Here is a 62,413-nt window from a genome sequence, read left to right as displayed (position 1 = left end):
GAAGTGATTGTTTGACAATCAGACGAAAAGATCACCATAATTTGCAAATAAATTCATAAAAAATCCTACAATGTGATTTTCTGGATTTTTTTCCCTCATTTTGTCTGTCATAGTTGACGTGTACCTATGATGAAAATTACAGGCCTCTTTCATCTTTTTAAGTGGGAGAACTTGCACAATTGGTGGCTGACTAAATACTTTTTTGCCCCACTGTAGATGGAACATTAGTGACCCTACAGCTGACCACTGATGCCACCAGAAGAAAAGTCTTAAAATTGACTATGAGTGATCAGAAGATGAAGATCAATGTTTTTCACAGTAGAGTTTAGGGCACAAAAACACCCTCCTTAAACGTTCTCACACCAAGTATAGGCCAACACACTTCCTCAGACTCTGCTATAGAGACATTTACCATCATAGAGACAGAGACATTTACCACTTCCTCATACCTCTGTGGTTGTAGAAGTAGCAGCATTCTATTCTTGGATGGTCACTTTTCACACATAAAAGGTGTGAAGAGCTGAACAAATATTTTCCATTTTGTCACAGCAGCACAAAAAACATAATAAAAAAAATATATAATGAAAAAATGTATTTATCTGTGATATTTTATGGACTGTATTTTGCAATAAACATAGTCGTTCATCATCAGTTCCATAGATCTAACAGTCCTACTGATTCCTCTGGGCAGGTTGGTGGTGGTGATATCTGGTGTCCTAGTCACATGGAAGATGCCTACACTACCACCTTCAATGATCCACACTCAATGATCACACTCACCTTGTGCAGTCAAAATCATCACTGCCGCTGCAAACTATTAAATGCCTCTTGAAAAAGGAAGTCTTCCCTTAACAATTCCCATGAAGAAAATGTCTCTGGTGAGACAAACGAACATATTACTTCTGCCCAAATGCATTGTTTCTGAGTTGTGTGTGTTTGCAAGCACTATATATGATTGAATTGTTAATGATTGCGCATACATTAAATACATCTATTAAAAATGTAACACCCAAAATGTGGAAATCAACATATGTTCACCCCTACAAAAGGACGGAGACCCTTCAGATGTGAATAACTATTGCCCTATTTCCAAGCTACCTATCCTGGTCAGTCTTTGAATCCCTAGTGAACTCAGCTAAATAAATTCCTACTTGAAAACAACCTCCTGTGTGGGGTTCAGTCCGGCATAGTTGGCGACAAACAGCTGCTCAAAAAAATAAAGGGAACACTAAAATAACACATCCTAGATCTGAATGAATGAAATAATCTTAATAAATACTTTTTTCTTTACATAGTTGAATGTGCTGACAACAGAATCACACAAAAATAATCAATGGAAATCCAATTTATCAACCCATGGAGGTCTGGATTTGGAGTCACACTCAAAATATAAATGGAAAAACACACTACAGGCTGATCCAACTTTGATGTAATGTCCTTAAAACAAGTCAAAATGAGGCTCAGTAGTGTGTGTGGCCTCCACGTGCCTGTATGAACTCCCTACAACGCCTGGGCATGCTCCTGATGAGGTGGCGGATGGTCTCCTGAGGGATCTCCTCCCAGACCTGGACTAAAGCATCCGCCAACTCCTGGACAGTCTGTGGTGCAACGTGGGGTTGGTGGATGGAGCGAGACATGATGTCCCAGATGTGCTCAATTGGATTCAGGTCTGGGGAACGGGCGGGCCAGTCCATAGCATCAATGCCTTCCTCTTGCAGGAACTGCTGACACACTCCAGCCACATGAGGTCTAGCATTGTCTTGCATTAGGAGGAACCCAGGGCCAACCGCACCAGCATATGGTCTCACAAGGGGTCTGAGGATCTCATCTCGGTACCTAATGGCAGTCAGGCTACCTCTGGCGAGCACATGGAGGGTTGTGCGGCCCCCCAAATGCCACCCCACACCATGACTGACCCACCGCCAAACCGGTCATGCTGGAGGATGTTGCAGGCAGCAGAACGTTCTCCACGGCGTCTCCAGACTCTGTCACGTCTGTCACATGTGCTCAGTGTGAACCTGCTTTCATCTGTGAAGAGTACAGGGCGCCAGTGGCGAATTTGCCAATCTTGGTGTTCTCTGGCAAATGCCAAACGTCCTGCACGGTGTTGGGCTGTAAGCACAACCCCCACCTGTGAACGTCGGGCCCTCATACCACCCTCATGGAGTCTGTTTCTGACCGTTTGAGCAGACACATGCACATTTGTGGCCTGCTGGAGGTCATTTTGCAGGGCTCTGGCAGTGCTTCTCCTGCTCCTCCTTGCACAAAGGCGGAGGTAGCGGTCCTGCTGCTGGGTTGTTGCCCTCCTACGGCCTCCTCCACGTCTCCTGATGTACTGGCCTGTCTCCTGGTAGCGCCTCCATGCTCTGGACTCTACGCTGACAGACACAGCAAACCTTCTTGCCACAGCTCGCATTGATGTGCCATCCTGGATGAGCTGCACTACTTGAGCCACTTGTGTGGGTTGTAGACTCCGTCTCATGCTACCACTAGAGTGAAAGCACCGCCAGCATTCAAAAGTGACCAAAACATCAGCCAGGAAGCATAGGAACAGAGAAGTGGTCTGTGGTTACCACCTGCAGAACCACTCCTTTATTGGGGGTGTCTTGCTAATTGCCTATAATTTCCACCTGTTGTCTATTCCATTTGCACAACAGCATGTGACATTTATTGTCAATCAGTGTTGCTTCCTAAGTGGACAGTTTGATTTCACAGAAGTGTGATTGACTTGGAGTTACATTGTGTTGTTTAAGTGTTCCCTTTATTTTTTTGAGCAGTATATATTTAAGCAATAAGGCCCGAGGGGTTGTGGTATATGGCCAATATACCATGGCTAAGGGGTTTTCTTAGGCATGAGCAACGCAGAGGGCCTGGATACAGCCCTTGGCCTTGGTTTATTGGCCATATACCACAAATCCCAGAGGTGCCTTATTGCTATTATAAACTGGTTACAAACGTAATAAGAACAGTAAAAATAAATGTTTTGTCATACCCGTGGTATATGGTGTGATATACCATGGCTGTCAGCCAATCAGCATTCAGGGCTCGAACCACCCAGTTTAAAAATATATTTATTGCACCTGAACTTCTGACTCCATCTCAACTTTTGCTGCTGAACACCAACTAAAAAGGCTGCTGGGTAATTAACAATATACGTGATTTTATTTGATATAAGATAAACAAATGTTCTAATTAAATAATGTAATCAATTGTAGTTCCTTAGAGGCTTATGTTACAACTAGTTATTTTAATGTAATAGTTTCTATCTGCCACTGAGGGGGGCATATACACTCAAACAGAAGCAGGAAGAGAGTTAAACACAGCTATAGCTGTTAGGAAGTTCAGTCATTCTCTTTGGTGCCTTGGTCCTTGACACGCACATTGTGCATTGGTGCCATTTAACATACGGAGACACAGACCCAGACATGGTTTCTCATCTCTCCCTCTCCCTCTCCTTCGTACTCCTCATCTTCTCCAGACTCTCAGGTAAGGGTAACAAGTTATTTAGGGGGAAATTATGTGGCAAATGGCAGTTTGGTAGGCACAGCTTGTCCCATGAATTAATCATGAAATTGAGGATTAGCTGATAACTACAAAACAAACATTCTGGATAATATAGAGAACCTTCAACTATTTATTGATCAACACTTTGATATGCTCCAACAAGAATCATACACATCGAAGTGAATAAGAGCAGAACTCTCCTCGAGTGAAACTGAAGGGAAGCCATCATATAAACTTCCAAATATAACAATGGAACAAGAGGTTTTTATAACAATGTCAGCAGAAGATGGGCATTGCTGACAAGCATGAGCGAGCAGTTAGAAAAGCTGGATATGTTGCTTGGGTTAATGGAGGAGGTTGAGGCCCTCAAATCAGGAATGGATTACAGCGCTAAAATGATGGAAGAAATACGAGCTATTGTTATTAAAAATGACCGTGGACTCCCTAAAAGCCACTACGACAGGGATCATCATCTAGATTCAGCTGTGGGACGATTTTTCTTCTTGAGCGGATGGTAAGGGGGCCGGAACATAATTTCAAATAATTCATAGACTGCAAATTGACTGTAAGAAGCCCAAAATCATGACTAAAGCGTAATCACTTACATTTGCTTACATTTGAATACAATCACATATTTCTCACTATTATGCGTGGTAATACTTTGGAAAAATTTTCCCAAATTTAAATCACTTGGAGCTGATTTGCTAGTCTTTTTACAATAGTTTATGTACAACAATAAATGCTAAACATTTTTTAAGTTAGTGTTTTTGCTCAGAAAAATGTTGGGGACAAATAAAGTCATCGCCAGTTGTGGAACTCTGCTGTAGATTGTCAGAACTGCATGTGCTGTATTGCTATCTTGCCCTGGCTGTGTTAAGTATACGTTAATGTATCACACTACACAGGAAGGGATACATAAGACAAATATTTACTGTCTTGTTTTGTACGCTTTGTACAAAATAATAAAACGCAGAACTACAGGATGTTTCTTAACATAACTCTTTATTAACTAGTTACAACTACCTATTAGCCTATCTCCAACCACGATCAACTGCTCTGACCTAACCGTCTGGGTGGTCTTAACCAATCACCGCACAGTATGATACGGCGGTAAAATGCATCCAATTATAATTCAGTATGTATTCACATATGAATATTACATCCCCCTTCTTTTAAACAAAATACAAATGTTTTAAATATTCTAAGCTTTTCTTTTGGATACGTGCTCTGTAGTTTGAACTCAAGGTAAGTAACCATTTATATTGCATAATACACCAACTGAATCAACATAGACTCTGAAACAATGATCCAACTTTTCAAACAAGGGATTCTCAGCAACTCAGCTTTCACTGTAGAAATGACATCTTAACATTTCAAACAAATACAATACCAAAACATGTCAAGTGAACTTTCAATAACAAGTTTACAGTCTGGAACTCTTTTAGGGCAGCGATCCGCCTACACCCTTTGACATTTCACAGCTCTGGGCTTGACCTCTCTTCCTGACCTTGTGCGATATGATGTTGAGCATGCTTCTGTGTCAGTCAACAGCTCTTGTGGTGTTGCAGGTAAGTGTGGTGTATGTTGTGCTGTGTGTGTGTTTAGTCCATCACGTTCTCTTTCAGGGGAACAGTTCATCTCATCAGTGTGTTGTTCTTTTGTGTTCAGTAAGTGACGACGATTGCGGCGGTACACTGCTCCTTCTGCTGTGCGGACGTGATATGAACGTTCCGTGTCAGCTGGCTGGATGACGACTGCTGGTTTCCAGAGGCCATGCTCCTGGATTCTAACTGACTCTCCGTCGATCAGTGGTGGCAGTGGTCTAGCTGACCTGTCGTAGTATCACTTTTGTTGTTGTTGTCTCTGTGCACGTTTTTCATGCATTTCCTTGTAGCTGACAACCTCAGGTTGCAGCTGCTGGTTGGTGCTGGGAAGGGTTGAGCGAAGTCTGCGGCTCATCAACAGCTGGGCTGGTGATTTGAAGTTGTCAACTGGAGTGTTGCGGTATTCAAGGAGACTGAGGTAGGGGTCTCTCTTGTCTGCTTTTGCTTTGTCCATGAGTGATTTAGCAATCTGCACAGATTTTTCAGCAAGGCCATTACTTTGAGGGTAATGTGGGCTTGTGGTGACATGTGTGAACTCCCACGCTTTTGTGAAGGATTCAAACTCATTTGATTTGTAACAGGGCCCATTGTCAGATATTAAAGTCTCTACAATGCCATGCCTGGCAAAGGCTGCTTTCAGCTTGTGTATCACAGCTGCAGATGTGGTGCTGTGAAGCTTGTCGAGTTCAAAGTATCTGCTGTAGTAGTCCACTGTTACGATGTAGTCCTCGTTGTTCCAGGTGAACAGATCGGTTGCCACAACCTGCCAGGGTCGGTCCGGGATACAGTGAGGTAACATTGGCTCTTTGGTGTTTGAGGGGCGTCTTTCAAGACAGATGGTGCATCTACCAACAATGTCCTCTATTTGTTTGCACATTCCAGGCCAAAACAAAATGTCCCGTGCTCTCTGTTTGCACTTTTCCATGCCCATGTGTCCAGCATGGATCTTTGTCAAAATCTCTTCTCTGAGACTGGTAGGAATAATGATTTTCTCTCCTTTGAAAATGATTCCGTTGATCTGTGATAGTTCATCACGATGGTTCCAGAATTCTGAGACGCTCTGAGGGCATTTTCTCCTCTCCTCAGGCCATCCATCCTGTATGACTTTCCTCAGCTGTGTGAGTTGTGAGTCCTTGTCTGTTTCTGCTTGGATCTCCTTCAGTTTCGTGTCACTAACTGGTAAGTTGCTGTACACAGTGTGCACTTGCATGTCCATGCCCTCACTGAGGCTGCTGTCCTTGTAGGTAAGAAACTTCCTGGAGAGTGTGTCTGCGACAGGGATGTCTTTGCCTGGACGGTGAGTGATTGTGAAGTCGTATTTTTGTAGTTGAAGGATCATTCTCTGTAGCCTTGGCGGGGCTGCAGCTAGTGGTTTCCTCATGATTGACTCAAGGGGCTTGTGGTTGGATTCCACAATGACTTGTCGTCCATATACGTACTGATGGAAACGTTTACATCCGAACAGAATGGCATAGAGCTCCTTTTCGATTTGAGCGTAGTTGATTTCACAGTCTGTGAGAGATTTGGAAGCGTAGCCGATGGGCTTTCCTTCTTGCAGTAGCACTGCACCTAGTCCATACTTCGACGCGTCCACTTGGAGTCTGAGCTCTTTGTTGGGGTCGTAGTAGGCAAGGATTGGTCCTGGTTCTCTCGTGATCAAGTCTTTCACATTCTGGAAAGCAATGTCGTGTTGCTTGTCCCAAAGAAACTCACTGGACTGCTTTAGCAGGTGACGCAGGGGTGCATTAGCATTGGAGAGGCTGGGTGCGAACTTGGCTAAGTAGTTGACCATGCCAAGCACTGTTTCCAGCTCTGCACGGTTCTTTGGTGGCTCCATTTCTTTTATGGCTGAGATCTTCTGTGGATCTGGCTTGATTCCATTCGCTGTGAGAAGATGTCCGAAGTAGCTGACCTCTGTAGCGCTGACTGTGCTCTTCTCGGGGTTGAGCCGGACTCCTCTCTCGCGGGACCTTTGCAGCATCGCGTGGAGGTTTCGGTCGTGCTCCTCTTTGGTTCGACCATAAACAAGGATGTCGTCCACAATTGCCACAACTCCGTCGAGGCCTTCATATACTTCGTCAATCTTTCGCTGAAACTCGTCTTGGGCTGAGATAATCCCAAAAGGCAGGCGACGGAACCTGTAGCGTCCAAACGGTGTGTTGAATGTTGTGAGCTTAGATGACTCTTCTGTGAGCTTGATAGCCCAGTAGCCTGATCTAGCGTCCATGACACTGAAGTAGTGTGCTCCCGCTAGTTTGTGCGTGATACCATCTAGCGTCGGTAAAGGGTAATGGGGCCGTTTGATAGCCTTGTTCAAGTCTCTTGGGTCGAGGCATACTCGGAGCTTGCCTGTGCGTGGTTTCTCCACCACCACTAACGCGTTTACCCAGTCAGTCGGTTCTGTAACCTTGGTGACTATGTCAGATTGCTCCATGCTCTCCAACTCTTTCTTCAGACGGGCACGGAGAGCAAGGGGAATCTTTCTCGGTGGGTAGACCACAGGGGTTGCGTCTGGGTCAAGGTGAATGGTACATTCTCCTGGGAATAATCCTATTCCTGTAAAGACATCAGCAAACTCCTCCAGTACATTTTCTGTCTCTACTGGTGCTGTTACTGATAAAACTAGCTTGATGAGGTCCATGTCTAAACATGCTTTAAGACCTAGCACTGCAGGTGCTCTAGTGTCAACAACGTAAAAGTCCAACATCATGTCACTTTCTTTGTATTTGCATTTGAAAGTGCATGTGCCTTTACTGGGAGCTGTTCACCACCATAACCAGTCAGTCTGCGCATGGTGGGCTGTAGCTCGCACTCAGATGTCAAGCTGCGGTACTTATTCAGAGGAATAATGTTTACTTGTGCACCAGTGTCTAGTTTGAACTTTAGCTTTGTGCCTTGTGTTCCTATCTCAATGTCAGCAAAGGCTTGCTCTGTCTCTGATATGTGACTTTTCTGTGTCACTGAATCAATAAACAGTTCATCATCATTTGACTCTTTGATTGACATTTCATCTTCACTCACTGTGTGTACTTTTTTTCCACGGTAAGCTCTGCACACTTTTGCAAAGTGATTCCATTTACCACATTTAGTACACTGTTTGCCTTTAGCTGGGCAATTTCCTTGTTCGCCATGCACTTTGTATCCACAATATCCACATGTTTTGGGGCGTTTTGAGTCTGTGTCACTCTGTTTTGGAGTTATGTCTCTCTCCGTTCTGAAACGCTCTCTCTGGGCACCGGAGGTGTGCTTTGATGTCTGCCTGACTGCGTGCACTGCTTGTTCACGTGATGCGCTCGTGCTGCCGCGCGAAATGGTTTTCATCTGAGCCTGTGCTAGCTCGTGAGATCTGGCTATGTCGATAGCTTTGTCCAGCGTTAGCTCAGACCCAACGTTCAAAAGTTTCTCTCTCACTCGCGGTGAGTGTATTCCAAATACAATACGGTCCCTGACCATCTCATCCTTGTTTGCTTGTTTGTCTACATTTTTCCTCTTCTCCTCTTTCCTTCAGAGGACCCGTGAACATTAGCTCCACATGCTGTTTGTACTTACGCCATGCATCGGGTAAGTTTGTAGACTCCCAGTCCATTCGAGGTGAAGGAACTCCAGAAAAATCCATCTTTTAAGACCATCCCACTTCTGACACCATGTCTTGTTTTGTACGCTTTGTACAAAATAATAAAACGCAGAACTACAGGATGTTTCTTAACATAACTCTTTATTAACTAGTTACAACTACCTATTAGCCTATCTCCAACCACGATCAACGCTCTGACCTAACCGTCTGGGTGGTCTTAACCAATCACCGCACAGTATGATACGGCGGTAAAATGCATCCAATTATAATTCAGTATGTATTCACATATGAATATTACATTTACTAGCATTCATTTTCCTTCTTCTTTCTTGCTTTTTATGGAACTACATGAAATATGTCTCTCTGCTGATAGGAATATAACAGGATATAATAAAGACTACATGAAATATGTCTCTGCCAATAGGCAGCGTGCAGGAAATCAACATTAAGAACTGTTCTTATGATATTAAACTGTATATACAACATGTAAAGTGTTGGTCCCATGTTTCATGAGCTGAAATAAAAGATGCCACAAATTGTGAAATCCATAGACTTGGATTTATTTCAAATGACTGATTCCCTTATATAAACTCTAATTCAGTACAATCTTTGAAATTGTTGCACATTGCATTTATATTTTTGTTCAGTGTATTTTATTTATGTTTTTTTTTTTTTTTAAATGTATTGTATTTTACGAACAGTTGCATATGCCTTTGATATGATTTTCTTAATATGAACATGAATCTAAAATATTGTGCAGTTATTACTATTTTGTATTATTATCTATTTTTATTATTATTATTAGGCTATATATTATTTCATTATATTTTCTCTCTCCTTGTTACCTGTTATATTTGTATTTGTATTTATTATGGATACCAAGGCAGCAGCTAATATTCGTGGGGTCCGGCAAAATTAAGGCAATTTTAAAAACATTACAAAACATTCATATCAGATTTCACAACACATTAAGTGTGTGCCCTCAGGCCCCTAAACTACCACATATCTAAGTGTGTACCTTCGTTAGATTTATGCTTAACCCTTTAGTTACTCGTTCTACATGCTATATAGACCATATCCCTAATAGTTAAGTTTCAGGGAAGAATTATTTAATAATTACATTCAAACATATAACTCCCTTAACAGTGCTCCCCTACCACATATCTACAACACAAAATCCATGTGTATGTGTGCGTATGTTATCATGTGTGTGTATGCATGTGTCTGTGTCTATGTTTTGTTGCTTCACAGTCCCTGCTGTTGCATAAAGTGTATTTGTATCTGTTTTTTAAATCTGATTCTACTGCTTGCATCAGTTACCTGATGAGGAATAGAGTTCCATGTAGTCATGGCTCTATGTAGTACTGTGCTCCTCCCGTAGTCTGTTCTGGACTTGGGGGCTGTGAAAATACCTCTGGTGGCATGTCTTGTGGGCTATGTACGGGGGACCAGTACGGAAAAAAAAATACGTATGAAATGTATGCATTCACTACTGTAAGTAGCTCTGGATAAGAGCGTCTGCTAAATGACTAAAATGTAAATGTAAATGAGCTGTGTGGTAGTCGTTTAAACAGACAGCTCCATGCTCCATGTCAACACCTCTAACAAATAAAAGTAGTGATGAAGTCAATCTCTCCTCCACTTTGAGCCAGGAGAGATTGACATGCATATTATTAATGTTTGCTCTCTTTGTACATCCAAGGGCCAGCTGTGATGTCCTGTTCTGAGCCAATTGCAATTTTTCTATGTCCCTCTTTGTGGCACCTGACCACACGACTGAACAGTAGTCCAGGTGCGACAAAACTGAAGCCTGTAGGACCTGCCTTGTTGATAGTGCTGTTAAGAAGGTAGAGCTGCACTTTATTATGGACAGACTTCCCCCAATCTTCGCTATTGTTAAATCAATATGTTTTGACCATGACAGTTGACAATCCAGGGTTACTCCAAGCAATTTAGTCTGCCCAAATTGCTCAATTTCCACATTATTTATTACAAGAATTTGTTGAGGTTTAGGGTTTAGTGAATGTCCCAAATACAATGGTTTTAGTTTTTATAATATTTAGGACTAACTTATTCCTTGCCACCCATTCGGAAACTAACTGCAGGTCTTTGTTAAGTGTAGCAGTCATTTCAGTCGCTGTAGTAGCTGACGTATATAGTGTTGAGTCATCCGCATACATAGACACACTGGCTTTACTCATAGCCAGCGTTATGTCAATAGTAAAGATTGAAAAAACTAAGGGGCCTAGACAGCTGCCCTAGGGAATTCTTGATTCTACCTGGATTATTTTGGAGAGGCTTCCATTAAAGAACACCCACTGTGTTCTGTTAGACAGGTAACTTTGCTTTCACAATATATAGCAGGGGTATAAAGCCATAACACATACGTTTTTCCAGCAGCAGACTATGATCGATAATGTCAAAAGCCGCACTGAAGTCTAACAAAACAGCCCCACAGTCTTTTTATCATCAATTTCTCTCAGTCATTTGTGTATGATGGCGCTGGAGGGGATGTCTGTCTTATCGGCTCTTAACCAACCATGCTATTTTGTTTGTTTTTTCTCGTTGTTCGTAACTTGTTTTGTACATAATGTTGCTGCTACCGTCTCTTATGACCGAAAAGAGCTTCTGGACATCAGAACTGCGATTACTCACCTTAGATTAGACAAAGAGTTTTTCTTCAATGAGTCTGACAGGAGGGATATACTAAAGACACCAGACCAGGCCCAGATCCCTGTCATTCGCTAGAGAAGGAAACAGATTTCGCAGAAAAAGATCAGGGTGCCTTGTGAGGATCAGGCGACGAGCGGCTCATCTGCTTTTGCCTTCCATCCTGCTAGCTAACGTTCAATCACTGTAAAATAAATGGGACGAACTGAAAGCACGTACATCCTACCAAGGGGACATTAAAAACTGTAATATCTTATGTTCACCGAGTCGTGGCTGAACGACGACATGATTAACATACAGCTGGCGGGTTACACACTGCATCGGCAGGACAGAACAGCAGCCTCTGGTAAGACACGGGGCAGGGGCCTATCCATATATGTAAACAACAGCTGGTGCATGCTATCTAAGGAAGTTTTGAGGTTCCGCTCGCCTGAGGTAGATTATCTCATGATAAGCTGTAGACCACACTATCTACCAAGAGAGTATTTTTCGTAGCTGTTGTCAGGGAAAAATGACATACTTACAGTACCTGATTTGTTTGACATTAATAGTAAACAGTTATATATTTAACTAAGAGTAAGACTGGCCTGCTAATGCTGAGTTTTTATGGTGTCCACTCTAGCTTCCTCCAGTTAGTCTGGGCGTCTGGTTAAGGAAATGGGTTTTGCTAGGGATAGCTTGAGCTGACAATGACTTGGTGATAAAAATCTAAAAGCTTGCATTTTATAGACAAGATGTGGTATGTGTGACCCAAGATAGAGATAGCCAGGAAGAGTTTAGAACAATGACTCATTGTCTTATCTTCCTGGCATCTGGGAAAATAAGCTGCGTTGGAAGTAAAACAACATCCCGTGCAGATAACTGTCACGCTCGTGTGGGGAGACGGACCAAGGCGCAGCGTGCTCTGAGTTCCACATCCTTATTTTTGTGAAACTTACAAAACAAAAAGGAAATAAACAACGAACCGTAACATAAGGGGTACAGCATGCACTAACTCAAAAAACGATCCCACAAAACACAGTGGGGAAATGGCTGCCTAAATATGATTCCCAATCAGAGACAACGATAAACAGCTGCCTCTGATTGGGAACCATACCAGGCCAACATAGACATACAACAACCTAGATAACCCACCCTAGTCACAGCCTGACCTAACCAACATAGAGAATAAAAAGGCTCTCTATGGTCAGGACGTGACAATAATCAAGAAATGGCCCAAGGTGGCTTATGGGAACGTAGAAATGACTGACTGAGCATTTAGGGCCTATATTATATCTCTGTTTTTTCATTATCAGTTAAGCTCTCGGCAACACAACCTACAATGTGCGGTCGGCGGTTTCATTATTGCAATAATTAATAAATGTTGAATAAAGATGATTGTTTGAAAAATTTACCAAGTCTCTCTCAGTACTGAAATTTCCACTAAACTGTCTACATACCACCACAGACCGATGCTGGCACTAAAACCACACTCAATGAGCTATATACCGCCATAAGCAAACAGGAAAATGTTCATCCAGAGGCGGCGCTCGAACTTTAATGCAGGGTAACTTAAATCCGTTTTACCTCATTTCTATCAGCATGTTAAATGTGCAACCAGAGGGAAAGAAACTCTAAACGACCTGTACTCCACACACAGAGACGCGTACAAAGCTCTCCCACACCTTCCATTTGGCAAATCTGACCATAATTCTATCCTCCTGATTCCTGCTTACAAGCTATAATTAAAGCAGAAAGCACCAGTGACTCGGTCTAAAAAAAAGTGGTTAGATGAAGCAGACGCTATGCTACAGGACTGTTTTGCTAGCACAGACTGGAATATGTTCCGGGATTCTTCCGATGGCATTGAGGAGTACACCACATCAATCACTGGCTTAATCAATAAGTGCATCGAGGAAGTCGTCCCCACAGTGACTGTACGTACATACCCCAACCAGAAGCCATGGATTACAGGCAACATTCGCACTGAGCTAAAGGGTAGAGCTGCCGCTTTCAAGGAGCAGGACTCTAACCCGGAAGCTTATAAGAAATCCTGCTATGCCCTCCGACTAACCGACTAACTGAAACATGCATGAGAGCATCAGCTGTTATGGAAGACTGTGTGATCATGCTCTCCGCAGCCGATGTGAATAAGACCTTTAAACAGGTCAACATTCGCCAGGCCGCAGGACCAGACGGATTGCCAGGACGCGTACTCCGAGTATGTGCTGACCAACTAGCAAGTGTCTTCACTGACATTTTCAACCTCTCCCTGTCTGAGTCTGTAATACCAACATGTTTCAAGCAGACCACCATAGTCCCTGTGCCCAAGAACACTAAGGTAACCTGCCTAAATGACTACCGACCTGTAGCTCATGGCTCACATCAACACCATTATCCCAGAAACACTAGACCCACTCCAATTTGCATACAGCACCAACATATTCACAGATGATGGAATCTCTATTGCATTCCACACTTCCCTTTCACACATGGACTAAAGGGACACCTATGTGAGAATGCTATTGACTACAGCTCAGTGTTCAACACCATAGTGCCTTCAAAGCTCATCACTAAGCTAAGGACCCTGGGACTAAACACCTCCCTCTGGATCCTGGATCCTGGATCCTGGACTTCCTGACTGGCCGGCCCCAGGTGGTAAGAGTAGGTAACAACTCATCCGCCATGTTGATCCTCAAGACGGGGGTACGTGCACAGTCCCCTCCTGTACTCTCTGTTCACTCATGACTGCACGGTCAATGCCATCATTAAGTTTGCCGATGACACAACAGTGGTAGGCCTGATCACCGACAACGATGAGACAGCCTATAGGGAGAATGTCAGAGACCTGACCGTTTGGTGTAATGACAACAACCTCTCCCTGAATGTGATCGAGACAAAGGAGAATAATGTGGACAACAGGAAAAGGAGGATCGATCACGCCCTCATTCTCATTGACGAGGCTGTAGTGGAGCAGGTTGAGAGCTTCAAGTTCCTCGGCGTCCACATCACCAACAAACTAACATGGTCATGGTCCAAGCACACCAAGACAGTCGTGAAGAGGGCACGACAAAACCGATTCCCCTTCAGGAGACTGAAAAGATTTGGCATGGGTCCTCAGATCCTCAAAAGGTTTTACAGCTGCACCATCGAGAGCATCCTGACAGGTTGCATCACTGCCTGGTATGGCAACTGCTCGGCCTCCGACCGCAAGGCACTACAGAGGGCAGTGCGTACAGCCCAGTACATCACCGTGGCCAAGCTTCCTGCCATCCAGGACCTATATACCAGGCGGTGTCAGAGGAAGGCCCTAAAAATTGTCAAAGACCCCAGCCACCCTAGTCATAGACTGTTCTCTCTGCTATAGTACGGCAAGCGGTACCGGAGCGCCAAGTCTAGGTCCAAGAGGCTTCCAAACAGCTTCTACCCCAAGCCATAAGACTACTGAACAGCTAATCAAATGTTTACACAGACTATTTGCATTGCCCCCCCCCCCCCCACCGCCTTCTACGCTGTGCTGCTACTCTCTGTTATTATGTATGCATAGTCCCTTTAATAACTCTACCAACATGTACATGTTACCTTAATTACCTCAAAACCGGTGCCACCGCACTTTGCCTCTGTACCGGTACCCCCTGTATATAGCCCCGCTATTGTTTTTTACTGCTTGTTTTTAATTATTTGTTATTCTTATCTAACTTTTTTTTGTATTTTCTTAAAACTGCATTGTTGGCTTGTAAGTAAGCATTTCACTCTATTCAGGGCGTGCTGTATTCAGGGCGTGTGACTAATAACATTTGATTTGAAGTGCTTGTTGAATGTCCTTCAGAAAGTCTGTTGTCTGTTTGTTTAATGTAAAATAAAGTATCTGGTCAAACACAATTTTTTCCAGAAGTTTACTAAGGGTTGGTAACAGACTGATTGCTCTGCTATTTGAGCCAGTAAAGGGGGCTTTACTATTCTTAGGTAGAGGAATTACTTTTGCTTCCTTCCAGGCCTGGGGGCACACGCTTTGTAGTAGGTTTAAATTGAAGATGTGGCAAATAGGAGTTGCAATATCGTCCGCTATTATCCTCAGTAATTTTCCATCCAAGTTTTAAGAACCTGGTGGCTTGTCATTGTTGATAGACAACAATCATTTTTTTCACCTCTTCCACACTCACTTTACTGAATTCAAAATGACAATTCTTGTCATTCATAATTTGGTCATATAAACAGTGCCTTCGGAAAGTATTCAGATCCCTTGACTTTTTTCACATTTTGTTAAGTTACAGCCTTATTCTAAAATTGATTCAATATATTTTTCTCTTCAATCTACACACAATACCCCATAATGACAAAGCAAAAATAAGATTTTATCAATTTTTGCAAATGTATCACCTTATTTACATAAGTATCCAGACCCTTTGCTATGAGAGTCGTAATTGAACTCAGGTGCATCCTGTTTCCATTGAACATCCTTGAGATGTTTCTTCAACTTGATTGGAGTCCACCTGCGGTAAATTCATATGATTGGACATGATTTGGAAAGGTACACACCTGTCTATATAAGGTCCCACAGTTGACAGTGCATGCCAGAGCAAAAACCAAGCCATGAGGTCGAAGGAATTGTCCGTAGAGCTCCGAGACAGGATTGTGTCGAGGCACAGATCTGGGAAGGGTACCAAAAAATGTCTGCAGCATTGAAGGTCCCCAAGAATACAGTGGCCTCCATAATTTGTAAATGGAAGAAGTTTGCAACCACCAAGACTCTTCCTAGAGCTGGCCGCCCAGCCAAACTGAGCAATCGAGGGAGAAGGGCCTTGGTCGGGGAAGTGGTACTATGTAATTAAGGTCTTTTAAGTTTTCTATTTTTAATAAGTTTGCTGAAGTTTCTAAAAACCAGTTTTTGCTTTGTCATTATGGAGTATTATGGGTCGATTGATGAGGGGGAAAACAACTATTTAATCAATTTTAGAATAAGGCTGTAACATAACGAAATGTGGAAAAAGTCAAGGGGACTGAATACTTTACAAATGCACTGTATGTGAAGAATGTAAATGTAACGGGAGAAAAGCTGTACAAACAAAGTTACAGTTGAAGTCGGAAGTTTACATACACTTAGGTTGGAGTAATTAAAACTTGTTTTTCAACCATTTCACAAATTTCTTGTTAACAAACTATAGTTTTGGCAAGTCGTTTAGGACATCTACTTTGCATGACACAAGTAATGTTAACAACAATTGTTTACAGACAGATTATTTCACTTATAATTCACTGTATCACAATTCCAGTGGGTCAGAAGTTTACATACACTAAGTTGACTGTGCCTTTAAACAGCTTGGAAAATTCCAGAAAATGTCATGGCTTAAGAAGCTTTTGATAGCCTAATAGACATAATTTGAGTCAATTGGAGGTGTACCTGTGGATGTATTTCAAGGCCTACCTTCAAACTCAGTGCCTCTTTGCTTGACATCATGGGAAAATCAAAAGAAATCAACCAAGACCTCAGACATTTTTTTTAGACCTCCACGTCTGGGAGCAATTTCCAAACGGCTGAAGGTACCACGTTCATCTGTACAAACAATAGTACGCAAGTATAAACATCATGGGACCACACAGCCGTCATACCGCTCAGGAAGAACTTCTTTCTCCTAGAGATGAACGTACTTTGGTGCAGAAACTGCAACTCAATCCCAGAACAACAGCAAAGGACCTTGTGAAGATGCTGGAGGAAACGTACAAAAGTATCTATATCCACAGTAAAACGAGTCCTATATCGACATAACCTGAAAGGCCGCTCAGCAAGGAAGAAGTCACTGCTCCAAAACCTCCATAAAAAAGCCAGACTACGGTTTGCAACTGCACATGGGGACAAAGATTGTACTTTTTGGAGAAATGTCCTCTGGTCTGATGAAACAGAAATAGAGTTGTTTGGCCATAATGACCATCGTTATGTTTGGAGTAAAAAGGGGGAGGCTTGCAAGCTGAAGAACAACATCCCAACCGTGAAGCAGGGGGTTGGCAGCATCATGTTGTGGGGTTTCTTTGCTGCAGGAGGGCCTGCTGCACTTCACAAAATAGATGGAATCATGAGGTAGGAAAATTATGTGGATATATTGAAGCAACATCGTCAAGACATCAGTCAGGAAGTTAAAGCTTGATCGTAAATGGGTCTTCCAAATGGAAAATGATGCCAAGCATACTTCCAAAGTGTTGGCAAAATGGCTTAAGGACAGCAAAGTCAAGGTATTGACTGGTGAGGCCATCACAAGGCCCTGACCTCAATCCTATAGAAAATGTGTGGGCAGAACTGAAAAAGCGTGTTCGAGCATAGAGGCCTACAAACCTGACTCAGTTACACCAGCTCTGTCAGGAGGAATGGGCCAAAATTCACCCAACTTATTGTGGGAAGCTTGTGGTAGCTTACCCGAAACATTTGACCCAAGTTAAACAATTAAAACGCAATGCTACCAAATACTAAATGAATGTATGTAAACTTCTGACCCACTGGGAATGTGATGAAAGAAATAAAAGCTGAAAAAAATTATTCTCTCTACTATTATTCTGACATTTCACATTCTTAAAATAAAGTGGTGATCTTAACTAAGAAAGGGAATTTTTACTAGGATTAAATGTCAGGAATTGTGAAAATCTGAGTTTAAATGTATTTGGCTAAGGTGTATGTAAACTTCCGACTTCAACTGTATCTGTTATCCTCTAGTCTAAGCCAGATCTAAACCGGGGTAGAAAGGGAAAGGGGGGTACCTAGTCAGTTGTACAACTAAATGCCGGAGGGCATGTACAAGATGGTCAAACCAAGGATCATTTAGCTATTTGATTTAGAATTTTAAGACAACTCAACATATTACATTTTTGGGGGGGGCATTAGTGCTATCAGCCAATAGAAACGCAATGAATAACAGATTCACTACATGGAACAACAGATATTTATAAATAAATTAAAAGGTCGTTTGTTCTGAAGTTGTCACGGATCCCCCGGTACTGCTAACCATTCTGTTCACGGGTGATTGGAAAATGTCTCGTGGTCTGCCCCCACCAATAGAATTCTACTCTGTTGAAAAGTAGGTTAGAAATTACTACCTTTTATGGACTACTCTTATCTGCCACTGAGGGGGGCATATACACTCAAACAGAAGCAGGAAGAGAGTTGAAGATAGTTATTAGGAAGTGCAGTCATTCTCTTTGGTTCCTTGGTCCTTGACACACACATTGTGCATTGGTTCCCTATAACATACGGAGACACAGACCCAGAAATGGCTTCTCATCTCTCCCTCTCCATCCTCCTACTCATCTTCAGACTCTCAGGTAAGGGTAACATGTTTCTATGAAGTGCTGAAGTTGAGGTCAGGGACTGGGACAAATGTTGGAACTCTGAAGACAGAAGCAGCAGCAGTTTGTCTTATCAATAACACTTCCTGTATTATGTGTGTTATAGTCCAGATGTGATATACTTTTTCTGCTGTGAGAACTTGGTTGAATTCCAAATGAATGTGTTTTCTGTTGTGTCTACAGTTGCTTATCGTGTGTCTGTGAAGACAGGAAGCTCCACCACCATCCCATGTCACTATGTTCAGACATACAAAACCCATGTGAAATACTTGTGTAAAGGAAATCATTTGTATGGTTGCTCCCCTGTTGTACACGCTGACTTTCCTAAGAGCACAGATAATTCCTCAATCTGTGACATCAACCAGCAAAATATCACTCTGACCATGACTGATCTGGAGCCAGAGGACTCTGGACGTTACTATTGTGCTGTTGAGGTCAATGGTGGACAAGATGTCTGGACAGAATGGTTCCACCTATCTGTCACTCCAGGTAAGATCCCTGCAACTCTTCCATATGGTTACATGACTGGTGTTCTGGTTTCATTTACTGGTATCACTATTGTTCAAGTTGACATGAGGAATGTTGGTATGTTTACTTTCTGTTCTCTATACATCATATCATCATTATGATATCTGTGGTCAGTTATTACAAAAAAACACTTGATCACTCAGGACCTTCTTTGGTGTCTGTACCTCTGTGTTCAGGTACTCCAGAACTCTATGTGGACCAACAGGAGGTGACTGGAGTTGAAGGAGGGAGTGTCATTGTAAATTGTTACTATATTGGCACTGGAAATAGCAAGTGGTGGTGCAGAATTGTTGGCATTCGCTCCTGTGTGTGGGGGAATTATGGGACTATAGATGGAACATCAGTGAACATACAGCAGAGCACTGATACCACCAGAGGAAACGTCTTAAAGGTGACTATGAGTGGTCTGAAGATGGAGAACACTGGCTGGTACAGGTGTGGAGTGGGAGACCTTATGATGCCTGTTCACATCACTGTCAGACAACTAACCACCACACAAAGTACCACCACTATGACCAGTGAGTACAGAGCAATCAGATCCTGTAGAATTAAATATTTACCTGGTTTTATCCAGTCTTGCTTGCTTATTATCTGACTGTAACCTAATTCAAAGCTTTTGTCAATTTACTTAGCAAAAAAGAAACGTCCTCTCACTGTAAACTGTGTTTGTTTTCAGCTAACTTAACATGTGTAAATATTTGTATGAACACAACAAGATTCAACAGCTGAGAATAACAGAAATGGAATAATGTGTTCCTGAACAAAGAGGGGGGGTCAAAATCAAAAGTAACAGTCAGTATCTGGTGTGGCCACCAGCCGCATTAAGTACTGCAGTGCATCTCCTCCTCATGGACTGCACCAGATTTGCCCGTTCTTGCTGTGAGATGTTACCCCACTCTTCCACCAAGGCACCTGCAAGTTCCAGGATATTGGGGGGAATGGCCCTAGCTCTCATCCTCCGATCCAACAGGTCCCAGACAGGTCCCAGACGTGCTCAATGGGATTGAGATCTGGAATCTTCGCTGGCCATGGCAGAACACTGACATTCCTGTCTTGCAGGAAATCACGCACAGAACGAGCAGTATGGCTGGTGGCATTGTCATGCTGGAGGGTCATGTCAGGATGAGCCTGCAGGAAGGGTACCACATGAGAGAGGAGGATGTTTTCCCTGTAACGCACAGCGTTGAGATTGCCTGCTATGACGACAAGCGCAGTCCGACGATGCTGTGACACACATGATGGACCTTCCACCTCCAAATCGATCCCGCTCTAGAGTACAGGCCTCGGTGTAACGCTCATTCCTTCAATGATAACGCAAATCTGACCATCGCCCCTGGTGAGACAAAACCGTGACTCATCAGTGACGAGCACCTTTTGCCAGTCCTGTCTGGTCCAGCGATGGTGGGTTTGTGCCCATAGGCGACGTTGTTGCTGGTAATGTCTGGTGAGGGCCTGCCTTACAACAGGCCTACAAGCCATCAGTCCAGCCTCTCTCAGCCTATTGCGGACAGTCTGAGCACTGATGGAGGGATTGTGCGTTCCTGGCACAAACGGGCAGCTGTTGTTGCCATCCTGTACCTGTCCCGCAGGTGTGATGTTTGGACGTACCGATCCTGTACAGGTGTTACACATGGTCTGCCACTGCGAAGAAAATCAGCTGTCTGTCCTGTCTCCCTGTAGTGCTGTCTTAGGCGTCTCACAGTACGGACATTGCAATTTATTGACCTGGCCACATCTGCAGTCCTCATGCCTCCTTGCAGCATGCCTAAGGCACGTTGTCACAAGAATTTAAATCCCAATGATGATAACTAACAATTATTTAGGCTTTGACCAATCCCCGAGGTTTGTAAGACCCTGGGTTTAATAATAATTAGGCAACGACTCAAAAGGTCCGTACAGTTTATTCAGAGAACGTTCTAAAGTCAAGAATGCAAATACATGACATTTAATAACTCCCATTTCCCCCACCTCCTTACACGCACATACAGACCCACAAACAGTAGGTGGGATGTATCTTTCCCCGCAGTCCGCATTCCTCATCTATCACTACCAAGCTGACAGTTCTATCCTCCCGAGATTAGAGGGACCTTGACAGGACTCCCTTTCCTGTCGTAAGTTTCTTAGGGTTCTAACCAGGTCAGGGGATGAATAGTTTAATTGTCCTCTGTATTTTCTTAGTCACGCACACACATTTCTCACCCTTACTAGTCTCGGCCAAACCTTATTGGACTTAAGTTTATCACTCTAATTATTTATTATACATGTTACAATCTAATAGTTACGTTTGTCTAATTATTCATAATACATGTTACATAATCTAATAATTACGTTTCAGGGTGAAATTCTTTAGTCATTACCTTAAACATATAAATTCCCTTATCAACGTTCACGCAGATGAGAAGGGACCCTGGGCGTCTTCCTTTTGGTGTTTTTCACAGTCAGTAGAGAGGCCTCTTTAGTGTCCTAAGTTTTCATAACTGTGACCTTAATTGCCTACCTAAACTTAGTGTCTTAACAACCGTTCCGCAGGTGCATGTTCATTGTTGATGGTTCATTGAACAAGCATGGAAAACTGTTTTAACCCTTTACAATGAAGATCTGTGAAGTTATTTGGATTTTTACAAATTACCTTTGAAAGACAGTGTCCTGAAAAAGGGATGTGTCTTTTTTTGTGGAGTTTACTTAGCAGTCCTTCCATTAGTATTAGCACTGAGTTCAAACCAAGGTAAAATCCACATGTTGGGGTAAATTAAATAAACTGGACAAGGTCATAGCTTAGCCACAATGTCGTGTTACAGTTCAGTCTACCCTGTGTCTCTCTGATACACCAGTCATAATACCATTGTTGTTTTTACCTCACAGCAACCCAAGTTCCAACCACTGAACAATCCTCTTTCTCTCCAACTGCTGAGCCTGTTCAGACTGACAACACAGTCCAAGGACCTGAGGGGGGAAAGGAGAAGGACCCCATGAGGTAATTATCGCTCATTCACTTATTCTTTCAAATCAATGACAATAGAAATATTAAGGTAACATTTTCGGGTTTTCTCAGAGTTTACGACACAAACACCCTTAAACGTTTTCGTAGACCTAGACACTGTTGTAGAGACATTTACCATTTCCGCATATCACTGTGGTTGATAAAAGGTGTGAAGAGCTGAACGTATGTTTCCATTTTGTCATAGCAACACACTAAGCATCACAAAAATACAGAATTAATCTATGTGACGTTTCATGGATTGTATTTGACAATAAACATAGTCTTTCACCATCAGTTCCATAGATCTAAAATTCCTACTGATTCCTCTGGGCATGTTGGTGGTGATAGATGATCCACACTCATTTAAGATCCTACGCAGTCAATCATCACTGCTGCAAACTGTTAAATATACACTTTCGAAAAAGGATGTTGACCTTTTACAATTCCCCTTTAAAACATGTAATTGTATTGCAGCAACTTACAGAGGAACATGTTGTAAATGTTTTAATTATTCTACAGATGGGAGAGAACATTGTTCTACCTGCCAAAAATTGGTAATGCAGTGCTCTTCCTCCTGTGCACCCTCATTGCTGTGGTGAAGTTCAGGGCAAACTGTCTCCGTGGTGAAATTAAAGATGAGTAGAAACCAGACAGGTCTCTCTGGTTCGACCAAGGGACATATTTACTTCTTGCACCTGCTTTTCCATGGACAAAACACACAAAATAAGAAACTGTTCATTTATGGTACATTTTACCTGTCTTTGACCTAATTTGACTTTTTAGTCCATATGTTGTAGCTCACATATGATTTGTTTCATAGTTGATCTTAATTACTGAATCATAGAATAGCATATTAAGACTGTGTGCTTTACATATTTAAAAAACGATTTGTTAACACTTTAAAATCAATTAACATATTCTTAGAAAGTTCTCTGACAAAATACACTGTTTCTGAGGGGTTAGTGCTTGCAAGCAACATCTAAGCTTAAACCTAAATAAATGTTTTAAATAATGTTAATTAACTATTCAATATACACAATTTGGATATCAGCATATGTTCACCCCCTACTAAAGGGTGGAGACTCTTCAGATGTGAATAACTATTGCTCTATTTCCAAGCTCCCTATCCTGGTCAGTCTTTGAATCTCTAGTGAACTCTCAGCTAACAAAATTCCTACTGTGTGGGGTTCAGTCTGGCTTTAATTGGCGACAAACTGTTGCTAGCCAGACTCAATAATATTGGTCTCAGTGACTGTCAATTGGCTAGGAAAGTATCTTTGTAGACAGAACAAAATGAGTCTATGCTGAGAATCAAAAGTCTTTGCTTCCTTGAGATAATTAGAAGTATACCCCAGTCCTCCATTTTTATCTCCATAAAAAAAAGGTGTCATTTTACAAATACCTAGGTATGTTTTTTACATTTTTGTAAATAGAACCTCTGGATCAGGTCTTCATCACCTTCACTGTAAAGTATATCTATTTTTTTGCACCTGAACCTCTGACTATATCTCAACTGTTGCTTCTCAACACCAACTGAATAGGCTGCTGGTTCATCCATCTTTATTAGCAGAATACATTATTTTATAAAATATATACAAATGTGCTAATTAAGTAAAGTAATCAATTTATAGCCTTATGTTACAACTAGTTGATAGAATGTAATAGTTTCTATCTGCCACTGAGGGATGCATATACACTCAAACAGAAGCAGGAAGAGAGATCAAGACAGCTATAGCTACAGTGCATTCAGAAATTATTCAGACCCCTTGACTTTTTCCACATTTGTTGTGTTACCGTCTGAATTTATTATGGATTAAAATGAGATTTTCTGTCACTGGCTTTCACAAAAGGGGAGTTTATTATGCTGTGGTTGTCTTGGAGCGATTACAATGTATAGACATCCTCTCAATGGGTGGTGTGAGGGCGTAATTATGTTTCACCCTCATAATCTTGTATGGTAATCAGTTGTGTTCAATTTCTTAGTGTGATTTCTATTCCTGTGCATGTGGCCGAGTCCATCTGATCTGTGAAGGTGTGTGAGTTATGAGTTTGTCCGGCCCCTCTGCCAGCCATTGGCTGCGGGATGGCTGTTTAATGATAGGCTACACAGGATGGTCTGCAGTGGCTCCCAAACCTTTTATAGTCCCGTACCCCTTCAAACATTCAACCTCCAGCTGCGTACCCCCTCTAGCACCAAGGTCAGCGCACTCTCAAATGTTGTTTTTTGCCATCATTGTAAGCCTGCCACACACACATTTATTATCCAAAACATTTATTAAACACAAGAATGAGTAAGTTTTTGTCACTACCTGGCTTGTGGGAAGTGACAAAGAGCTCGTATAGGACCAGGGCATATTATAATAAAAATAATAATTTTGCTCTTTATTTAGCCGTCTTATATATAAAACTTATTTGTTCAACAAAAATGGTGAAAAACTCACCACAGGTTCAATTTGAAATGTATTTATAAAGCCCTTCTTACATCAGCTGATATCTCAAAGTGCTGTACAGAAACCCAGCCTAAAACCCCAAACAGCAAGCAATGCAGGTGTAGAAGCACGGTGGCTAGGAAGAAACCTAGAGAGGAACCAGGCTATGAGGGGTGGAGATTATAACAGAACATGGCCTAGATGTTTAAATGTTCAAAGATGACCAACAGGGTCAAATAATAATCACAGTGGTTGTCGAGGGTGCAACAGGTCAGCACCTCAGGAGTAAATGTCAGTTGGTTGTCATAGCCAATCATTCAGAGTATCTCTACCGCTCCTGCTGTCTCTAGAGAGTTGAAAACAGCAGGTCTAGAACAGGTAGCACGTCAGGTGAACAGGTCAGGATTCCATAGCCGCAGGCAGAACAGTTGAAGCTGGAGCAGCAGCACGGCCAGGTGGACTGGGGACAGCAAGGAGTCATCAGAGAGAGAAAAAAAATACTCAAATTCACAGCGGATAAGACAGGAGAAATACTCCAGATATAACAGACTGACCCTAGCCCCCCAACACAAACTACTGCAGCATAAATACTGGAGGCTGAGACAGGAGGGGTCGGGAGACACTGTGGCCCCATCCGGCGATACCCCCAGGCAGGGACAAACAGGCAGGAAAGTAGAGCATTGCAGTAGTCTAACCTCGAAGTGATAAAAGCATGGATACATTTTTCTGCATCATTTTTGGACAATGAGAAAGGTGTGCTTGAAAGGATGCACATAAAACTGCAATGTTGGGTTGTATTGGAAAAAGTCTCAGTCTTAAATCATTTTCCACGCACAGTCTGTGCCTGTATTTAGTTTTCATGCTAGTGAGGGCAGAGAATCCACTCTCGCATAGGTGTGTGGTTGCAAAGGGCATCAGTGTCTTAACAGCGCGATTTGCCAAAGCAAGAAACTCTGAGCGCAGCCCTATCCAGAAATCTGTCAGTGGCTTCTATTAAATTCAATTTTCACAGGACCGCTTGTTGCAATTTCAACTTCGATTGTCCGTAAACTTGAGTTAATTTGCACACAAATCATACAATGATGGAAAGACCTGTGTGTTGTCCTTGTTAATGCAGACAGAAAAAAGCTCCAACTTCTTAATCATAGCCTCAATTTTATCCCGCACATTGAATATAGTTGCTGAGTCCCTGTAATCTTAGATTCAGATAATTCAGGTGAAAAAAGACATCACCCAGATAGGCCAGTCGTGTGAGAAACTCATCATCATGCAAGCGGTCAAACAAGTGACAAATTTTGGTCAGTAAAGAGAACTTTAAGTTCGTCTCTCAATTAAAAAAAAACGCGTCAATACTTTGCCCCTTGATAACTAGTGCACTTCTGTATGTTGTAAAAGCGTTACTTGGTCGCTGCCCATATCATTGCATAATGCAGAAAATACACGAGAGTTCAGGGGCCTTGCTTTAACAAAGTTAACCATTTTCACTGTAGTGACCAAAACATTGTTTCAAGCTGTCAGGTGTTCCCTTGGCAGCAAGAGCTTCTCGGGGGATGCTGCAGTGTACCCAAGTGGCGTCGGGAGCAACTGCTTGCACACGCGTTTAGTTATTTTTTATTTTACCTTTATTTAACTAGGCAAGTCAGTTAAGAACAAATTCTTCTTTGCAATGAGGGCCTACCCCGGCCAAACCCAGACAATGTTGGGCCAATTGTGCACCGCCCTATAGGACTCCCAAACATGGCCGGATGTGATACAGCCTGGATTCGAACCAGGGACACCTCTTGCACTGAGATGCAGTGCCTTAGACCACTGCGTCCGTTTTTTATTTTATTTATTTAACTAGGGAAGTCAGTTAAGAACAAATTCTTATTTACAATGACGGGCTAGGAACAGTGGCTTAACTGCCTTCTTCAGGGGCAGAACGACTTGTCAGCTCGAGGATTCGATCAAATCAAATCAAATTTATTTATATAGCCCTTCTTACATCAGCTGATATCTCAAAGTGCTGTACAGAAACCCAGCCTAAAACCCCAAACAGCAAGCAATGCAGGTGTAGAAGCACGGTGGCTAGGAAAAACTCCCTAGAAAGGCCAAAACCTAGGAAGAAACCTAGAGAGGAACCAGGATATGAGGGGTGGCCAGTCCTCTTCTGGCTGTGCCGGGTGGAGATTATAACAGAACATGGCATGGCCTAGATGTTCAAATGTTCATAAATGACCAGCATGGTCAAATAATAATAATCATAGTAGTTGTCGAGGGTGCAACAAGTCAGTAACACAAGAGTAAGTGTCAGTTGGCTTTTTCATAGCCGATCTTTGAGGGTATCTCTACCGCTCCTGCTGTCTCTAGAGAGTTGAAAACTGCAGGTCTGGGACTGGTAGCACGTCTGGTGAATAGGTCAGGGTTCCAGCAGTTCTGGGACAACAGGTCTGGGACAGGTAGCACGTCCGGTGAACAGGTCAGGTTTCCATAGCTGCAGGCAGAACAGTTGGAACTGGAGCAGCAGCACGGCCAGGTGAACTGGGGACAGCAAGGAGTCATCAAGCCAGGTAGTCCTGAGGCATGGTCCTAGGGCTCAGGTCCTCCGAGAGAGAGAAAGAAAGAAAGAGAAAGAGAGAATTAGAGAGAGCATATTTAAATTCACACAGGACACCGGAAAAGACAAGAGAAATACTCCAGATGTGACAGACTGACCCTAGCCCCCCAACACAAACTACTGCAGCATAAATACTGGAGGCTGAGAAAGGAGGGGTCAGGAGACACTGTGGCCCCATCCACTGTGGCCCCATCGATCTAGCAACCTTTCAGTTACTGGCCCAACGCTCTAACCACTAGGATACCTGCTGCCCCGTGTTAACTATTTAACTGTACTAGAATGCTTAAAAGGCCGCTAAAATGTTAAATATCAGTTATCGGTATCGTTTTTTTTGTTGGCAAGGAACATGTTCGATATCGGTTTCGGCCAAAAATGTTATAACGGTGCATCACTATACAGTATATATGAAATTATACATACCTCACATGTTACTAGTAATAAGACTAAGCAATTAGCCAATTAAAATGCTTATCTGACTCCATAAAGATGATTTAGCAATATGGAAGAACAATATATTTGAGTTACACTGATAGGCATTCAAGAAATGTCTGAAATGTCTGCTTCAGTGACATGTTTGAAAGATTTTCATGGTTGTGCTTTTTCTTTTCTTTCTTTTTTTTTTTACAAATGTATTTAGACTAGTCCTTGGGCATTGTCATTTGTGCATTCCTTGTGTTCCATTTGCCATTTAACTCCAGGTAACAGAGAGCACATAAACTAGGGCCAAGCCTACAAATTCCCCCTGGACAGAAGCTGAACATGGACAGCCTATAAGTGCACAAGGCAAGACCCAGATGCAGACACAGGAGGCAGATGGTTAGAGTCCAAGATGTTTATTAACAATCCAAAAGTGGAAGGTAAGAGAATGGTCGTAGACTAGCAAAAGGTGAAAACCAGTTCAGAGTTCCAGAGGTATAGAATGACAAGCAGGATCGAGGTCAGGGCAGGCAGAATGGTCAGGCAGGTGGGAATGGAGACCAGAAAAACAGGCAAAGGTCAAAACCGGGAGAACTAGTAAAACAGAATAGGACAGCAGGAGCATGGGAAAAACACGCTGTTTGACTTGAACATACAAGACGAACTGGCACAGAGAGACAGGAAAAACAGGAATAAATACACCAGGGAAAATAAGCGACACCTGGAGAGGGTGGAGACAATCACAAGGACAGGTGAAACAGATCAGGGCATGACACAGCCTGTGTCCAATACACAATAATTCCTTCTTGAGTCTTCAGTCCAACTTATGGAACACAACTTCTAGTCCTTGGGCCCATGACATCTGGAGTGTCTTCTGGGGAATCGTTGACATTGTGCATTTCTTCAACCACGGTCAATGAAACATAATTCTTTGTTGAAGGCAGAAAGATTAGTTCAATCAGTTCTCAACATCTGATGAAACATTATTACAGTCAAGAGTTACTAGTCACTGTTTGGCTTTGTATGTTGGTCAGATTGGTTGATCTGGTCAATGGTATCCTCAAAGTTTAGCAAGTATGAATCTGATGGATATAAAATGGAATAAAAGCCCATTAATTAAAGTTATTCTATTAAGTGTTAAATGGTACTTGTTTGATAAAGACAGAAAGTTAAATTGAAAAAGCCTCTCCCCTCTGAAAGTTTGCCTTGAAAATATGAAAACCATATTCATGAAAACAAATCACCACAAGATCAATTCTTGACTTTAGATTAATAGAACCAGAACATAATAACACATGTTAAAAGCAAAAAACTATGTTCTGTAAAACAGTTGAATAACAACATTAAAAGGTAGTGGCACATATGTCAATGTGTAGTAAGAATTAGCAACAATCAATATTTGAATTTAAAAAACGAATGTATTTGGTTGCTAAATTATCTCCACTGGCAGGTCATGAAAGCAATTGCCATTTCTAACTGGTTTCTAAACCAGCAGAGGGTCTGCAAAGTAAATGTGTTGAAATGGTTTTACACCCAATAAGGAAGTAGAGACTTAACAGCATCTTTAAACATGGATTAAATGATATATGACTAAGTCACTGTTTGTCTCTGGAAACAGCTGTCATATGCAACAAAATGTATTTCAAACCTGACGAAATCACATTCAAAGATTAATTAAAAAAGGATGCTATCTTTACCAAGTCACCTTCTATCAGATGACGATGCATAACCACGTCAGCCGTTTTGTCTAGCATTGTGTGTGACAACAAAGCGAGAACAGTTCAATTGAATGTGGTCACCGCACAAGGGTTGGAATTGTTTTGACATAACCTAAAACAAGACATATTAGCTGTGTGTTAGTGAGCTTGTCAGTATGATTCTTTAGCAAAATGTTGGGTTATTCTCAAGACCGGAGGGAAACATTCAACAAGTAAGACATGGAACAGACAGTATAATGTACAAACGTAGGCCAATATGGGACAAATTGAAGGAGTTGCCTTGGCCAAGGACTTCTATCAATGTCTGTTCAAAACTGGGAGAATCATAATCTCCCATTAAAAACGCATTAAAATCCACTTTTTCATATTGAGAGCCAAGTTTGGTTTTGAAAACCAGCCGGACCAACGTGATTCCCTTTTATCGTGCACATAAAAAGGGAAGTCTAGCTGAAGCTTAGAAATGAATCCAAGGAATCAATCAGCTTTCAATAGTGTCAGTGATTAGCTAAAATGCTAGAAAATAATTAGCATCCTTAGGTTGAATCATAAAAGAAAATCTCAATTTAAAATTGTATAAGTCAGACTCATATTTCCTGTGTAAGGGCAAAAGAGTCAATCATTATTTTATTTTAAATGTAATCTTTATTTAACTAGGCAGGTCAGTTAAGAACAAATTCTTATTTACAATGACGGCCGACCGTCGAACAGTGGGTTAACTGCCTTGTTCAGGGGCAAAATAACAGATTTTTACCTTGTCAGCTCTGGGATTCGATCCAGAAATCTTTCAGTTACTGGCCCAACGCTCTAACCACTCGGCTACCTGCAGCCCCAGAATATAATTATAACAATAAGCAAATAAATGTACACATAAGAAACCCATATCAATACCTTAGACCAGGTATTCCCAAACTGGGGTACGCGTACGTCGGGGTGTGCCAAATAAAAATGTGATTCACATAAAAATAAATAAATTCTTCACATTTTCAAACAGTACAGACAATGCCTTCATCAAGCAACACTGTTTCACGGCGCATCAGTGACATGGCAGGAGATGTTTTGAAACAATTATTGCTTCACATAAAAGGCTGTGAATTATATGTGTTACAGCTGGCACAGCTCCTGGTATATGTCCATTATGTTTATGGGGGGTCAGTTAAGGAAGACATCCTCTTCTGCAAACCAATGGAAACCAGGACAACATGAGAGGATATATTTAAAGTACTGGACAGCTTTGTGAGAACAAATGGACTTTGGTGGTCAAGATGTGTTGGTTTCTGTACTGATGGCGCAAAGCCATGACAGGGAGACATAGTGGAGTGTTAACGCGATGTAATTTACAAAATAGCCCCCAACACTTTACTCAGCAAACTGGATGTAGTCTATCACAGTGCCATATACTACCCACCACTGCGACCTGTATGCTTTTGTTGGTTGGCCCTCACCACTTATGCGTTGCCAAACCCACTGGCTCCAGGTCATCTATAAGTCTTTGCTAGGTAAAGCCCCGCCTTATCTCAGCTCACTGGTCACCATAGCAGCACCCACCCATAGCATGCGCTCCAGCAGGTATATTTCACTGGTCATCCCCAAAGCCAACTCATCCTTTGGCCGCCTTTCCTTCCAGTTCTCTGCTGCCAATGACGGGAATGAATTGCAAATATCACTAAAGCTGGAGTCTTATATCTCCCTCTAACTTTAAGCATCAGCTATCAGAGCAGCTCACTGTACCTGTACACAACCAATCTGTAAATAGCACACCCAACTACCACATTCCATATTGTTATTTATCCTCTTGCTCTTTTGCGCCCCAGTATCTCTACTTGCACATCATCATCTGCTCTTTTGCCCCCAGTATCTCTACTTGCACATCATCATCTCCACATCTATCACTCCAGTGTTAATGCTAAATTGTAATTATTTCGCCACTATGGCCTATTTATTGCCTTTCCTCCCAACTCTTCTACATTTGCACACACTGTACATATATTTTTCTATTGTGCTATTGACTGTACATTTGTTTATCCCATGTGTAACTCTGTGTTGTTGTTTTTGTTACACTGCTTTGCTTTATCTTGGCCAGGTTGCAGTTGTAAATGAGAACTTGTTCTCAACTGGCCTACCTGGTTAAATAAAGGTTGCACATACACCACACTGACCATTACCGGTCCCCATTACCAGTAAAATATAATCAAAACCTATTTCTTTCACTTACTTGCTGTGCTGTTTCGTTGTTCATTTGTTCAGTCATTTCATTCTCAACCAGGATTTCTATGGAGCGCCAAAGTTATTACACATTCATTACACTAGCACTTGTATTTCAATAATCCAGTCCTTCAACATGCATACAAAGGATTCCAAAAAGTTACCAGCAAAGTTCGTCCAAACGAGTCAAACAATGTTTTTTATTAATCCTCAGGTTGTCTAATATCTAAATGAACAGTAATCTCCATCTGAAATATTATCATGTTCAATAGCAAAGGAAAAGAATGAAGAGCGCGCCCACGTTCAAAAGATTACTTTTGCCCTGGCACTCAACTTGGAAAGACAACAAATACGTCTTCATGTAAAAAAACAAAAACAAGCCTAAAACCTTGAATAAAGACTGTTGACATCTAGTGGAAGCCATAGGAACTGCAATCTAGGAGGTGGAAATTAGATCTTTCAATAGCATTGCATTGGAAGTCATTCCAAGCTCCAAAAAAACCATTTCCGGATCGATTTTCCTCGGGTTTTCGCCTGCTATAACAGTTCTGTTATACTAACAGACATTATTGTAACGGTTTTAGAAACTTCTGAGTGTTTTCTATCCAATTCTACCAATTATATGCATATCCTAGCCTCTGGGCCTGAGTAACAGGCAGTTTACTTTGGGCACGTCAGACAGGCGGAAATTCAGGATACTGCACAGACCCTAGAAAGGTTAATAGATCATGCTAAACGAGGTTGGAATGTTGTTATATAAAATCAACAAAAGACAATAATTTGCTAATTTGACAAAAATATGTTGAAATCACACTGGATGTATTATACTTTAGAATTGCATTGGGGGAATATTTATTTCACTGTACAGCCTTATCTATTGTCACGGTTGTCGTATGGATTGGACCAAAACGCAGCAGGAATATGTATACTCATCTTCTTTTTATTTTGAAGAAGGAGAAACAACTAAATACGTATTCAAAAAAAGAACAAAACGAAACAGTCCTGTCAGGTGCAACAAACACTAAACAAGGAACAACTACCCACAAAATCCCATAGAAAAACACCCCTCTTAAATAGGACCTTCAATTAGAAGCAACTAGGAGCAGCTGCTTCCAATTGAAGGTCAACCCAACAAACACCACATAGAAATAGATATACTAGAACTAACATAGAAATAGACTAACAAAGAACATAGCCCAACAAACCCCGAAACACTCTAAACAAACACCCCTCTTAAATATGAACATAGCCCAACAAACCCCGAAACACTCTAACCAAACACCCCCTGCCACGTCCTGACCAAACTACAATAACAAATAACCCCTTATACCGGTCACGACGTGACACCTATGGATTGTGGATCAATGACATGGGGTATCAGTCTACTCTGTGACACCCAGAGAACATTAGCATTGTAGGACTCTGAAACAACTGTGAATTGAGCCACATTTATTGTCAACCTATGTGTATTGAACACTATTCCAGAGGAAAAACAATACTATGTGGATGCTTTGGAGTCTGATAATTCTGAGGAGGATGTTGGGAAAAAATATATTGGGTATTGAGTAGACTGTTAGCCCATTTCACTGATCCCCAATCCTTAGGCAAGGTGGACAGTGCAATATGAATGTCAATACACACAATAGGCTGACTGGGGAGGTGATGTCACACAGTCACAGTCCCACGATAAGAGCTACAATGCTAATATTTGCATAAACTCTTCACAGTTGTATTCTGTGAGTGTCACCAAGCAGACTGATACCCCATTTAATTGCTTCACATTCCAACCTTGTTTAACATTATCTGGTCTAAATATAGCATGATTCTACCAATTGTAACCTTCTGCATCACTTTCAAAGATGTACTTTTATTTTAAAAGCAAACCGTAAATTCCACTATTGTGCCTAATCCTTATTGTGGCTAGCTTCACAACACATAACCCGGTCAGGTCGAGCATCACTAGCCAGATGAAGCTAGCTTGGTGCTTATAAGGTTAGCTTTGGGCAACAGATTTAAGTAGCTGGCTAGCTATTTATTTTCATGAACTGAAGTACAATTTCAATAGGCGAACAACAAGTGGCTACCTAGCTAATACTTACTCGCAGGATTCATAAATCATTGCTAAGAATTGTGAAAATGACTGCAGTTTCTACTGGTCATGGCTTTCAGGCTGATTGTATTGGTGCTAGCTAGGTACCAAGCTAAAGCTAGCTAGTTACCCCAGAAGTTGTGGTCAAACAAATAATACTTTATTATCAACGTGGTATTGTATACACATTGTTCGTGGTGGGTGTTTGCAGAATTTTTTTGTACAACTTTGACAGTGCTACTGATAGTAGTGGTAGCGCTTGGCTTGCACGTGCAAAATCAGAACACACACATTCTATAATAGAACTGTGTTATTTGACCTGTCAAATTAAAAAGCTTATTTAATGCGTCAAATAGTGTTATTGTCAAATAGTGTTATTTGACGTGTATCTTTTTTGACACGCAAAGACCCAAACGACGTTCCATAGTATGCCGTGAAGCTAATAGCAGTGACGCTATTACTGTGTAACTCCAGTAGGGCAACATCTGAACAACAGCGCACTTGGTAATGTTAGTGTGTACCGGTGCTCAACCAGTAGCGAAAGCCAACATCACCCAACACAGAGAATGGTTGATTGTCAAGGGCAATGAATTCCATTATCTTGCCGTTAAATGATTTCGCCTTTGAGTTGTCTCACTGAAATGTTCTTACTCTTTCAAATGACTGCTCAACTTGTTGACTGCTCGATCCACACAGCAGACATTGTGGGCTAGGTTAGGAATGCTGTGCTGCATGTGTAGTGGGAAAATTTCACATGGCATCATTACGTCATGTATCTACATTATATAGGTATGCATGTCAGCTTTGACATCGGTTTTTCCCATCGGCGTTAAACTAGACATTGGGCCGATACTGATGTTGGCATTTTTAGCTAATATCGGATGATTCTGATATGGTCACCGATATATCGTTTTATATATTACTGGCCATTACAGACATTCATCAGATATTCTTGTATTTCTGAAACATTTTGATTGTTATAGTAACCCCTTTTTCCATTATGAAGAGTGACCAGATATATTTCAGCCCCATTTTCTGTTGTCCCTAGTATGTCAGGTACCCCTACAGTACAGCCTTGCTGGCCAGGCAGTACACAGGCTGAGAACAAGACAAGGTAGCCTTACCCTGTACCAGTACAAAGAGGATAAACATATGTTGAGCCAACACTGGTCACTGTGTTAAGCGGGCATTGGCAATGCATATAGAAGACATTTTTTTTTTTTTTACATTTTAGTAATTTAGCAGACACTGTTATCCAAAGCGACTTACAGTAGTGAATGCATACATTTCATAAATTTTTTTTCTTCCGTACTGGTCCCCCGTGGGAATCGAACCCACAACCCTGGCGTTGCAAACACCATGCTCTACCAACTGAGCCAGACATCTATAAAGCCTATATATAGCCGCCTACACATGCAAAGGTTGTGAATGTGTTTAATGACGTGTTATAATACATGTCAGGTCTTACTTTGCTGCATAAAGTGTGTTGCATGAGATATGGACACTCCATTGCATTGATCATGATGGGTACATCATCCACACATCAATGATGTGACCAAATGGGGAGTCTTTCACTGCAATGTCACACAGGACATTGGATTTTAATAACACATATCACATGTTATGTAATATTTTTTAATGCACCGCACTGTCCAAATTATAGAGGCAAAACGATTTCCAATTGCAGGATTCTACAATGAAAATAAATGCTAATTATAATTTGACCAACAATGGACACAGGCAATTCATGTATTTGCAAAAATAATGTTAGCCTACAATAAGAATAGATGATAATCTCAAAGCCCTATATTATGCTTTAATTGCATACTGGAAAATGTGTATACAATTCATTGAATGTGCCAATTCATTACTACATCCTCAAGGTAAAGTTCAAGACAAGTTGAACTTAAAACCTGTTTAGGATAGGGGGCAGTATTTTCACGGCCGAATGGAAAAAAATGTACCCGATTTAAACTGGTTACCACTCTTGCCCAGAAATGAGAATATGCATATTATTAGTGATTTGGATATAAAACACTCTGAAGTTTCTAAAACTGTTTGAATGGTGTCTGTGAGTATAACAGAACTCATATGGCAGGCAAAAACCTTAGAAAATTCCAAGCAGGAAGTGGAAAGTGTATTCATTCAAGGAGAAAAAGAAAAAAGAGCGTGCTCGCGGGAACGCGCATATCCAATCCCTTTGTCCTCAGGCAGACCACTCAGAAACTGAGCTACTATACTCTGCCCAGAGACAGGAGAAGGCTCAATCCGCTTTCTGAAGGCTTTAGACAGCTAATGGAAGCCTTAGAAAGTGCAACGTCACCCCACAGATACTGTAGTTTCGATAGAGAATCAAAAGAAGAACTACAATTCTCAGACTTCTGTGAGTATAACAGAACTCATATGGCAGGCCAAAACCTGAGAAGATTCCATACAGGAAGTGCCCTCTCTGACCATTTCTAGTGCTTCTGTGGCATCTCTGTCAAAAATACAGCATCTCTGCTGTAACGTGACAATTTCTAAGGCTCCCATAGGCTCTCTGAAGGCGCCAGAAAGTGGAATGAGATCTCTGCTGTCTCTGGGCTATGTACAGGAGCGCTGTTTGTGAGTGGTCAGGCTGGTGGCTCAGAGACAGGAGATGCGCGGCCCCGAGAAGTGGCCATGTTTTTCTTTCAGCCTTTGAACGAAAACAACATCGCCCGGTTGGAATATTATCGCTATTTTACGAGAAAAATAGCATAAAAATTTATTTTAAACAGCGTTTGACATGCTTCTAAGTACGGTAATGGAATATTTTGAATTTTTTTGTCATGACATGCGTCCGCGCGTCACCCTTCGGATAGGGACCTGAACGCACAAACAAAACGGAGGATATTTGAACATAACTATGGATTATTTTGAACCAAAACAGCATTTGTGGTTGAAGTAGAAGTCCTGGGAGTGCATTCTGACGAAGAACAGCAAAGGTAATCCAATTTTTCTAATAGTAAATCTGAGTTTGGTGAGTACCAAACTTGGTGGATGTCAAAATAGCTAGCCTGTGATGGCCTTCAGGGTTCCTGCCTTTCTAGGGAGTTTTTCCTAGTCACCGTGCTTCTACATGGGCATTGCTTGCTGTTTGGGGTTTTAGGCTGGGTTCTGTATAGCACTTTGTGACATCTGCTGATGTAAAAAGGGCTTTATAAATACATTTGATTGATATAGAGGTCATGAATGGCAGGGGGCTCGGGCCCCGGTGATGTACTGGGCCGTACGCACTAACCTCTGTAGCGCCTTGCAGTCCGGTGCCAAGCAGTTGCCATAGCAAGTGGTGATGCAGCCAGTCAAGATGCTCTCAATTGTGCAGTTGTATGACTGTTTGAGGATCTGAGGACTCCTGAGGGGGAAGAGGCATTGTTGTGCCCTCTTCACAACTGTGTTGGTGTGTTTGGACCATGATAGGACCTTAGTGAGGTGGACACCAAGGAACTTGAAGCTCACGGACCACTCCACTACAGCCTCATCGATGTGAACGGGGGTGTGCTCGGCCATCCGTTTCCTATAGTCCAAGATCAGCTCCTTTGTCTAGCAGATGTTGAGAGATCGGTGGTTGTCCTGTCGCCACACTGCCAGGTCTCTGACTTCCTTCCTGTATGCTGTCTCATCGTCGTTAGTGATCAGGCCAACCACTGTCGTGTCATCGGCAAACTTAATGATGGTGTTAACCTCTTGGGGCTAGGTGGGACGCTAGCGTGCCACCCGTGGTGCACTCCATCAACAGCAGGTACATTTCAAGAGCGGCAAATTTGAATCCAAATAAATGTCAAAATTCAAATTTTTCAAAAATACAACTATGTTACACCATTTGAAAGATAAACATCTCCTTAATCTAACCACGTTTTACGATTTCAAAAAGGTTTTACGGCGAAAGCATAAATTTAGAGTATGTTAGGACAGTACATTTACAAGAGTTGTGTGTAATGTTTTGTCAAGTCAAAGACAGGGTCACCAAAACCATAAAACCAGCTAAAATGATGCACTAACCTTTTACAATCTCCATCAGATGACACTCCTAGGACATTATGTTAGACAATGCATGCATTTTTAGTTCTATCAAGTTCATATTTATATCCAAAAACAGCGTTTTACTATGGCATTGATGTTGAGGAAATCGTTTCCCTCCAATAACCGGCAGTCAAGTCAGCGTCAGAAATTAAATAATTAAAATTAGAAAACATTGGTAAAATATTATATTGTCATTTAAAGAATTATAGATTTACATCTCTTGAACGCAATCAACTTGCCAGATTTAAAAATAACCTTACTGGGAAATCACACTTTGCAATAATCTGAGCACTGCGCCCAGAAAAATACGGCGTTGCGATACAGACTAGACGTCATGTTGGGGAGATCTAAAATCGAAAATACTATGTAAATAATCCATTACCTTTGATTCTCTTCATCAGATGTCACTTCCAGGTATCACAGGTCCATAACGAATGTAGTTTTGTTCAAAAAAGCTCATCATTTATGTCCAAAAATCTCCGTCTCGTTAGCACATGATGTAAGCCAGCCGGACTTCTCGTCATGAACGAGGGGAAAAAATATATTTCCGTTCGTTCAAACATGTCAAACGTTGTATAGCATAAATCATTAGGGCCTTTTTAACCAGAACATGAATAATATTCAAGGTGGACGAATGCATACTCTTTTATAACGTATTGGAACGAGGGTACCCAAGATGAACTCGCGCTCAAGGTGTCTAATGGGCCATCATCGTTCCATGGCTCTTGTTCGGTCAGATCTCCCTCCAGAAGACTCAAAACACTTTGTAAAGGCTGGTGACATCTAGTGGAAGCAATAGGAAGTGCCAAAATATTCCTAAACCCCTGTGTTTTTCAATGGGATAGGTTTAAAGTCAATACAACACATCAGGTATCCACTTCCTGTCAGAAAATGTCTCAGGGTTTTGCCTGCCAAATGAGTTCTGTTATACTCACAGACACCATTCAAACAGTTTTGGAAACTTTAGAGTGTTTTCTATCCATATATAATAAGTATATGCATATTCTAGTTACTGGGTAGGATTAGTAACCAGATTAAATCGGGTACATTTTTTTTATCCAGACGTGCAAATGCTGCCCCCTAGACCCAACAGGTTAAAGTTGTGTGCGGCCATTCAGTACTGGGTGAATAGGGAGTACAGGAGGGGTTGTAATATTATCGCAAATTTACGATAGAAATACCATAAAAATTGATTTTAAACAGCGTTTGACATGCTTCTAAGTACGGTAATGGAACATTTTGATGTTTTGTGTCTCGAAATGCGCTCGCACGTTACCTTTTGGATAGTGACATCACGCGCCAATGTAAAAAGCTGTTTTTGGATATAAATATGAACTTGATTGAAAAAAACATAAATGTATTGTATAACATTATGTCCTAGGAGTGTCATCTGATGAAGATCAAAGGTTAGTGCTTCATTTAGCTGTGTTTTGGGTTTTATTGACATATATGCTTGCTTGGAAAATGGCTGTGTGGTTATTTTGGTCTATGTACTCTCCTAACATAATCTAATGTTTTGCTTTCGCTGTAAAGCCTTTTTTAAATCGGACAATGTGGTTAGATTAACGAGAGTCTTATCTTTAAAATGTTGTAAAATAGTTGATTGTTTGAGAAAATTGAATTGTGGTATTTTAATTGGTTTTGTATTTCACGCCATGCGATTCCATTGGCTGTTGGCTAGGGGTTCCGCTGGCGGAACGGCGTTTATCGAACAAAATGAAAATTTCTTGTGGAACTGGGAGTCCTGGGAGTGCATTCCGACGAAGATCAGCAAAGGTAAGTGAAGACTTATAATACTAATTCTGAGTTTAGTTGACTCCAGAACTTGGCGGGTAACTGTTTAGCTTGCTTTGATGACTGAGCTCTGTACTCAGAATATTGAACTCCTTTATGCAATCGCGGTGTCAGATTTTAAAATAGCTTTTCGGCAAAAGCACATTTTGCAATATTCTGAGTACATAGCTCGGCCATCACAGCTAGCTATTCAGACACTCGCCAACGTCGAGGCTCAGTAAACTCAGAATTACTATTACAAAAATTGGATTACCTTTGCTGTTCTTCATCAGAATGCACTCCCAGGACTTCTACTTCAACAACAAATGTTGTTTTGGTCCCAAATAATCCATAGTTATATTCAAATAGCTCCATTTTGTTTGTGCGTTCAGGTAACTATCCGAAGGGTGACGCGTGGGCGCATCTCGTGACAAAAAAATTCTAAATGTTCCTTTACCGTACTTAGAAGCATGTCAAACGCTGTTTAAAATCAATTTTTATAAGATTTTCCTCATAAAATAGCGATAATATTCCAACCGGACAACCTTGTATTCATTCAAACAGGTGAAGAAAAACATGGAGTACTCTCGTGCCCGCGCATCTCCTGTCTCTGAGCCACTAGGCTGACCACTCACAAACAGAGTTCCTATACTTTGCCCAGAGACAGCAGACACCCCAATCCACTTTCTGGCGCCTTCAGAGAGCCAATGGAAGCCTTAGAAATTGTCACGTTACAGCAGAGATACTGTATTTTCGATAGAGAGGCAACAGAAGGACCAGAAATTGTCAGACAGGCCACTTCCTGTATGGAATCTTCTCAGGTTTTGGCCTGCCATATGAGTTCTGTTATACCCACAGACACCATTCAAACAGTTTTAGAAATTTTAGTGTTTTCTATCCAAATATACTAATTAAATGCATATTCTCGTTTCTGGAAAAGAGTAGTAACCAGTTTAAATCGGGTACGTTTTTTATCCGGCCGTGAAAATACTGCCCCCTAGCCCCAACAGGTTTTAAGCAGTACCAGTCAAACGTTTGGACACACCTACTCATTCAAGGGTTTCTTTATTTTTACTATTTTCTACATTGTATAATAATAGTGAAGACATCAAAACTATGGAATAACACATATGGAATCATGTGGTAATCCAAAAAGTGTTTAAAAAATCAAAATATATTTTATATTTGAGATTCTTCAAAGTAGCCACCCTTTGCCTTGATAGATCTTCTTAGTAATGAAATCCCGTTAACGGGATCGATTTGACAACAGCCAGTGAAAGTGCAGGGCGCCAAATTCAAACAACAGAAATCTCATAATTAAAATTCCTCAAACATACAAGTATTATACACCATTTTAAAGATACACTTCTTGTTAATCCAACCACAGTGTCTGATTTCAAAAAGGTTTTACAGTGAAAGCATACCATGCGATTATGTTAGGTCAGCGCCTAGTCACAAAAAAACATACACCATTTTCCAGCCAAAGAGAGGAGTCACAAAAAGCAGAAATGGAGATAATATTAATCACTAACCTTTGATGATCTTCATCAGATGGCAGTCATAGGACTTCATGTTACACAATACATGTATGTTATGTTTTGTTCGATAAAGTTCATATTTATATCCAAAAATCTCAGTTTACATTGGCGCGTTATGTTCAGTAATGTTTTGCTTCCAAAACATTCGGTGGTTTTGCAGAGAGGCACATCAATTTACAGAAATACTCATCATAAACGTTGATGAAAGATACAAGTGTTATGCATAGAATTAACTTCTCAGGGCTACGTGGGACGATTCCATCCCACCCACGGTTCACACTATTCAACAGCCAGTGAAATATCAGGGCGGCAAATTCAAAACAACAAAATGTCATAATTCACATTTCTCAAACATACAACTATTTTACACCATTTTAAAGATACACCTCTCCTTAATCCAACCACATTGTCCAATTTCAAAAAGGCTTTACGGCGAAAGCATAAAGTTAGATTATGTTAGGACAGTGCCAACACAAGAAAAACCACACAGCCATTTTCCAAGCAGGAGAGGGGTCACAAAAAACAGAAACAGCTAAAATTAAGCACTAACCTTAGACAATCTTCATCAGATGACACTCCTAGGACTCAATGCTACACAATACATGTATGTTTTGTTCGATAAAGTTCATATTTATATCCAAAAACCCCATTTTACATTGGCGCGTGATGTTCAGAAAAGATTTTGCCTCCAAAACTGCCAGTGGATCAGCACAACAATTTACAAAAATACTCATCATAAACGTTGATAAAATATTAAACTGTTATTCAAAGAATTATAGATAAACATCTCCTTAATGCAACCGCTGTTACAGATTTCAAAACAGCTTCACGGGGAAAGCACACTTTGCAATAATCTGAGTACGGCGCTCAGAAAAATACATCAGGCAATACAGATACCTGCCATTTTGGAGTCATCTAAAATCATAAATAGCATTATAAACATTCACTTACCTTTGATGATCTTCATCAGAAGGCACTTCCAGGAATCCCAGCTCCACAATAAATGTTGTTTTGTTCGATAAAGTCCATAATCTATGTCCAAATACCTCCTTGTTGTTTGCACGTTCAGTAAGCTACTCCAAATGTAGGAAGCTCGCCGAAAATTTCACGACGAAAAGTCAAAAAAAGATCTATTTACGTTCATAGAAACATGTCACACGTTGTATAGCATCAATCTTTCGGGTCTTTTTTAACATAAAACTTCAATAATACTCCAACCGGACAATTCCAATGTCTTGAAAAACGTTATGGAACACAGCTACCTCATCACGAGAATGCGCGCCACTGAAGTCATGTCATTTTCTGAGTCACCAAATTCCCGGCCTTCTTGTTCGCTCTCTGTTCACTGCAAAAGCCTGAAACAAGGTTCTAAAGACTGTTGACATCTAGTGGAAGCCTTAGGAAGTGCAAACTGAACCCTAAGTCACTGTGTGTTAGATAGGCAATGACTTCAAAAGACTACAAGCATCAGATTTCGCAATTCCTGGTTAGATTTTTCACAGGTTTTTGCCTGCCATAGGAGTTCTGTTATACTCACAGACATCATTCAAACAGTTTTAGAAACTTCAGAGTGTTTTCTATCCAAATCTAATAATACTAATAATATGCAAATATTTGACTCTGGGCCCGAGTATTAGGCAGTTTACTCTGGGCACACTTTTCATCCGAAATCGAAAATACTGCCCCCTATACCCTAAAAAGTTAAAGATAAACTTCTCCTTAATGCAACCGCTGTGTCAGATTTCAAAAAAGCTTTACGGTGAAAGCACACCATGCAATAATCTGAGTACAGCGCTCAGCCACCAAAACAAGCCATACAGATACCCGCCATGTTACGGAGTCAGTAAAAGTCAGAAATAGCGTTATAAATATTCACTTACCTTTGATGATCTTCAAAGGAATGCACTCCCAGGAATCCCAGTTCCACAATAAATGTTTGTTTTGTTCGATAATGTCCAAATCCCTCCTTTTTGTTCACGCGTTTAGTTCACTATTCCAAATGCACAAGGCGCGGGCACTAAGTCCAGACGAAAAGTCTAAAAAGTTTCATTACAGTTTGTAGAAACATGTCAAACGATGTATAGAATCCAGCCATTTTCCAAGCAAGGAGAGGCGTCACAAAAACCATAAATACAGCTAAAATTAATCACTAACCTTTGATGATCTTCATCAGATGGCACTTCCAGGACTCAGTGTTACACAATACATGTATGTTTTGTTCGATAAAGATCATATTTATATCCAAAAAACCCATTTTACATTACACGCCAATGTTCAGAAATGTTTTGCCTCCCAAAACCACCGGTGAATGAGCACATCAATTTACAGAAATACTCATCATAAACGTTGATAAAATATTCAACAGTTATTCAAAGAACTATACATACACTTCTCCTTAATGCAACCGCTGTGTCAGATTTCAAAAAAGCTTTACGGCGAAAGCAAATTTTGCAATTATCTGTGTACAGCGCTCAGATATCAAAACAAGTCATACAGATACCCGCCATTTTGGAGTCAACAGAAATGACAAATGTTACATTATAAATATTCACTTACCTTTGAGGATCTTCATCAGAATGCACTCCCAGGAATCCCAGTTCCACAATAAATGTTTGTTTTGTTCGATAAAGTCCATCATTTATGTCCAAATACCTCCTTTTTGTTCGCGCGTTTAGTCCACTACTCCAAATGCAGGAAGCGCGCGCAAAATGTCATGACGAAAAATCTAAAAAAGTTATATTTATGTTCGTAGAAACATGTCAAACGATGTATAGCATCAATCTTTAGGATGTTTTTATCATTAATCTTCAGTAATATTCCAACCGGACAATTCAAATGTCTTCAAAAAAGAAAAGGAACACAGCTAACTCTCACGTGAACGCGCGCCTCTGAGCACATGTCATTTTGTCACTCATCTACTTCCAGGAGCTTTTATTCTCTCCCCATTCACAGTAGAAGCATGAAACAACGTTCTAAAGACTGTTGACATCTAGTGGAAGCCTTAGGAAGTGCAAAATGAACCCTAAGTCACTGTATAGGCAATCACTTGAAAAACTACAAACCTCAGATTTCCACACTTCCTGGTTGGATTTTTCTCAGGTTTTTGCCTGCCATATGAGTTCTGTTATACTCACAGACATCATTCAAACAGTTTTAGAAACTTCAGAGTGTTTTCTATCCAAATACTAATAATATGCATATCCTACCTTCTGGGCCCGAGAAGCAGGCAGTTTAAGTTGGGCACGTATTCATCTGAATTTCTGAATACTGCCCCCCTGTCATCAAGAACTTTTAAACAAATCAAAATATATGTTATATTTGAGATTCTTCAAAGTAGCCACCCTTTGCCTTGATGACAGCTTGACGTCAAAATACTGCCCCCCACCCTAGAGAAGTTAATGTGAGTCTGGAAGGAGAGTTTACAGTCTAACCAGACGCCTAGGTATTTGTAGGTTTCCACATATTCTAGGTCAGAACCGTCCAGAGTAGTGATGATAGTTGGGCGGGCGGGTAGCGATTGGTTGAAGAGCATGCACTTAGTTTTACTAGCATTTAAAAGCAGTTGGAGGCCACGGAAGGTGTGTTGTATGGCGTTGAAGCTCGTTTGGAAGTTTGTTAGCACAGTGTCTAAGAGGGTGCCCATGGTTACGGATTTGGGATTGTACCTGGTAGGTTCCTTGATAATTTGTGTGAGATTGAGGGCATCAAGCTTAGATTGTATGACGGCCGGGGTGTTAAGCATATCCCAGTTTAGGTCACCTAAGAGTACAAACTCTGAATATAGATGGGGGGCAATCAATTCACATATGTTGTCCAGGGCACAGATGGGGGCTGAAGGGGGTCTATAACAAGCAGCAACGTTAAGAGACTTGTTTCTGGAAAGGTGAATTTTTAAAAGAAGAAGTTCAAATTGTTTGGGCACAGACCTGGGTAGTATGACAGGACTCTGCAGGCTATCTCTGCAGTAGATTGCAACTCCGACCCCTTTGTCAGTTCTCGGAAAATCGGAAAATGTCGGAAAATGTTATAGTTATGAACGGAAGTTCCTGGATTTTTGGTGGCAATCCTAAACCAGGATTCAGACACGGCTAGGACATCCGGGTTGGTGTGCTAAAGTGTGCTAAAGCTAAAGCAGTGAATAAAACAAACTTAGGGAGGAGGCTTCTAATGTTAACATGCATGAAACCAAGGCTTTTACGGTTACAGAAGTCAACAAATGGGAGCGCCTGGGGAATGGGAGTGATGCTGGGGGCTGCAGGGGTTAACCTCTACATGACTAGAGGAACAGAGGAGGAGTAGGATAAGAGTACAGCTAAAAGCTGAAAGAACTGGTAGTCTAGTGCGTTCGGAACAGAGAGTATCGGGGCAGGTTTCTGCGCATGGAAAGATAGATTCAAGGCATAATGTACAGACAAGGGTATGGTAGGATATGAGTACAGTGGAGGTAAGCCTAGGCATTGAGTGACGATGAGAGAGGTTTTGTCTCTAGAAGCACCATTTAAGCCAGGTGTGGTCACTGCATGTGTGGGGGCTGGAACAACAGGACTAGCTAAGCCATATTGAGCAGGACTGGAGGCTCTACAGTGGAATAAGACAATAATTATTAACCAAAACAGCAATAGACAAGACATTAGGGAGAGGCATGTGTGGCCGAGTAATCATAGGCTCCAGTGAGTAGCTAGGCAAGCTGGAGGCACGGATATTCAGATAGCTAGCTGGCCGGGGCTAGCAGCAGGCTAGCAGATGGGCCTCATGGGGACGTCGCAATGCCTGTTGAAACCTCCTCGGACGGTTACATCAACAGACCTGTCATGATGAAACGGCGGGGCTCCGTGTCGGCAGCAACGTGTCCAGGCCAATTGGCAAAAGAGGCAATTGAATCCCAGGAATTCTTGATAGATCTATTCGGCTAACTGGTGCTTGCTTCGGGACAGAGATGTTAGCCAGGAGTAGCAGCTAGCTAACTGTGATGATCTGGAGTAAAGGTTCAGAGCTTGCGGTAGGAATCCGGAGATATGGTGGAGAAAAGCAGTCCGATATGCTCTGGGTTTATATTCCACTGTGCAGGCTGGCAGGAGTTGATCGGGCTGACCTGGCAGATGTCCCAGTTAACGGTTATGGCTAACTAGCAGTGGCTAACTGACTACTAGCTAGTAGCTGGTTAGCTTGAAGGGGGTTAACGGTTCTAAAGTATAAAAAATAGCAGATCCATACCGCATTGGGTGAGGCGGGTTGAAGGAGAGTATGTTCATTCCGTAGATGGAAAAATGAGATTCAAAATATAAACTAAATATATACGAAGAAAGAAACAATATATACAAGGGACGGGACAAGACAATCAAAACATCTCACTGCTACACCATCTTGGATTGCCTAGATAATTATAATTGACGATGTATCAGGTAAGACCTGATATTGGGAGGTCATTGTTTGCGGATGATGAAGCTCTGTGGATATGACGGAGTAATATTACCTATACCGCCAGAAGAGTTCAAGAAGCTATTAGTGAAGTAGAGCAGTGGTCCCTCAGGTGGGGCTTCAAGTTTTCAGTTGAGAAATCACAGACTGTGTTTTTTTCTAGAGGGATGGTTGGGGATGAAATATACTTGAAGTTGTATGGAAGGAATCTGGAGAGGGTGAGCGGGGTATAGGTTCCTGGGAGTCTGGTTTGTCACTCGAATGACATGGGTGGAGCATGGATGGGCACGTCAGTCATCCGAACTTCCGAATACTGCCCCCAGCCTTAAGAAGTTTTAACAGAGTAGTTGTCAAAGGAAAGAAAATATTGAATGTGATTTGTTGCTTGTCAGGAATGGAGTGTGTGGCAGATAGAATGGTGTTGAAAATGATATATATAGCGCTGTTAAGGTCATCAATGGATTATGGAAGTATAGCATATGGATCAGCAGCTCAGACATCTTTAAAAAGCTAGATGTAATCCAGGCCCAAGCCCCTAAGAACATGTTGTGGAGCATCATGGCCATATTATCGTATGTCCAAGTTTCACACATAAAAGGCGTAAAGAGCTGAACAAATATTTCCATTTAGTCATAGTAGCACAAAAATAATCATTAAAAAAATCTTTATATCTTAGATGTGTTATGGACAATATTTTACAATAAACATTGTCTTTCACCGTCCGTTCAGCGGTCGACGTCACCGGTCTTCTAGCCATCGCTGATCCATCTTTCATTTTCCATTGGTTTTGTCTTTATTTTCTACACACCTGGTTTTCATTATCCAATTACATGTTCATGTATTTAACCCTTTCTTTCCCCCATGTTTGTTGTGCGTGATTATTTCTATGTTCAGTTCATGATGGCTGGTTTTTCGACAGGTGCTGTGTTCACCCGTGCGTAATGTTTACCGTTGGTTATTGATCAAGTGTATTTGTTTACCTTGTGCCCTTGTTTTTTGAGTAAAGTATGTTGCTCACTCATTTTGCTCTCCTGCACCTGACTTCATGCTCCAGCTACACTCACCTTCTGACAGAATCACACACCTCCCATATGGAGTCAGCAGGAGCAGACAACCCCGGATTAGGGGTCGAGGAACGCATCCAGCAGCAGGCGGCCATGTTACAACATCTCGACATCGCCATGGATCGCATCCTGCAGAATCTGGACCGCTGGGAGAGAAGAAGAGTTCCTTCAGTGCCTCCACCATCACCACCAAGGACACCACTTCTCACCCCTCCTTCACCCGGTCCCAGTGGGATTCAGCTCGATCTTCCGAAGGAGTATGATGGGACGGCTGCGGGATGTCAGGGGTTCCTACTCCAGCTGGAGCTCTACCTAGCAACCGTCCACCCGGCTCCTTCTGGCCGTGAGAGCGTGTCCGCCCTCATCTCCTGTCTCTCAGGGAAAGCCCTGGAGTGGGCCAACGCCGTATGGGAGGAAGGAGAAGCGGTGTTGGACCAATTAGAAAATTTCGCCCGCCTGAGCAGTTTTCAACCACCCGCCTGAGGGTAGAGCAGCGAGTGAACGGCTCGTCCAACTTTGGCAAGGGGCGAGGAGCGCACAGGAGTTCTCTCTGGACTTTCGGACCCTGGCCGCCAGCGCGGGATGGAACAACAGGGCCCTGATTGGTCACTACCGTTGTAGTTTGAGCGAGGACGTCCGTCGGGAGTTGGCCTGCAGGGACACCACTCTCACCTTTGACCAGCTGGTGGACCTGTCCATCCGGTTGGATAACCTGCTGGCTAGCCGCGGACTTCCAGATCGGGGTCTGTCGATTCCATCCCCCAGCACCACAGCTTCTACACCCATGGAGCTGGGAGGTGTTGCGCGTAGGGCGACCGGAGGAGATGCCGGTCCATGCACCATCTGTGGCCGCAGAGGGCATACTGCTGGTAGGTGCTGGAGAGGTTCCTCTGGGAGTCGAGGCAGCAGGCAGGGCACTCTTGTGTCACTCCAGGTGAGTCTGTTGCACACATGTGTGTGTATATTAATTTTCCTGAGTTTTCCCCGCATTCCATGCATAAGGCGCTCGTAGATTCAGGCGCAGCTGGGAACTTTATTGACAGATCATTTGCCCATAGTTTAGGGATCCCTATTGTTCCAGTGGATATGCCTTTCCCAGTTCACGCCCTAGATCATTGGGGTCGTGGCTAATTAGGGAGGCCACCGCTCCACTGGGCATGGTGACGCGGGAGGATCACAAGGAGAAAATCAGTTTTTTCCTTATTGATTCTCCTGCATTTCCCGTGGCTTGAGGCGGCTAAACACCCATTTCTCATCTGGACTGACCACTGCAATCTGGAGTACATCTGGGCGGCGAGGAGACTGAATCCTCGTCAGGCTATGTGGGCCATGTTTTTTAGCCGTTTTGTTTTCACTCTATCCTATAGACCAGGTTCCCAGAATGCGAAGGCAGACGCAATGTCCCGGATGTATGACACAGAGGAGCGGCCCATGGATCCCACTCCCATACTCCCGGCCTCTTGCCTGGTGGCACCGGTAGTGTGGGAGCTGGACACGGACATTGAGCGGGCGTTACGTACAGAGCCCAATCCCCTCCAATATCCAGCTGGGCGTCTATACGTTCCGTCTGCTGTCCGCGACCGTTTGATCTATTGGGCCCATACGTCACCCTCCTCTGGTCATCCGGGCATCGGTCGGACAGTGCGCTGTCTTAGTGGGAAGTACTGGTGGTCCAATTTAGCTAAGGACGTGAGAGTTTATGTCTCCTCCTGCTTGGTGTGCGCCCAGTGCAAGGCCCCTAGACACTTGCCCAGAGGGAAGTTACAACCCTTACCCGTTCCACAGCGGCCGTGGTCGCACCTGTCGGTGGATTTCCTAACGGATCTTCTTCCATCACACCACGATCCTAGTCCTGTCGTCTCCTCCCTTTGCCCGGTCTCCCTACGGCCCTACAGAATGCAGAGGCCCTGTTTACACACGTCTTCCGGCACTACGGGGTACAAGAAAACATAGTATCTGATCGAGGTCCGCAGTTCCCGTCAAGGGTCTGGAGGGCGTTCATGGAACGTCTGGGGGTCTCGGTCAGCCTTACCTCGGGTTTTCACCCCGAGAGTAACGGACAGGTGGAGAGAGTGAACCAGGATGTGGGTAGGTTTCTGCGGTCCTATTGCCAGGACCGGTCGGGGGAGTGGGCAGCGTTCGTGCCCTGGGCAGAGATGGCCCAGAACTCGCTCCGCCACTCCTCCACTAACCTCTCCCCCTTCCAGTGCATACTGTGGTACCAGCCGGTTCTGGCGCCGTGGCATCAGAGCCAGATCGAGGCTCCTGCGGTGGATGACTGGTTTAGGCGCGCTGAGGAGACATGGGACACCGCTCATGTGCACCTTCAGCGAGCCGTGAGGCGCCAGAAAACCTGCGCAGATTGCCACCGCAGTGAGGCCCCGGTGTTCGCACTGGGGGACCGGGTCTGGCTCTCAACCCGAAACCTGCCCCTCCGCCTGCCATGCTGGAAGCTGGGCCCGCGGTTTGTGGGGCCATTCAAAGTCCTGAGGATACTGAACGAGGTATGTTACAGGTTACAGCTTCCCCCTGATTATCGAATTAACCCCTCGTTCCTTGTGTCTCTCCTCAGGCCGGGGGGGGCTGGTCCACTCCAGGAGTCTGAGGTGCGGGAGGTTCCTCCGCCCCCTCTGGACATCGAGAGGGCCCCGGCGTATGCAGTTCGATCCATACTGGATTTGAGGCGTCGGGCAAGGGGCCTTCAGTACCTCGTGGAGTGGGAGGGGTACGGTCCGGAGGAGAGATGCCTGGTGCCGGTGGAGGATGTGTTAGACCCAGCGATGCTGCGGGAGTTCCACCGTCTCCATCCGGATCGCCCTGCGCCTCGCCCTCCGGGTCGTCCCCGAGGCCGGAGTCGGCGCGCTGCTGGATTCGCGCGTCAAAGGGGGGGGTACTGTCACGACTTCCGCCGAGGTCGGTCCCTCTCCTTGTTCGGGCGGCATTCGGCAGGTGGACGTCACCGGTCTTCTAGCCATCGCTGATCCATCTTTCATTTTCCATTGGTTTGGTCTTTATTTTCTATACACCTGGTTTTCATTATCCAATTACATGTTCATGTATTTAACCCTCTGTTTCCCCCATGTTTGTTGTGCGTGATTATTTCTATGTTCAGTTCGGTTCATGATGGCTGGTTTTTCGACGGGTGCTGTGTTCACCCGTGCGTAATGTTTACCGTTGGTTATTGGTCAAGTGTATTTGTTTACCTTGTGCCTTTATTTTTGAGTAAAGTACGTTGCTCACTCATTTTGCTCTCCTGCGCCTGACTTCATGCACCAGCTACACTCACCTTCTGACAGTCCTAGTCACATGGAAGATGCTTACACTACCACCTTCAATGATTCACACTCATTAAATACCTTGAGTTGGTCAAAATCATCACTGCTGACGCAAACTGTTAAATATACACTGCCTCTAGATATAGGAAAAATTCCCTTTACAATTCCCTTTAAAAAAATGTAATTGTATTGCAGCAATTTACAGAGGAACATGTTCTAAATGTTTTAATTCTTCTACAGATGGGGGCGAAACATTCGTCTACATGCCAAACATTGGTAATGCAGTGCTCTTCATCCTATTTTGTGAAGTTCATGGCAAACTGACTCCGTGTGAAATACAAAATAGTAGAAACCAGACAGGTCTCTCTGGTGAGACCAAGGGACAGATTTACTTCTAGCACCTGCTTTTTCAAGGATAAAACACAAAATAAGAAACTGTTCATCTGTCGTTCATTTGACCTATATGTCTTTGAACTAATTTCACTTTTTAGTCCATATGTTGTAGCCACCATATGATTTGTTTCATAGTTGATCTTATTGTACTATTCTGTCTGCTTTATATGTAAAAAATGCATGCTTTGTTAATAAACTTTACAATCTATTAAGATATTCTTAGGAAGTTGTGTCTCTGCCCAAATACAATGTGTATGAGTTGTGTGTGTGCTTGTAAACACCATATATGTTTTAACTGTTAATGATTAAGCTTAATAAATGTCAACTAACTATTCAATACACACAATTTGGAAATTAGTGTGTGTTCACCCGCTGCTAAAGGGTGGAGACCCTTCAGATGTAAATAACTATTGCCTATTTCCAAGCTACCTATCCTGGTCAAAGTCTTTCAAGCCCTAGTGAACTCTCAGCTAAATAAATTCCTATTTGAGAACAACTTCCTGTGTGAGGTTCAGTCTGGTTTTAGTTGACCACAAACTGTTGCTTGCCAGACTCAATAACGTTGGTCTCATTGAAGGGGCTGTCATATTTCACAGACAATACACAATGCATCTATGCTTAGAATCATGAGTCTATCTTCATTTTCATTTTAGATTACTAGAGGTGTACACCAGGGCTTAATTTTAGCTCTATTAAAAATGTGTAATCTTACAAATACCTAGGTAAATGGTTGGACAAGAAGCTGTAATACCAAGTTAATATGGATAATATTTTGAGGAAACTGAAACTGAAATTGGGTTTAAATTTTTTTGCAACAAGGCTTGTTCAAGACACTTTTCTTTCAGTAATTGATTATATTGACTTAATGTACATGCATGAAGCCTCCTCTGTGCGACAGAGACTGGACTCAGTCTATCATGCATCCTTGTGCTTTGTTACAAATGCCAAGTCACTCACCCACCATTGCACTTTGTATGAAATGGTGGGCTGGACCTTGCTTTAAATGCGCAGACAGCTACATTGGTATGTGTTCATATACAAAGCCCTTCTGGGTAAACTCCCCCACTACCTCTGTAGCCTGTTCTCCTTCACCACTAACAGTTACCAGATACGGTCTACTAGGTAGTTGCTACATAAAGTCCCCAGGGTCATTACCCAGTTAGACAAGACTGCCTTTTTCTATTGTGCACCAGAGACATGGAATAGTCTGCAAAAGTCTGGTTCACCTAGAGGTTCTAGTGCCCCTCACTGAGTTTATAACTCTGGTGCTAAACTCTGTTCAGTAGTAGTGTAATTGTGTCCTGTAAGCCATTTTGCCTTGGTCCTCGATTTGAGGTTATATTTTGCTATTGGCCAAGTAAGTGTATTATTTTTCAAAGTTAACCATTTTTCATAATTTTTGTAATCTATACATTTTTGTAAATAAAACCTCTGGATCCTGTCTTCATCACCTGTGTTGTAAAATAAATATATATATTTTTGCACCTGAACCTCTGACTCCAACCCTCTGAATAGGCTGCTGGGTCATCCATCTTTTGAAATAAGATATATAAATGTGCTAATTAAATAAAGTAATCAATTGTAGTGCCTTAGAGCCTTATGTTACAACTAGACCATAGAATGTAATAGTTGCTATCTGCCACTGAGGGGGTATAGACACTCTAACATAAGCAGGAAGAGAGTTCAAGACAGCTATAGCTGTTAGGAAGTACAGTCATTCTCTTTGGTGCCTTGGTCAGTGACACACACATTGTGAATTGGTACCATATAACGTACAGAGACACATACCCAGAAATGGCTTCTCATCTCTCCCTCCTCCTCCTCCTCCTCCTCCTCCTCCTCCTCCTCCTCCTCCTCATCATCATCTTTTTCAGACTCTCAGATAAGGGTAACATGTTTCTATGAAGTGCTGAAGTTGAGGTCAGGGACAGGGACTGGACACATGCTGAAACTCTGAAGACAGGAACAGTAGCTTGTCTTATCAATAACACTTCCTGTATTATGTGTGTTATAGTCCAGATGGAATGTCATTTTTCTGCTGTGAGAATTTGCTTGAATTCCAATGTAATGTGTTTTCTGTTGTTGTGTCTACAGGTGCTTATCGTGTGTCTGTGAAGACAGGAGGCTCCATCACCATCCCATGTCCTTATCATCAGGATTATATAAAACAACTGTTGTTGTAAAGGATCTTATTTCAATAATTGCACCCCTGTTGTACGCACTGACTCTCCTAAGAGCAAAGATAAGGCCTCAATCTCTCATGACATCAACCAGCTAACCTTCACTGTGACCATCACTGATCTGAAGCCAGAGGATTCTGGATGTTACTATTGCACTGTGTGTAACCGATGTGAAATGGCTAGTTAGTTAGCGGTGGTGCACGCTGACATGACAGAATAGATCGACCTATCTGTCACTCCTGGTAAGATGCATGCAACTCTTCCATATGATTACATGACTGGTGTTCTGGTTTCATTTACTGCTGTCACTATTATTGTTGAAGTTGACATGAGGAATGTTGGTTTAAATGTCTACTTTCTGTTCTCTATCCATCATATCATCATTATGATATTTGTGGTCAGTTGTCACAAAAAAACACTTGATCACTCAGGACCTTCTTTGGTGTCTGTACCTCTGTGTTCAGTTACTCCGGAACTCTATGTGGACCAACACGAAGTGACTGGAGTTGAAGGAGGAAGTGTAATTGTAATTTGTTACTATAGTGACACTCAAAATAAGAAGTGGGGGTGCAGGATTGGTGACAGTGTCTCCTGTGTGGAGAGGAATTCTGGGACTCTAGATGGAACATCAGTGACCCTACAGCAGACCACTGATGCCACCAGAGGAAACATCTTAACGGTAACTATGAGTGGACTGAAGATGGAAAACACTGTCTGGTACAGGTGTGAAGTGGGAGACCTTATGATGCCTGTTCACATCACTGTCAGACGACAAACCACCACACAAAGTACTTCCACTATGACCAGTGAGTAGAGAGCAATCAGATACTGTAGAATTAAGTATTAACCTGCTTTTATCCAGTCTTGCTGGCTGATCATCTAAAACAAATTGGACTGTAACTTGATTAAAAGCTTTTGGGAATAATTACAGCAGTCGTACCATTGGTTTGAACTCAGCAGTGAAAATAATTTGTTAAAATCCACATGTTGCGGTAAATTAAAAAGCTAGACAAGAAGGTCATACTGTAGCTTAGCAACAATATCTTGTACCAGTTCAGTCTACCCTGTGTCTCTCTGGTACACCAGTCATAATACCATTGTTGTTTTAACCTCACAGCAACCCAAGCTCCAACCACTGAACAATCCTCTTTCTCTCCAACTGCTGAGCCTGTTCAGACTGACAACACAGTCCAAGGACCTGAGGGAGGCAAGGAGAAGGACACCATGAGGTAATTATCACTCATTCAGCTGTATTTCACACTTACTCTTCCAAATGGATGACAATAGAAATATGATGAAAGGCAACATTTTCTGTTGTTCACACTAGAGTTTTGAGCACAAAAACACCCTCCTGAAATGTTTTCACTCTGAGTATAGGCCAAGACACTGTTAGAGACATTTACCACTTCCTCATATCTCTGTGGTTTGTAGAAGTAGCAGCATTCTATTCTTAGATGGTCAAGTTTCACACGTAAAAGGTGAGAAGAGCTGAACAAATATTTCCTTTTTGTCGTAGCAGCACAAACAAATATATTCATCCGTGATGTTTTCATGGACTTAATTTAACATTTATTGGACTTTCACCTTCAGTTCCATACATCTAAAAGTCCTACTGATTCCTCTGGGCATGTTGGTGGTGGTGATAGATGGTGTCCTCTTCACCACCTTCAATGATCCACACTCATTAAAGATCCTGTGGAGTCTAAAGCATCACTGTCGCTGCATACTGTTAAATATACACTGGGTGGTTTGAGCCCTGAATGCTGATTGGCTGACAGCTATGGTATATCAGACCGTATACCACTGGTATGACAAAACATTTATTTTTACTGCTCTAATTATATTTGTAAACAGTTTAAAATAGCAGTAAGGCACCTCAGGGGATTGTGGTATATGGTCAATAGATCATGGCTAATTGCTGTATCCAGGCAATCCACGCATGCATAAGAACAGCCCTTAGCTGTGGTATATTGGCCATATATCACACCCCCTCAGGCCTTAGTGCTTAAATATACACTGCCTTTAGAAAAATGTGGTCTTCCCTTTACAATTCCCCTTTAAATTGGTCCTTGTATTGCAGCAATTTACAGAGGAATATGTTCTAAATGTTTTAATTCTTCTACAGATGGGAGAGAACATTCTTCTACCTGCCAAAAGTTGGTAATGCAGTGCTCTTACTCCTGTGCACCATCATTGCTGTTGTGAAGTTCAGGGCAAACTGACTCTGTGGTGAAACAAAGATAAGTAGAAACCAGACAGGTCTCTCTGGTGAGACCAAGGGACAGATTTACTTCTTGTACCTGCTTTTCAGGGATAAAACACACAAAATAAGAAACTATTCATTTATGGTACTTTTTACCCACGTATTTGACCTAATTTGACTTTTTATTCCATGTGTTGTTAACCACATATGATTTGTTTCATAGTTAATCTTATTTACTGAATCATAGTCTTACTGTACAATTCTGTCTGCTTTATATGTTAAAAATGCATGTTGTGTTAATAAACTTTACAATCCATTAAGATATTATTAGAAAGTTGTCCCTGCCCAAATACATTGTTTCTGAGTTGTGTGTGGTTGCAAGCAAGATATATGCTTGAACTGTTAATGATTAAGCATAAATTAACTTCTATGGGCTACGTGGGATGCTAGTGTTTCACCTGCGGGACACAGCCAGTGAAATATCAGGGCGGAAAATTCAAAAACAACAAAATGTCATAATTCAACTTTCTCAAACATACAACTATTTTACACTATTTTAAAGATAAACTTCTCGTTAATCTAACCACATTGTCCGATTTCAAAAAGGCTTTACAGTGAAAGCAAAACATTAGATTATGTTAGGAGAGTACATATACAAAAATAATCACACAACCATTTTCCAAGCAAGGACATGTGTCAATAAAACCCAAAACACAGCTAAATGAAGCACTAAACTTTGACGATCTTCATCAGATGACACTCCTAGGACATTATGTTACACAATACATGTATGTTTTGTTCGATAAAGTTCATATTTATATCCAGAAACAGCATTTTACATTGGCGTGTGATGTTCAGAAAATGTATTCCCACCAAAACGTCCGGTGAATGTGCACATCAATTTACAAAAATACTCATCATAAACGTTGACAAAATATTTAACAATTATTTAAAGAATTATAGATGGACTACTCCTGGATGCAACCGCTGTGTCAGATTTTAAAATAGCTTTACGGAGAAAGCACATTTTTCAATGTTCTGAGTACATAGCTCAGCCATCACAGTGAGCTATTCAGACATCCTCCAAGTTTGGGGCAACCTAAACTCAGAATTAGTATTAGAAATATTCTCTTACCTTTGTTGATCTTCGTCAGAATGCACTCGTAGGACTGCTACTTCCACAATAAATTTTGTTTTTGTTTGAAATAATCCATATTCATGTACAAATACCTTCGTTTTGTTCATGAGTACAGATCACTTATCCAAAGGCATAACGCGCGAGTGCGGAACGAGAGACGAAAAGTCAAAATGTTCCATAACCGTACTTAGAAGCATGTCAAACGCTGTTTAAAATCAATCTTTATGATATTTTTAACATAAAATTGTGATAATATTCCAACCGGACAATAGCATATTCATTCAAGAAGAAAAAGAAGGAACGGCGTGCTCGCGTGACGGCGCATATCCAATCCCTTTGTAGCCAGGCAGACCGCTCAGTGAATGAGCTCCTATACTCTGCCCAGTGACAGGAGAATGCTCAAACCACTTCCTGAAGGCTTTTGACAGCCAATGGAAGCCTTAGGAAGTGCAACGTCACCCCACAGACACTGTAGCTTCAATAGAGAATCAAAAGAAGAACTACAATTTTCAGACTTTCCACTTCCTGCTTGAATTTTTCTCAGGTTTTTGCCTGCCATATGAGTTCTGTTATACTCAAAGACACCATTCAAACAGTTTTAGAAACTTCAGAGTGTTTTCTATCCACTAATAATATGCATATTCTAGTTTCTGGGCCAGTAGTAACCTGTTTAAATTGGGTACGTTTTTCATCCGGATGTGAAAATACTGCCCCCTACCCCAGACAGGTTAAATAAAGGTCTTTCAAAAATGTTAACTAACTATTCAAAACACACTATTTGGAAATCAGCATTTAAAAAAAAAATATTTGTTTAACTAGGCAAGTCAGTTAAGAACAGATTCTTATTTTCCATGATGGCCTAGGAACAGTGGGTTAACTGCCTTGATCAGGGGCAGAATGACAGATTTTTGCCTGACACTTGAGGATTTGATCTTGCAACCATTGGGTTACAAGTCCAACACTCTAACCACTAGGCTACCTGCCGCCCATATGTTCACCCCCTGTTAAGGGTGGACATCCTTCAGATGTGAATAACTATTGCCCTATTTCCAAGCTCCCTGTCCTGGTCAAAGTCTTCTCAAGTGAACTCTCAGCTAAATATATTCCTACTTGAAAAACATCATCCTGTGTGGGGTTCAGTCTGGTTTTACTTGACCACAAACTGTTGCTAGCCAGACTCAATAACATTGGTCTCAGTGGCTGTCAATTGGTTTAGGAAGTATCTCACCTATGCTGAGAATCTAGCTTCCTTGAGATTACTATAGGTGTACACCAGGGCTCCATTTTATCTCCATTAAAAATATGTAATCTTACAAATACCTAGGTATATGGTTGAACAGAAAGCTGTCTACAAAGTTCATACTGATACTCTTGTGAGGAAGCTTAAATTGAAATTGGGTTTTAATTTTTTTGGAACAAGGCTTGTTCTTGGCACTTTTCTTTCAGTAATTAATTATAGTGACTTAATGTACATGCATGAAGCCTCCTCTGTGCTACAGAGACTGGACTCAGTCTATCATGCATTCTTGTGCTTTGTTACAAATGCCAATTTCCTCACCCACCATTGAACCTTGTTTCAAATCGTGGGCTGGACCTCACTTTACTACTTTATTTTTTTACCTTTATTTAACTACGCAAGTCAGTTAAGCATAAATTTGTATTTTCAATGACAGCCTAGGAACAGTGGGTTAACTGCCTTGTTCAGGGGCAGAACAACTGATTTGTACCTTGTAAAAGGCTCAGGGATTCAATCTTGTAACCTTGCGGTTACTAGTCCAACGCGCTAACCACTAGGCTATCTGCCGACATGAGCAGATAGCTACATTGGTATGTGTTCATATACAAAGCCATTCTGGTAAAACTTTGCCACTACCTCTATAGCCTGTCCTCCTTCAACACTAGCAGTTCCCAGACACAGTGTACTAGGTGGATGTTACTTAAAACCTCTTCAGCGTCTGATCCCGTTAGCGGGATCAAAATCCAGCGAAAAATCATATCGCCAATTAGCATTAAAAAAAATCATAATTAAAAAAATATATATATATATATATATATATATTTTTTTATAGATACACCTCTCCTGAATCGACCCACGTCGTCCGATTTCAAAAAGGTTTTACAGGAAAAGCAAATCATTAGATTATATTAGATGAGTCCATCGTAAAAAGCAGCTTCATAGCCATTTTCCGACCAACCACTTGCATCACATATAATCAAAAAACAGCTAAATGCAGCACTAACCTTTTACAAACTTCATCAGATGGCACCCCTAGGACATCATGTTATACAATGCATGCATTCTTTTGTTCAATAAAGGTCATATTTATATATAAAAACAGCATTTTACATCTCTGTCTGAGGTTGACTACATAATTTCCCCTCAAAAGCGTCCCGGTAAACAATGCTACATTTCCCTAAATTACTATCCTATAACGATTTTTTAAATGTATATTGTCAATCTAACATTTATAGATGAATATCTCTTGAGAACACCTGTCATACCAGATTTTAAATTAACTTTACTGGGTAATCACACTTTGCAATAAAAGGAGATGCGATACTCAGAAAATGAGCTAATATACAGAGCTCGGCGCCATCTTGGAAGCAATCGCATGTCACATCTCATCTTGTATAATATTGTCAATAATCGCCTACCTTTAGTTGTCTTCATCAGAAAGCATCCCAGGTCCACAACAGATGTATTTTCGGTCAAAAAGTCCATACTTCATGTTCCATTAGCCTGATGTTGGTAGCGCGTCCTATGGCTCTCTCGAAGCGCAGGTCTGAAGTTCAGAATAAATGCAATGCTCGCGCATGTAGGTTCGTTCAAACATGTCAAACGTTGTATAAAATAAATCTTCAGGGCCTCTAACACCAAGAGAGCCAATAAGATTCGAGGGGGATGATGTCATTGCCTTTAAAACCGTATCCAAAGGTGGGGGCAGACATGGCCGCCGGCGTCATAATGGTGATGGCCCATCCCCTGTGACCAATTTCAAACTCGTATCATTCACTGAGTTTTGACTCTATAAGGCTCAAACCACTGTGAAAGGACTGGCGACATCTAGTGGAAGCAATAGGAAGTGCTCACTGAACCATGGTTAACGGTGTGATTAATAAGGAAAGATGAGAAGTCGAGTCCACAATTCAGAATTCCACTTCCTGTTTCAATCGGTCTCGGGGTTTTGACTGCCATTTGAGTTCTGTTATACTCACAGACACCATTCAAACAGTTTTAGAAACTTTAGAGTGTTTTCTATCCATATATAATAAGTATATGCATGCCCTATCTTCTGAGTTTGATTAGTAGGCCGTTGAAAATGGGAACGATTTTTTTTCAAAATGCGCTGTGGCGCCCCCTATCCTACGGTATCCTCAAGAGGTTTTAAAGTCCCCAGGGCCGTTACCCAGTTAGGCAAGACTGCCTTTTCCTATTGTGCACCAGGCATGGAATAGTCTGCTAAGTATTGTTCACCTAGAGGTTCTAGTGCCCCTCAGTGAGTTTACAACTCTGGTGAAAATCTCTATTCAGGAGGACGAGTGTAAATGTGGGCTGTTTTGCCTTAGTCCTTGATTTGAAGTTGCTGCTGGTTCATCCATCTTTATTAACACTATACATGATTTCATTTGATATAAGATAAACAAATGTAATAATTAAATAAATTAATCAATTGTAGAGACTTATGTTACAACTAGTTGATAGAATGTAATAGTTTCTATCTGCCTCTGAGGGGGGCATATCCTGTTGGGGATAGGGGGCAGTATTTGCACGGCCGGATAAAAAACGTACCCGATTTAATCTGGTTACTACTCCTGCCCAGTAACTAGAATATGCATATAATTGTTTGATTTGGATGGAAAACACCCTAAAGTTTCTAAAACTGTTTGAATGGTGTCTGTGAGTATAACAGAACTCATTTGGCAGGCCAAAACCTGAGAAGATTCCAAACAGGAAGCGCTCTCTCTGACTATTTCTTGGCCTTCTTGATCATCTCTAACAAAAACAGGGGATCTCTGGCATAACGTGACATTTTCTAAGGCTCCCATAGGCTCTCAGAAGGCGCCAGAATGTTGAATGGTGACTTTTCAGGCCATGGCTAAAAAACAGTAGCGCATTTGGATAGTGGTTGATCAGATAACAATGAGACTGGGGGCGCGTGCACGAGTCGACACCATGTTTTTATTTTTTCGTCTTTGAACGAAAACAGGGTTTCCCGGTCGGAATATTATCGCTTTTTTTACGAGAAAAATCGCATAAAAATTGATTTTAAGTACGGTAATGGAATATTTAGATTTTTTTTGTCACGAAACGCGTCGGGCGCGTAACCCTTCGTCACCCTTCGGATAGTGTCTTGAACGCACGAACAAAACAGAGGATATTTGAACATAACTATGGATTTTTTTTTAACCAAACCAACATTTGTTATTGAAGTAGAAGTCCTGGGAGTGCATTCTGATGAAGAACAGCAAAGGTAATCCAATTTTTCTTATAGTAAATCGGAGTTTGGTGAGGGCCAAACTTGGTGGGTGTCAAAATAGCTAGCCCGTGATGGCGAGCTATCTACTCAGAATATTGCAAAATGTGCTTTTGCCGAAAAGCTATTTTAAAATCGGACATAGCGATTGCATAAAGGAGTTCTGTATCTATAATTCTTAAAATAATTATGTTTTTTGTGAACGTTTATCGTGAGTAATTTAGTAAATTCACCGGAAGTTTGCGGTGGGTATGCTAGTTCTGAACGTCACATGCTAATGTAAAAAGCTGGTTTTTGATATAACCTCTCTGGCGCAGGTGGGACGAATTCGTCCCACCTACGTAACAGCCACTTGAATCCAGTGGCGCGATTTTTGAAACGTTTGAAATACTATTACTTCAATTTCTCAAACATATGACTATTTACAGCTATTTAAAGACAAGACTCTCGTTAATCTAACCACACTGTCCGATTTCAAAAAGGCTTTACAACGAAAGCAAAACATTAGATTATGTCAGGAGAGTGCCCAGCCAGAAATAATCAGACACCCATTTTTCAAGCTAGCATATAATGTCACAAAAACCCAAACCACAGCTAAATGCAGCACTAACCTTTTATGATCTTCATCAGATGACAACCCTAGGACATTATGTTATACAATGCATGCATGTCTGTTCAATCAAGTTCATATTTATATCAAAAACCAGCTTTTTACATTAGCATGTGACGTTCAGAAAAAGCATACTCCCCGCAAACTTCCGGGGAATTTACTAACAGTTTGCTAAATTACTCACGATAAACGTTCACAAAAAGCATAACAATTATTTTAAGAATTATAGATACATTACTCCTCTATGCACTCGATATGTCCGATTTTAAAATAGCTTTTCGGATGAAGCACATTTTGCAATATTCTAAGTACATAGCCCGGCATCACAGGGCTAGCTATTTAGACACCCGGCAAGTTTAGCACTCACCAATATCAGATTTACTATTATAAAAGTTTCATTACCTTTTGTTGTCTTCGTCAGAATGCACTCCCAGGACTGCTACTTCAATAACAAATGTTGGTTTGGTCCAAAATAATCCATCGTTATATCCGAATAGCGTCGTTTTGTCCGTGCGTTCCAGAAACTATCCGAAATGGTAAATAACGGTCGTGCGCATGGCGCATTTCGTGACAAAACATTTCTAAATATTCCTTTACCGTACTTCGAAGCATGTCAACCGCTGTTTAAAATCAATTTTTATGCCATTTTTCTCGTAGAAAAGCGATAATATTCCGACCGG

The 62,413-nt window shown here is 41.8% G+C and overlaps 1 protein-coding gene across 1 annotated transcript; it reads left to right on the top strand.

Moving 5' to 3' along the window:
• Positions 1-18,496: 18,496 nt before the first annotated feature.
• On the top strand, positions 18,497-53,242 carry LOC106571187 (uncharacterized). The gene is made up of 6 exons (XM_045703013.1): positions 18,497-18,639; positions 18,847-19,152; positions 19,368-19,709; positions 22,054-22,165; positions 47,450-47,630; positions 53,222-53,242. Exons 1-6 carry the CDS (start codon positions 18,588-18,590, stop codon positions 53,240-53,242), a joined length of 1,014 nt encoding a protein of 337 aa, XP_045558969.1. The 5' UTR covers positions 18,497-18,587.
• Positions 53,243-62,413: the final 9,171 nt, after the last annotated feature.

The sequence above is a fragment of the Salmo salar genome, chromosome ssa01 (assembly GCF_905237065.1).
Source record: "Salmo salar chromosome ssa01, Ssal_v3.1, whole genome shotgun sequence".
Taxonomy (NCBI): Eukaryota; Metazoa; Chordata; class Actinopteri; order Salmoniformes; family Salmonidae; genus Salmo; species Salmo salar.
Note: the sequence above shows the minus strand (reverse complement) of the source record. Positions and strands in the feature narration are given on the sequence as shown.

Coding starts and splice junctions, on each gene's coding strand:
- LOC106571187 (XM_045703013.1), top strand. CDS start 18,588: ATGGCTTCTCATCTCTCCCTCTCCATCCTCCTACTCATCTTCAGACTC. Junction 18,640..18,846: donor ACTCATCTTCAGACTCTCAG/GTAAGGGTAACA, acceptor TTGTGTCTACAG/TTGCTTATCGTGTGTCTGTG. Junction 19,710..22,053: donor AAGTACCACCACTATGACCA/GTGAGTACAGAG, acceptor TTTACCTCACAG/CAACCCAAGTTCCAACCACT.